The sequence below is a fragment of the Bubalus bubalis genome, chromosome 6 (genome assembly GCF_019923935.1).
Source record: "Bubalus bubalis isolate 160015118507 breed Murrah chromosome 6, NDDB_SH_1, whole genome shotgun sequence".
NCBI classification, from domain to species: Eukaryota; Metazoa; Chordata; class Mammalia; order Artiodactyla; family Bovidae; genus Bubalus; species Bubalus bubalis.
Window position 1 is genome coordinate 116318511 of NC_059162.1, and position 72089 is coordinate 116390599.

Below are 72089 nucleotides of genomic sequence, written 5' to 3' on the forward strand. Positions count from 1 at the left end.
GCCCTTTCCCGGAGAAGCACCCTTGGGACAATGAGTTTTCTGGCCCAGAAGTTCGTATCCACATACAAGGCAGTCAGGCACCAATCCCTTGCTCCAAAGGCGACCAACTCGATGATGAGATTCACACTCCAGAGCTCCCCTTGGGATCAGGCAGAGGCTAGACTCCAGCCAAGGCCACATCCTTGCTCAGTAGCTTCCCCCCTTGCCTGCTGATCTCACTCCATTTCTGATGAAAGTGCCCCCTCGGTAGATCTTCACAGACCCCCAACTCAGGCTTTGCTTAGGAAATCCCGCATTTTTCTCCAAATGGCAGGACCCATCAACAGTGTCCCAGGTAGCCAATCAAACTCCCTTCGAATAAATAAGAACGTGGACAATACTTTCATCCCCAGGGCTATTGAACAGCCACTGTCCCTTCACCGTACTCTACAGTGGAATTACTATCAGCACTCACCACCTGCAGGGGAAGTGAAAGAGAGTGTTAGTCATTCATTCATGTCTGGCTTTTTGCAACCCCATGGACCATATCCCACCAGCTTTCCCTGTCCATAGAATTCTCCAGGCAAGAATACTGGAGTGGGTAGCCATTCCCTTCTCCAGGGGATCTTCCCAACCCAGAAACTGCACCTGAGTCTCCTGCATTACAGACAGATTCTTTACCTTCTGAGCCACCAAGGAAGCCCCAGCAAACCCAGGTAAAGAGACCCAAATTTGGACAGTAGGAAGAGAAAACGCTCCATTGGTAAATTGTAGTTTTAAAAATACATTCAGGTATTAATTATGCTACATTTATTGGGTTGGCCAAAAGTTTGGTTTGGATTTTTCCTTGCGATGCTACTAACTTTTTGCCAATGCAATACTTGTTAGAAAGCCATGGAAAATTAAGAACTTCAAAATAATTTCTACAAGTAAATGTGCCAATCAACAAAGATTTGGGGCTTCAGGGTGCCATTTGAGTTAATGACCATTATATAAAATTCTAATTTTTTGTTTAAGTTTTATCATTGGCCACAAAGACTGTCAACTTTTTTTCCCTGAAGTGACAGGCTCACTTCATTCTTTTTTGAGCAACTGTTTGTCGAATCCCTACATCTGAATAATGATAATTTGTCAATTATTCTTTCAAGTAAAAATGACGTTCCATGAAAAAAAAAAAAGACAGAGAGAGAGATTTGTTGAAGTCACAATCGATCGCATGAGCTCTTCTTCAGTGCCGCCCGCCTTTGTATTTTGGTACACTGAGAAGCTTGGAGTGTCCTTCTCATTTTCTTGCTCAGAATGTTCAAAGGAAAAGCACTCAAAGGTCAGGATTTAATAAAATCCCTCATTTGCACTGCTGCAGCAATGGAAAACACGAGGTCCACCAATAGTTTGATGTCATCACCTAGATTCCTGCCAAGATGTTGGCACCATTGCTCTCACATATCAGGGGAAATGTCAGCACAGTGGAAAAAGCAAAAAAAAAAAAAAATGTTTTTGTGAGTTTTTTAAAGTAAGATTTTTATTTTAGAATACTTTTAGATTTGTAGGAACACTGCACACACAGTACAACATGTTCTCAAGAACTTCACACCCATTTTCTCTTGTTATTAACATCTTGTGTTAGTAAGGTACACTTCTGTCACCCAGAGAACCAATACTGAAACATTATTATCACCTAAAGTCCAGTCTATTTACAGATTTTCCTAGTTCTTACTTATATTTTGTTGTTGTTTCAGAACCTCACCCAACATACCTCCTTACATTGAGTTCTCATGCATCCATAGGCTTCATCGCATCATTTCCTCACTTTCCTTGGTTTTGATGATTTCAACAGTTTTGCAGAGCTTTGTTCAGATATTTTGTGGAATGTCCCTTAATTGGAATGGATCTGATGTTTTCTCTTGATTAGAGTGAGTTCATGAGTTTGGCGGGGAGGAAGACTACATAAATAAAATGCCATTCTCATCACGTCTTATCAAGGGTGTATACTATCAACATGACTTACCTCTACTGACGTTGGCCTTGATCACCGGGCTGCAGTTGTCTTTCTCAGATGTTTCTATGGTCCAGTAACTCTCCTTCCCCCTTTCCACACTGTTCTCTATAGAAGAATATCACTTTGTGCAGCCCACACTTAAGGAGCAATGAGCCCTGCTCCCTCTCTTGCAGGGCACAGTATCTACATGGGTTAATTGTAATCTTCTAATACAGGATACTTTCCTAGTGTTATCTGGAAAATAGACTTGACCTTACAGAACCCTGAAAGGGTTTGGGGGAACCCTCCAAAAGTCTGCAAACCACACGTTGAGAATCACTGTTTTACACAATGGAGGCAGGGAAGGATGTCTCTGGAACTGAGGAGCGATGCTCAGACGCTTCCAGGATTCCCTGGAGTTAACTCAGAGGCAATCCCCACCACTGTCACTGGACAAGTGCAAGTCAGCTAAGGAAATGCAGGTCCAGTTCCCCCGCACCAGGCAAGCAGCCCAGAGTCACAGAGTGCTTCTGTGGCGGCGGCGGTGGTGGTTTAGTCGCTGAATCGTGTCCATCTCTTGCGACCCCATGGACTATAGTCCTCCAGACTCCTCTGTCCATGGGATTTCCCAGACAAGAATACTGGAGTGATTTGCCATTTCCTTCTCCAGGGGATCTTCCCGACGGAGGGATCAAACCCAGGTCTCCTGTGCTGCAGGCAGATTCTTTACCAACTGAGGTATCAAGGAAGCTACCAAAGAAATGCTTCTGTAGGAGGAGGAAAACGAAGACTGAAGTATCCTTCGTGGTGAGTATCCATCGTGGCTGATGGATATGCAGTTTCGGTGACAGTGCATTGTTTCATTAACACGCTGGTTCAAATTCCAGCAGGTGGGTCTGGCCACCACACTATTACCATACTATTACAGATCCCACTGGATCTCCTCTTGTTCTAGTCCACAGCAAGGCAACATTTTTAGAATTGGAACCAGATATCATGCACAGCATGGTTAGATACGAGAGCCCCAAAGGGACTCTCAGACAGGAGGTAGGCAACCTTCCCTGCTCGAGGCAGCACAGTGGCAACCACTCTGTGTGCACAGCGCATAGCCTCTGGTTGGCCTCATCCAAGTGCAGCCGGGCAGTGCTTTGCCCCAAGCCTGCACTGCACGTCGCTTGACTGCCTCCAATGGCTTCTGATAAAGCCGGCGCAGGGAATACACAGAAACCTGCTTGATACCAACACCTGTACAACTCAGAGGTACAGGATACTCATCTCAGTCCACTCAAGCTGCTATAAGAACACAAGACTACCCACTCCAGTATTCTTGGGCTTCCCTTGTGGCTCAGCTGGTAAGGAATCTGCCTGCAGTGCGGGAGCCCTGGGCTCGATCCCTGGGTTGGGAAGATCCCCCGAAGAAGGGAAAGGCTACCCATGGTAGTATTCTGGCCTAGACAATTCCATGGACTGTATAGTCCATGGGGTTGGAAAGAGTTAGACGTGACTGAGCGACTTCATCCATTTTCAATTATAAGAAGAATAAAATTTGTCAAAAGATTCTACATATCCTATCTAAAATTTGTGTGACAATTCCACTTGTTTGCCTACTATTTTTTTATATTTTAATTTTCTTTTAGATGAGTAGGAGTTTTCATTAATTTGAGAGTATATCAAAACAAGCCATTTCTGTATTATATAATTCTAAAATGCTCACCTTCACATAGCTAAAAGCATTAGATTTTTTCATCAGTGAGATCAGAACTCAAAGTCTATCTGCCTCTTACAAGCAAGGCTATCTTGGGCAAGTCTCTGAATGTTTTCAGGTCCTTTTAAAAATAAATAAATCAGTAAATAGGACCAACACCACCTGTATCTTGTGTGTCTGGTAGCTGTTATTTTTTTCAAGAATAAGATAATTGATGTAAGGTGACAACCACATACAGACTCTGGAACCAATAGAAAAACAATGTCTATTATTTGTAGTATCTGCAGATACTATTTAGGAGCCCCTCTCCATACTTGCTGACATCAGCATCTTTAGCTATCCACTCTTGAAAACTTTGGTTTACTGTTCTCTTTCACTCTTTTAGTCTGTTGGTCCTAAATGGTTCACTTGTTTTCCTCTCACCCATCACTGGAATCAACAATTCCAGATCAGACTCTCCACCCACCTCCCTTTGTCTAATCAGGCACTGAGATCCTCTGTCATCTCACGTGCCTGAAATCCCTGTTCTCCATTATCTCTGCCCAAACCTCACCTTGGCTGCTCCAGAACGCTGCCCACTCTAGGGCCTTTCTGCTGCAGCCACAGTGATTAGGGCAGCCCACTGTGTTGCTGCTATTGGTGAGAGAGAGGGCACTCAACTGAGCTGTCTGGGGTCACACACAGCACTCAGCAGCTTTGGGGACAGGTCCCAAGTTTTCTCTGAGTGTCTTTCCAGAAGGGATTCCTTTTCACTGGCACCCTTGGCAATAGTCTTATACGTTTTTTGACTCCATTAACTTTATCCGTCAGTTGAGTCATGCTTAAACACCATGGTGGTACAGAGTCAGTTCAACTGAACTTTCAGCTTAGATTCTTTGGAAAATAGCTTCCGTGCCTACGTGCATTTTTGCAGTGGAGAGTCATCAGCTGGGAGAGCCAGCGATTAGGACAAAGTAGGACCAGATTTTCAGTGAGTTTCCATCTTGGAAAACTCTCAAGAGTCGAGTCCATAAAAGCAGTGACCTTTAATCTTTATTTTTAGTAAGGAAATGTGTGTGTGTGTGTGTTCAGTTGCTCAGTCATGTCTGAGTCTTTGAGACCCCATGGACTGTAGCCCACCAGGCACCTCTATCCATGGGATTCACCAGCAAGAGTACAGGAGTGGGTTGCCATTTTCTCCTCCAGGGGATCTTCCCAGCCCAGGGATCAAACCCAAGTCTCCTGCATCTTCTGCATTGGCAGGCAGATTCTTTTACCACTGAGCCACCTGGAAAACAAGGAAATGCAGTATTTCAAATAAATATTTTGCAGAAAACATAGGAAGCAGATAAAGGAGGAACAATTCTGATTAGGTGGCAGAGAGGTGTAGAGATTTAATCAGTCCTTCAGCACCTCTCCTGAGATAACCCCAGAGGTTCCATCACTGAATTCAGAGCCTTGAAACCACTGCTCTAAAGACTACAGAGTTCCCCCAAAGGCCCCAAAGCAGGAGTGAACTAGCAGCAGCAGTCACCTGGGTGAGGTTTGGAGTGGGACCCATGGGAAGAAGAATGCAACAGAGTCCAGCCTCCACCTCCAGGAGCGTCTCCCAGGTGAAGAGCCTCTCTGAGGCACAGTCCCTGCTTCAAACGCATGGCACACTGATGCTTGAGACCACAGAGGATCCTGCATCATTTTGGATTCTTTGACTACAAGCAACAGAAATTGACTCTACCCCATGCAAAAAGAAATTTATTAAACCAATATGGGGTGGCTCATAGAAATAGAAAAAAAGCTGGAAAAGCAGACTTCGAAGGGGAATCAGGGAGTTCCTATCATCCAGACGGTAGGAGATCACTGACCTTCTCAGCTGGGTGTGCACAATGGGATGAATGGAGTCCTATATGGAAGAGGTGGTGCCCCAAAGGCAAGCCCCGAAGTAGATGATCAAGAACAGCTGCTGACCACAGGACCCCAGAGGACCTGGCATCTGGAGGAGGGAAGTTACTTAGTTCATTACTAACTAGGTCACCACAAGACTCAAGCTTCTGCTCCCGCAGTGGCTGCTCTGTCTGCTGCAGTAATGCTGCAGTCTCATGGATAACACCTAGATCATCTGACAATCAGGTATCATAAACTGTCCCGGCCAAGACCAGGGACAGACCAGCTGGCTTCCAGCTCTGACCTTGGCCATGGGACCTGCTCTTGAGTCGCCTCTAGTCTTGACTCTTCCCACCTTGACTCACATCCTCTTGCTGTCTCCTGGCTGCTTCGCCAACCCCATCCCCCAACCCCAGCCTACAGCTTTTCCTCTGCACATGCTGTCTCAGCAAGGAAGATGCTCCTCCTCTCACCAGTGACCCCACTCTTTTCCTACTTGACCCCAAGCCTGTCTTTTTTGGCCCCATTGTAGGGTTGGCTCATCCAGAGTCTCATCCCATAAGCTGGGAAACTCTGGTGCAAGATGAGTGAGAAGGCTGTGTGGCCAGGCACTCGGGGAACATGAACAAAGATCCAAAGTCTCATCCACATGAGGAATAGAGTCAGGACCCAGTGTGGCCAGAGTCTGGACCCTGGGAGACAAACAAGATGCTGGGCAGACTGTGGGATGGTCCAGATCCTACAGACTACAGGATGGTCCAGGGTCCAGATCCCACAGAAGTGAACAGATTGAGTGAAAATTGAGATGTGGGTATTCCACACTGATGCCTTGCCTGAGGGTTTTGACAGCCCAGAGCTGTTGCATTCCTCAGGGAGGTGAGGAAGCCTCCTTCCCTGCCAGAGTGCTGCCATCAGACAGACTGTTCTAGAAAGCCATGGGACATCTCACTCAGCTTTCCTTCCACAGCCTTCTTTTGAGTTGATACCCTCCATCCTAGCCTGAATTACTTTTTTCCCCCATGGCTATCAAATTTGGCTGCCACTGAGCGACTGAACTGAACTGAACTGAACTGAAGGCTTTTGTTTCATCTGAGCATAGATGAGCTGATTGGGTGGCATCACCAACTCAATGGACATGAGTTCAAACAAACTCCAGGAGATGGTGAAGGACAGGAAGCCTGGCATGCTGCAGTCTATGGGGTCGCAAAGAGTCGGACAAGACTTAGCAACTAAGCAACAACAGCAAGAATAGCACTGGTTCAGAAAACACCTTCCTTCTCTCACTCCGGGTTAACCATCTGAATTAAAGAGTGGGCTGAGGAGGCCCAGATGTCACATGTAGCCGTAATGGGCAATGTGAAGTTCTGAAACGATTCCAAAGAAATCAATCTGAGTCTGCTTGTGAACATTCCAGGAAACCAAGCCAAGGAGTTTAGATTTGGTCTCTTTTATTCCTGCTGGAAGATGGGAAATCAATAAACATTTGTGGAATGGATGGATGCGATGATTAAGAACAAAACAGTTTTATAATAGAGTGATTATGACAAATTGGAGACAGGGTAGGTGCCTTAAGCAGACACACTGGTTCTGAAATAATTATTAAACACCAAGAAAGATGAGGAGGGTCTGGACTGGCACAGGGGCAAGTGGGGTGAGTTGCAGAGACCTCTAAGAAGTAGAACGCATCACCAGTTGGGGGAGAGGAGGAGGAGTCATCAAGGACCTCCAACGTCATGAGGCTGAAAACACGTGACAGCAGCAGCATCAGGAGCTCCTGGGGAGACGGGGCTTTGGAAGAGGACACTTCAATCTGGACATGAATGTGCCTGGATGGATGTTTCGGTGCATTTCCAGAGCTCAGGACAGAGATTGGAAGGGTGAGCGCTCATGCCCCCAGGCGGGCACACGGGACAAGAGTGAGCAAGGGCTCCCGAGTTGTCTCTCATAGTGTCTACCCACATCACAAGCTCAGCGGCCTCACTGCGCGTGTCCTATCTGACCACGTCGCCTGGCTGGCCTTTCTGACCTGTCAGCCCACCTGTGGGAAAGACAGCACCCAGCCTGGCTTCCTCTCCAACGGACTAGCCCTGAAATCATAGTCGGACCCAAGGACTTAAGCACAGAAATTCTATATGAGCTGTGATCTCAGAGAATATAAGTGAGCAGGAAGTGTGAATAGAGGAAAAAAACTGAAGTCCAGGGAAAGTGCATCACGAGGGTCACTTTTGTGGCAGCTGGTGCTCAGTCCTACCAGGACCTCAGCGCACAGAATGCCTGTTAGAATTGTCCAAACACCGCCTCCGCCTCCGGGATCAAAATGGGCAACACTTACTTATCAGTTCCCTGCTGCCTCGGGTGCTCTGAGGGGCACAACTATGTTCACCTTTCTAAGCTGCTCTTACACGTGTGCCACATGGGGACCAGCCACATCCACAACTCTGTGGGAGCCCAAGGCAGAGCGTGAAGGATGTGGGCTCATGCCTGAAGTCTGAGCTGTCTGTGAAACGACGAGAGCCCTCCCAGGACTTCCCATCAGTCACAGCTGGGATCTAGGTGAGGCCAAGAAGGTGTGGAAGGGATCTAGGTGAGGCCAAGAAGGTGTGGAAGGAGCCCAGAGCTGTCTGTTCATAACCCCCTTGCACTCTTCGCTTCCTCTCCTGCCCTTCACATTCAGTCCGACCAGAACTGAGTCTTCAAGATTTAGCATCCACAGTTAGTGGAACGAAGTACAGCCCCGCTGCTTCCATTGACCCAGAGCCCCCAACACCATTTATCACCTCCTACTTTCCCCATCCTTCACCTCCTACCTTCCCCATCCTTCACCTCCCACCTTCCCCATCCATCACCTCCTACCATCTCTGTCCCTCACCTCCTACCTTCCCCATCCATCACCTCCTACCTTCCCCATCCATCACCTCCTACCTCCCCATCCATTACCTCCTACCTTCCCCATCCATCACCTCCTACCATCTCTGTCCCTCACCTCCTACCTTCCTCATCCTTCACCTCCTACCTTCCCCATCCATCACCTCCTATCTTCCCCATCCATCACCTCCTACCTTCCCCATCCATCATCTCCTACCTTCCTCATCCATCACCTCCTACCTTCCCCATCCATCACCTCCTACCTCCCCATCCATCACCTCCTACCTTCCCCATCCATCACCTCCTACCATCTCTGTCCCTCACCTCCTACCTTCCCCATCCTTCACCTCCTACCTTCCCTATCCATCACCTCCTATCTTCCCCATCCATCACCTCCTACCTTCCCCATCCATCACCTCCTACCATCTCTGTCCCTCACCTCCTACCTTCCCCATCCTTCACCTCCTACCTTCCCCATCCATCACCTCCTATCTTCCCCATCCATCACCTCCTACCTTCCCCATCCATCACCTCCTACCATCCCTGTCCCTCACCTCCTACCATCTCTGTCCCTCACCTCCTACCTTCCTCATCCTTCACCTCCTACCTTCCCCATCCTTCACCTCCTACCTTCCCCATCCATCACCTCCTACCTTCCTCATCCATCACCTCCTACCTTCCCCATCCATCACCCCCTACCTCCCCATCAATCACCTCCTACCTTCCCCATCCATCACCTCCTACCATCTCTGTCCCTCACCTCCTACCTTCCTCATCCTTCACCTCCTACCTTCCCCATCCATCACCTCCTATCTTCCCCATCCATCACCTCCTACCTTCCCCATCCGTCATCTCCTACCTTCCCCATCCATCACCTCATACCTTCCCCATCCTTCACCTCCTACCTTTCCCATCCATCACCTCCTATCTTCCCCAACCTTCACCTCCTACCTTCCCCATCCATCACCTCCTACCATCTCTGTCCCTCACCTCCTAACTTCCTCATCCTTCACCTCCTACCTTCCCCATCCTTCACCTCCTACCTTCCCCATCCTTCACCTCCTACCTTCCCCATCCATCACCTCCTATCTTCCCCATCCATCACCTCCTACCTTCCCCATCCATCACCTCCTACCTTCCCCATCCATCACCTCTTACCATCTCTGTCCCTCATCTCCTACCTTCCCCATCCTTCACCTCCTACCTTAGCTGTCCTTCATGTCCTACCTCCCCATCCATCACCTCCTACTTCCCCATCCATCACCTCCTACCTTCCCCCATCTTTCACCTCCTACCTTAGCTGTCCTTCATCTCCTACCGCCCCATCCATCACCTCCTACCTTCCCCATCCTTCACCTCCTACCTTCCCCATCCTTCACCTCCTACCTTCCCCATCCATCACCTCCTATCTTCCCCATCCATCACCTCCTACCTTCCCCATCCATCACCTCCTACCTTCCCCATCCATCACCTCTTACCATCTCTGTCCCTCATCTCCTACCTTCCCCATCCTTCACCTCCTACCTTAGCTGTCCTTCATGTCCTACCTCCCCATCCATCACCTCCTACTTCCCCATCCATCACCTCCTACCTTCCCCCATCTTTCACCTCCTACCTTAGCTGTCCTTCATCTCCTACCGCCCCATCCATCACCTCCTACCTTCCCCATCCTTCACCTCCTACCTTCCCCATCCATCACCTCCTACCTTCCTCATCCTTCACCTCCTACCTTCCCTGTCCATCACCTCTTACCTTCTCTGTCCATCACCTCCTACCTCTTCATCCTTCACCTCCTACCTTCACCACCCTATCCAGATGTCACTTGCCTTTGGCTGACACTCGCTTTGGCTGGTCTCAGTTGACTGCCTGCTCAGATGACCCAGATCTCCCCAGAAGGATGTGAGGTGAGGCTCCCTTACCTCCCTCAGGTCAGGATTGCTGCCATTATCTGTTACTTACATTGCTGGTCTGAAAGCACAGGAAGATGCTTCAGCCCACGCTGAGGCTCCAGGGATCCTTATCAGCAGCCCTGGCCCCTGATGACAGCAAGAGTCAGTAATCCCTCCTGATTCCCCCACTGGCCCCCTGGCACGGCTAGTGCTAGATGAACAAGCTGTACTCAGAGCTTCTGAATCCGTGAACTCGGAGTCCCTGGAGGGAGTTCTTTGCCTGGAAATCAAATGATCTTTTTGCTTTCAGCAGGAATGGATGAAACAATAAACACATGGAAGTGGCTCCACCAGGGGGTGCCTGGTGGCCTTGCGCGTCTCCGTGTGGGCTGTGTGGGCAAAGCGCTATCACGGTTAACGTGGACCTTAGCAGAACTCCTGTGATTTGACCAGAATATGAGAGCACAGGAGCTTTGTGAGGAGCTCTTTGTGAGGAGGCTGTTCCCGCTCATGGGGCAGTTTCTCATCACCTCCTGTGTTCTGAGGAGGTATGAGGCTACCTTCTCCCCATCCACACTCGGTCCCCAACCACCTCCTTTAGCGTCCAGCTACAGTCAGTGTAACTGCCTGGATGCGGCATGAAACAGGTCTCTCAGCAACAGGGCCCCATGACTCATTATGTTGTCACCTGCTCTCTGCCGTTTTGGTATCATCCTGTGGGACAAGGAGCAAGGGGAGGTGGCATGCTTTGCTTTCTCTGTTTTTGTAAGGTATAAACTAACTGGATCTAACAAGGTTGCATTGTTTCTTTACCAGCTAAATTTGTTCATTTTACCTTGACAATAATGCTCATGGAATGATGAGGCTCTCTTTTCCTTTAAGCGGCCACCCTGATACCTATTATAGCTGGGCATAAGCCATGGATTACCAACTCCTTGGTAGCTCAGCTGGTAAAGAATCCACCAGCAATGCAGGAGACCCCGGTTCAATTCCTGGGTTGAGAAGCTCCCTGGAGAAGGAATACGCTATCCACTCCAGTATTCTTGGGCTTCGCTGGTGGCTCAGATGGTAAAGAATCCACCTGCAATGTGGGAGACCTGGGTTCGATCCCTGGGTTGGGAAGATCCCCTGGAAGAGGGCATGGCAACCCACTCCAGTATTCTGGCCTGGAGAATTCCATGGATAGAGGAGCCTGGTGGGCTGCAGTCCATGGAGTCGACTGAGTGACTAAGCACAGCACAGCACCAACTCTTTAAAGGGCCAGAAGGTATATTTCTAAATCTTCTAATAAGCCCCTCATCCTCCAGATACTTGCAACTTTCACAGATGAGGTTTGTGGTTGCTTTTTACTGTGCTAGACACCTTTCAAATAGAAAATGATGTACTCACGGCTTTAACTCAGCTCAAGCAGACACAGAGAAGGAGAAATATTCTCCCGTAGACTTAAAAGAAATACTTGTTTACATGTACCACTGTGACAAGTGTATACACAGGGAAGTGGCTCCACCAAGGTGCCTGGTGACCTGAAGCATCTCCATGTGGGCTATGTAGGCAAAGCTATGGAAATTCAATCACAAAATTTGACTCTGTGAGTTACAGAATTCCAACTAAGTTCATAATGCAACTCTTAAAAATTCAATTTGTAAAAACTACACTCCATTACAGTTATTACAAAATAGAAGGCATATTCCCCGTGCTGTATAATACATCCTGGAGCTCATCTTACACCCAATAGCTTGTCCCTCCCTCTTCCCTTCCCAATGCAACTTCAACAGGATGCTTATGTTAAGAAAAACACACTTATTTGGAAGAAGAGGGGAGGGGTCTTGAGACATGAGATGGGACTATTGGGTAAATAGGATAATCTGGAAAACTTGAACCTCCAAATCCTCTTGTGTTGCCCTTCCAGAAAAATTAGACCTTTCTCCAGGACCAAGGAGGTGCCCTTGCCTTGTTTAAAGAACAATACTTGGAGCAGTCATCTGAATGACTATTCCTCTCAGGCCCATCCTCAACACCACTCATTGCCTCAAGACCTACAGCTCAGATCCATCATGACCCAAGGGATAATCCCAAGGTCTTCAGGACACAGTAGAGATGATGCACCAAAAGATGACGTATCAAAAATGATCTGTGTAGGCAGAAACCTGAGAAGCATAGGTTTTAAGGGTATCAGACCAAGCAGGATGAACATAACTGCATCATATTGAATGTGCCAAGATAGGAATGCTTGTATAAAGATTCAGGATTTAATGTTCTAGCTTTCACGGCTGGAATGGCTTTACCAGCTGGCATTTTTCATAGACTGGAACTTGGATTGAGTGGTGACCTACATTCAGTGAGGTCAGGGTGTCAGAACTTGCGCAACACTGCGTGGAGTAAGGAATCCAAAGGCCGAGGGAGACGAGGATCAGAAGCAGGTTTTATTACGGTCAGCCCACTCACCCTCATCTTGACTGTCTTCAGGTGGTCCCCAAAGCCCGCACATAAGAAACTGAGAACCAGCTCCCCTGAAGATCCCTGTCATAGCATCCTCAGTAAGCAAGAAGGAAAGGGGAGGTCTGCCATTGAAATACACTCCCTGACCTGACGTCCGCAGGAATGATGGAATTCCAGCCTGACTGAGGCCAAATGGTAGCCTCCAACCACAAAGATCACAGGGGCTGTGAGGTCAGCACGCTGATATATTTTATCCTGCAGGGAATACAGGGATGACTACTTTATCAAGTGTTTCCTATGGAAGAAATACAGGAGACATCTACTTCTGTCATTTTATATCAATAACTGGAAATATTCTGAGTCCAGTGAACAGAAATATGACTGAGTCACCTAGTAAGGAGTCCTGGCACCTCACTCGATTCTTGCTTTTTCAGTTCTATTGAGAAATAATTGACATACATCACCTTGAAAGTCAGGTGTACAGCATGATGTTTTGATTTACATGTATTGTGAAATGCTTACCCCAACAGCTTCAGATAACATTCATCATTTTATACAGATATAATATAAAGGAAAGAAACAAATTCTTGTGATGAGAAGCCAGAATCTGCTCTTAATTACTTTCTATTTTACTTTATTCATTTTTAATTGGAGGATAATTGCTTTACAATGGTGTGTTGGCTTCTGCCATGCATTAACAGGAATCAGCCATAGGTACACACATTCCCTCCCTCTTGAACCTCCCTCCCATCTCCCACCCCATCCCACCCCTTTAGGTTGTCACAGATCCCCAGTTTGAGCTCCCTGCATCATACACAAATTTCCACCAGCTATTTATTTTACATATGGTGATGTATGCATTTCAATGTTACTTTCTCAGTTCGTCCCACCCTCTCCTTACCCCACTGTGTCCACAAATCTGCTCTTTATGTTTGCATCTCCTTTGCTGCCTGCAAATAGGTTCATCAGTACCATCTTTCTAGATTCCATATATATACATTAATGTACTTGTTTTTCTCTGGCTTACTGCACTCTGTATAATAGGCTCTAGGTCAGTCTACCTCATTAGAACTGACTCAAATGCGTTAATTTTTATGGCTGAGTAATATCCTACTGAATATTTGTACCACAGCTTCTTTATCCATCCATTCATCTGTTGATGAACATCTGGGTTGCTTCCATGTGCTAGCTATTGTAAAGAGTGCTGTGATGAACTTTGGGGTACAAGTGTCTTTTCCAATTATGGTTTCCTCGGGGTATAAGCTCAGATACATGCCCAGTAATGGGATTGTTGAGTCATATGGTATTTTTATTCCCAGCTTTTTAAGAAACCTCCATACCATTCCCCATAGTGACTGTATAAATTTGTATTCCGACCAACAGGGGAAGAGTGTTCCCCTTTCTCCACACCCCCTCCAGCATTTATTGTTCGTGCATTTTTTTGATGAGGGCCATTCTGACCAGTGTGAGGTGATACCTCATTGCAGTTTTGATGTGCATTTCTCTAATAATGAGCGATGTTGAGCATCTTTTCATGTGTTTATTAGCCATCTGTATATCTTCTTTGGAGAAATATCTGTTTAGGTCCTCTGCCCACTTTTTGATTGGGTTGTTTGTTTTTCTGGTATTGAGCTGCATGAGCTGCTTATGTATTTTAGAGATTAATCCTTTGTTAGCCTCTCTTAACTTTCTTATGTTACATATGGCAATGTTACTTGTAGCCGTGCTATGCATGACATCTCTGGAACTTACTTATCTTATAACTGGATATTATACTGAAGCCACTTGATTGAAGGGGAGGCTAGACTCTGTATCACCACCACAAATATATACTGTAAGTTTTCTTCAAGTCTTCCTCATATGATCCCACGTGGCCATGAGCAAGGGTTCTAGATATTCAACATCATACTAGAGGACCTAGTCAGTGCCATAAGACAAGGAAAACGAAAAAGGGCAATCAGTTGGAAAGGAAGAAATAAAAATATCTTTATTCGTAGATAGCATGGTGGTCTGCATGGGAGGGAGTTCTGATACTAGAAAGGGTGCATGTATTGGTACAGCATACCAAAAAGCATTACTTGGTGTTAAAAAGAAAATAGTTATTAAGCCGTGAAAAAATAGAGGAAACTTAAATACATATTTAATGTGGAAAAAAGTCAAGGAAAACAGGCAGAGAAGCCCTGTGTCAGCTTCGGCGTGAACTTGGCAACGTGAAGAAAGCACTTTGTTCCCATCTTAGGAGAAAGAAAAAAAATGTTCTTATGCCCTGTGAAATGTTTCAGAAGATATACAGCAGACAGGGTCTTTTAGAGCCAAAGAACAGGGCCATCAGTCTTCCTGAGATGGTGACTCGTAGACCAGTCCCCATCAACTGAAGTAAACAGAAGTTCTTTTCAGTCTGGGCAAAAATCATAAGGGGTTTTCATAAAAGTCACCAGCAACCTGGCGTGGTTTAACTTTTCTTTTTGTATTCTCCTTTGAAATGAGGTAGAAGGGGAAACTGGGACACAGGGAGGAGAACAGGACTTTTTGGATCATTGTTAGTGGCCCTTGAGTCCTCCTGACCAGGAGTCACCCTCGGTGGCCCCTGACAAGGTGCCTGGCAATCACGGTGTTCACCAATCTTTGTTGGATGATGGTAGAAAATAGCAGAGGCTGTAAACATGTACTTTAAATCTTAGGATATATACTAAGATCTGGCTTTGCAGATCTGTGGCTCCTTCCATGGGCCAAGTTACCAAGGTTATCACTCTTATCTGCTTCAAATCCTTTAGAGGCTCCAAGAAAATGCCAGGCTCCCATCTCCTGATAATCAGTCAGGTCCCTGCCTGCTTCTGTCCTCTCTAACCACTCCCTCACCTGCCTCCCCCAAGCCAGCCATTCCCAGGTTCCCAGTCATCTTCCCTCTGGCTGGAACCTGCCCTGTTCCACTTCTTGCTCTATTTATTCCTAAAGACTCCACTCAAGCCCCCCACCCCCGACCTGTATCACGGACCATGTACTTGTAGGTCTGCATGGCTCTTCCCTCACTAGCCTGAGCCCTGGGTGGAAAGTGACCTCTCTGAGGCCCCTTTCACACGGGTGCTCAAGAAATGCTTCTCACATTGCTGCCTTTGTGAAATACGGCCTCCTCAGAGGAAAAAAAAAAAAATGAGCTGGCAATAAGGGAAATTCAGGCATTATTTGATCAAAGGGTGGAGTCATTCATGACTTACTCATTTTCAAAAGGAAAAACACGTGGGCAAAAAGTTGCTAAGACACCAAAACGCAGTTTTCAAATTTCATATGGAGCCAAGTGTGAATTTCACCACCATCGAACAAGAGGAAGCTTATTCATCTTAGAAATTGCTTATGGGGCACATTTGCACTGCAGGTATGCGTAGCTATGACATCCGATAAAGGTCAGATGACAGGACTGAGTCAGTCGGGCACAGGTTGTTCAGTAACAAAATGTGAAGACAGCCTGGCAGGGCTGCATCAGTTTCCAGAAGCCGCTCTGTTCTCTCCTGGCGATGCTCTGAATGAACACTGAGTTCCACCCTGGCTGCTCATAGCCCTGCCTGCCCACCCCCGCCCCCAATCTGGCACCAATTCTCATGGCTCTGTCATCTCTCCCTGCCATGTGACCAGGAGCTCCGTGGCCCGCAGCTCAGGGACCAGCCACAAATGCTTTTCAAATAACCGAAGTGAACAAATGAATGGAAAAAAGATAAATGAATTGGTTCCAGATCATCCTTTTGCCTCAGATGATGCCCTTGATATCCATCCCAAACGCTCTTCTTTCTTTTGCTATTCGGGCTTTGGAAGCCTGGAGTTCTCCTCACAGTAAGAAGTTGGGAGATGGGCACAGGGGCTAAAATCAACTGTCCGAGGTTTGACATCTTCTTCCCAGTTGTGCCATCCTGGCTAAGTACCTTGTTGTTCTTGCTGTTGTTCAGTCGCCACATGACGTCCAACGTCCAACTCTTCGTGACCCCATGGACTGTAGCATACCAGGGTTCCCAGCAAACCACTCCAGCATAATAGCCTTAAGAACCCCATGACTGTATAAAAACTCTAAGTACCTAACCTCCCTCAAACGCAGCTTTCCCATCAGTAAAACTGAGATATTATTAAGACTTAACTTCACGAGGCTATGGTTCCCAAATTACGTGCCAAGACATCCCAGGATACCACAGCAAACTCATCCAGGCACCAAGGGCCACATTCAGTCTTCAAGGAATCATGGCTGTTAGATACAGTGTGAACTCCTGATTCACTACCTTATAGGCTTCTATCACAATACTGGGACTCTTGGGTTGTGAAGGCAATGGCACCCCACCCCAGTACTCCTGCCTGGAAAATCCCATGGACAGAGAAGCCTGGTAGGCTGTAGTCCATGGGGTCGTGAAGAGTCGGGCATGACTGAGCGACTTCACTTTCACTTTTCACTTTCATGCATTGGAGAAGGAAATGGCAACCCACTCCAGTGTTCTTGCCTGGAGAATCCCAGGGACGGGGGAGCTTGGTGGGCTACCATCTATGGGGTCGCACAGAGTTGGACACGACTGAAGCGACTTAGCAGCGGCAGCAGCAACTATAGAAAACAATTGGGGATTTCCTTTGTTTTAGGGACACTGGGGAAATCTACTGAGATGCTAAAAGCACGATAAACTGAGAGAGCCTGGCAGTCCATGACGGGGTTGTTGTGACAACTTCATGAGCGTGTACATAACAAGTTTGTTGCTGTTAAGCAAGCCACATGGGCTTCCTGGTGGTTCAGTGGGGAAGAAGCTGCCTGTCAAGCAGGAGCACACTGGTTTGATCCCTGGGTCAGGCAGATCCCCTGGAGAAGGAAATGGCAACCCATTCCAGTATTCTTGCCTGGGAAATCTCATGGATGGAGGAGTCTGGTGGGATACAGCTCATGAGGTCACAAAAGAGTTAGACATGACTTAGCGATTAAACAGCAACGACAAGCAACCCACACAGGCTAGCTAAACTCATTCTCACCCCCATTTCCTGGACCAGTTTCATCATGGATGATACTGTTCATCTAAATTATTACTTAAAGTTTGAGTAAACTAAAGCTTATTCAATAAAATGATGAATAATAATGTAACTTCCTCTACTTTCCCCAATTACAAGTTGGGATGACAAAATAGTTTAAGAAAAAAACATCTACATGGGTGTTTCTTATAGGAAGTGAAAACCACAGACATTACTGAAATTTCACTGGGTATAAAGCACTAGAAGAAAGTAAATCACCCTCAAGCTCACTTTTGGTGTGGAAATCCACACCAAAAATAGATGGAATCGGATGAGAGATAATCCTACAAATACGTCATCTTAAGCAGTAATTTGAATAACACATTGATTGTTGTTAGCCAAATGTCAAGCACTTTGCTTCTAAAGAACTGAGTGTACTGAATTTATTCTGTTACCCCTATTTAAGTTTATTTTTAAAAAGATGTTTGTTTGTTTCCAAGGTATTCACCATTATATTCATTACTCTTTTAACCCAAACTCCATGCATTGGTTAATGATTAATAACATATAAATATTATGTGTTCAAGTGGGAGTTGCCATGTCATTTTTACAAAAATATTCTCCAAAATCACTAAAGTCAGAAACTAGCTCTTAGTTCTGAGACACAAACACCAAACAGGACTTGTTGGTTTTATTCTTCCAAGGAAATTTCAGCCCGATTGCATTCTTCAGTCTGTCTCCTTGTTTTAATTGAACCCATATATTAAATTATCCTGCAGTCCTGAACATTGCCAGAGACCTGGACGCTCTCAGACAGGAGTGGGAGAGGCTGGGTGCTAACCCTGACAGGATGCTGGTGAGTCACTTTGGAATCTCGGCTGTGGAGTCTCTCTTGTTAACTGTGTAGTGACGCCTTTTCCTTTCACATCCAAAGCTGTTCCATGCACCAGGAGTGCCAGATAATGTAAGATAAAAAGCCATATGATTATCTCAATAGATACAGACAAAGCCTTTGACAAAATTCAACATTCATTTATGATAAAAAAAAACTCTCCAGAAAGCAGGAATAGAAGGAACATTCCTCAACATAATAAAAGCTATATATGACAAACCCACAGCAAAAATTATCCTCAATGGTGAAAAATTGAAAGCATGTCCCCTAAAGTCAGGAACAAGACAAAGGTACCCACTCTCACCACTACTATTCAACATAGTTTTAAGAGTTTTGGCCATAGCAATCAGAGCAGAAAAAGAAATAAAAGGAATCCAAATTGGTAAAGAAGAAGTAAAACTCTCACTGTTTGCAGATGACATGATCCTCTACATAGAAAACCCTAAAGACTCCACCAGAAAATTATTAGAACTAATCAGTGAGTATAGTAAAGTTGCAGGATATAAAATCGACACACAGAATCCCTTGCATGCCTATACACTAATAATGAGAAAACAGAAAGAGAAATTAAGGGAACCATTCCATTCACCATTGCAACAAAAAGAATTAAATACTTAGGAATATATCTACCTAAAGAAACTAAAGACCTATATATAGAAAACTATAAAACACTGGTGAAAGAAATCAAAGAGGATACTAAAAGATGGAGAAATATACCATGTTCATGGATCGGAAGAATCAATATAGTGAAAATGAGTACACTATCCAAAGCAATCTATAGATTCAATGCAATCCTTATCAAGCTACCAATGGTATTTTTCACAGAGCTAGAACAAATAATTTCACAATTTGTATGGAAATACAAAAATCTCGAATAGCCAAAGCAATCTTGAGAAAGAAAAATGGAACTGGAGGAATCAACCTGCCTGACTTCAGGCTCTACTACAAAGCCACAGTCATCAAGACAGTATGGTACTGGCACAAAGACAGAAATATAGACCAATGGAACAAAATAGAAAGCCCTGAGATAAATCCACACACCTTATAGACACCTTATCTTTGGAAGCAAGAATATACAATGGAGAAAAGACAATTTCTTTAACAAGTGGTGCTGGGAAAACTGGTCAACCACTTGTAAAAGAATGAAACTAGAACACTTTCTAACACCATACACAAAAATAAACTCAAAATGGATTAAAGATCTAAACGTAAGACCAGAAACTTTTAGAGGAGAACATAGGCAAAACACTCTCTGACATAAATCAAAGCAGGATCCTCTATGACCCATCTCCCAGAATATTGGAAATAAAAGCAAAAAAAACAAATGGGACCTAATTAAAATTAAAAGCTTCTGCACAAGAAAGGAAACTCTAAGCCAGGTGAAAAGACAGCCTTCAGAATGGGAGAAAATAATAGCAAATGAAGCAACTGACAAAGGACTAATCTCAAAAATATACAAGCAACTCCTGCAGCTCAATTCCAGAAAAATAAAAGACCCAATCAAAAAATGGGCCAAAGAACTAAACAGACATTTCTCCAAAGACATACAGATGGCTAACAAACACATGAAAAGATGCTCAACATCACTCATTATCAGAGAAATGCAAATCAAAACCACAATGAGGTACCATTTCACGCCAGTCAGAATGGCTGCTATCCAAAAGTCTACAAACAATAATTGCTGGAGAGGGTGTGGATAAAAGGGAACCCTCTTACACTGTTGGTGGGAATGCAAACTAGTACAGCCACTATGGAGAGCAGTGTGGAGATTCCTTAAAAAAACTGGAAATAGAACTGCCTTATGATCCAGCAATCCCACTATTGGGCATACACACTGAGGAAACCAGAACTGAAAGAGACACGTGTACCCCAATGTTCATCGCAGCACTGTTTATAATAGCCAGGACATGGAAGCAACCTAGATGTCCATCAGCAGATGAATGGATAAGAAAGCTGTGGTACATATACACAATGGAGTATTTATTACTCAGCTATTAAAAAGAATAAATTTGAATCAGTTCTAATGAGATGGATGAAACTGGAGCCTATTATACAGAGTGAAGTAAGTCAGAAAGAAAAACACCAATACAGTATACTAATGCATATATATGGAATTTAGAAAGATGGTAATGATAATCCTGAATGCAAGACAGCAAAAGATACACAGATGTATAGAACAGTCTTTTGGACTCTGCGGGAGAGGGAGAGGGTAGAATGATTTGGGAGAATGGCATTGAAACATGTATAGCATATATGAAATGAATCACCAGTCCAGGTTCAATGCATGATACAGGATGCTTGGGGCTGTTGCACTGGGATGACCCAGAGGGATGGTACAGGGAGGGAGGTGGGAGGGGGATTCAGGATGGGGAACACATGTATACCCGTGGTGGATTCATGTTGATGTATGGCAAAACCAATACAATATTGTAAAGTAATTAACCTCCAATTAAAATAAATAAATTTATATTAAAAGAAAAAACCTCACATCTAGTTTGAGTCCAAGTCAAACTGAAATGATTGGTCTGTGTTTCTAAATGTTCAAACACTAAAAAAACAAAAAACAAAAAATGGCAGGCTCTTGTGTGATAAAATATCACTGAGTAGCCAGACATCCTGGAATGTGAACTCAAGAGAGCCTTAGGAAGCACCACTACGAACAAAGCTAGTGGAGGTGATGGAATTCCAGTGGAGCTATTTCAAATCCTGAAAGATGATGCTGTGAAAGTGCTGCACTCAATATGCCAGCAAATTTGGAAAACTCAGCAGTGGCCATAGGACTGGAAAAGGTCAGTTTTCATTCCAATCCCGAAGAAAGGCAATGCCAAAGAATGCTCAAACTACCGCACAATTGCACTCATCTCACACGCTAGTAAAGTAATGCTCAAAATTCTCCAAGCCAGGCTTCAGCAATATGTGAACCATGAACTTCCTGATGTTCAAGCTGGTTTTAGAAAAGGCAGAGGAACCAGAGATCAAATTGCCAACATCCACTGGATCATGGAAAAAGCAAGAGAGTTCCAGAAAAAACATCTATTTCTGCTTTATTGACTATGCCAAAGCCTTTGACTGTGTGGATCACAATAAACTGTGGAAAATTCTTCAAGAGATGGGAATACCAGACCACCTGACCTGCCTATGGAGAAATCTATATGCAGGTCAGGAAGCAACAGTTAGAACTGGACCTGGAACAACAGACTGGTTCCAAATAGGAAAAGGAGTATGTCAAGGCTGTATATTGTCACCCTGCTTATTTAACTTCTATGCCGAGTACATCATGAGAAACGCTGGGCTGGAAAAAGCACAAGCTGGAATCAAGATTTCCAGGAGAAATATCAATAACCTCAGATATGCAGATGACACCACCCTTATGGCAGAAAGTGAAGAGGAACACAAAAGCCTCTTGATGAAAGTGAAAGAGGAGAGTGAAAAAGTTGGCTTAAAGCTCAACATTCAGAAAACGAAGATCATGGCATCTGGTCCCATCACTTCATGGAAAATAGATGGGGAAACAGTGGAAACAGTGTCAGACTTTATTTTTTTGGGCTCCAAAATCACTGCAGATGGTGACTGCAGCCATGAAATTAAAAGACGCTTACTCCTTGGAAGGAAAGTTATGACCAACCTAGATAGCATATTGAAAAGCTGTGCCAACAAAGTTCTGTCTAGTCAAGGCTATGGTTTTTTCTGTGGTCATGTATGGATGTGAGAGTTGGACTGTGAAGAAGGCTGAGCTCCAAAGAATTGATGCTTTTAAACTGTGGTGTTGGAGAAGACTCTTGAGAGTCTCTTGGACTGCAAGGGGATCCAACCAGTCCATCCTAAAGGAGATCAGTTCTGGGTGTTCATTTGAAGGACTGATGCTAAAGCTGAAACTCCAATACTTTGGCCACCTCATGCGAAGAGTTGACTCATTGGAAAAGACTCTGATCCTGGGAGGGATTGGGGGCAGGAGGAGAAAGGGATGACAGAGGATGAGATGGCTGGATGGCATCACCAACTCAATGGACATGAGTTTGGGTGGACTCCGGCAGTTGGTGATGGACAGGGAGGCCTGGCGTGCTGCGATTCTTGGGGTCGCAAAGAGTCAGACACGACTGAGTGACTGAACTGAACTGAACTGAGTGTGTATGCTAGCACGTTCAGAAAGCCTTCCTATCTAAAAATTTATCAGCTCTACCCTTAACAATCGAGGTTAATCATGATAATCTCTTTATCAAGCATGGAGCCCTTATCGTCACAAATGCAGACTGAGGGTTCAAGAAACCCAGCGTCCCGAATTTTACTCCTAGAATTGGTTCTAAATTCTTGTCTCTACAAAACCATTTGAAGTCATGCAATTATTCATGGAGCTTGTATATTTTTCTTTGTGACTCATGTCACTCAAATGTAAGGATTTAGGGGCGGGTGCTGTGTCCTCCTTTTTCACTGCTGTGTCTCTAGTGTGTCAAGAGTATTAGGTCCATAGCAAATGCTTGGTAAACAGTGGTGAAATTGATAGATGAATGTTCAAATAGTCTTATACATTATAAAGTCCTTCATGCAGCCCCGTGTGCATTGCTTCATTTGTATTTACAGCACTATAAAGGAAGTAAAACCTACCATTTTATAAAAGATAAAACCAAGATTCAGGAAGAAAAGTGGATCACCCTTGATCATACAGCCAGCAAGCACGAGGCACAAGTACAGTCTGCCCCATGGCAGATGCTCAAGAAAGCTTTGAGGAGGGAGTTTGTGATGGACAGTCACAGACTGCTGTATTTAACATGGATAACCAACAAGGACCTACAGTATAGCACATGGAACTTGGCTCAATGTTATGTAACAACCTAAACAGGAAAAGAATATGAAGAAGGATAGACAGATGTATGCGTGTAACCGAATCACTTGGCTGTACACCTGAAACTAACACCACCTTGTTCATGAACTCGACTCCAGTATAAAATAAAAAGCTTAAAAAAATCTTGTTATCTCAAGATGAGGGGGAAACAAAGCCTTGTTGATATGAATCAAGCACACCCACAGGCCCACACGTCTCCTGGTCTCAATGGCGTTTCCCTTAGAGCTCAGAGCTGGTAGAAAGCTGTGACCAGAGGCAGAGCAGATGGAAGTAGGAATATTGGGGCGAGGGGGTTGACGGAGGGGCAGTCTCGCAACATGACTGGGAACTGGGGACAAGTCTTCCCAACCACCTTGTTATGTAACCCATCTCTTCTTTGGAAAACAGCAGGGTCTGGTTGGATTGTGAGGGGGCTCCCCAAGGACTGGGGTCTCCCCATCTCCTAACAAGGTTGGTACGCTCCCGAGATGTCCACCTAGGGCCTGAGCAATGAGGCACGGCAGGATTCTTGGCAAAATGCTCCAAATTCCACCTGAAGAATGCTTCACCACGTGGGAATCACAGAGCCCTTCTTCCCCCCTGCCCCCCCACTGGAGCCCACGCTGGACTCTCATCTCAGGGCTGGTTTCCCTCCTCCTCTGATCCTGTCCTGCTTGGAGCCTTCTGCCAGTTTAACTTCCAAAGCTTTGAGCTTACCCACCCCACCCCCTTTTATAAAGACCATCCTGTGGAACTTCCACCTGCGGACCACCCTCCAATAACCTTGCTCATCTTCGCCCTTATGGTCCGAGCGGGTGGACGTGGTCTTTCCCACATCACACAGCTACTCAGCCCCTTGGCAGGGGAATCTGGGGCTTGCTGCTGCCACAGTTTTTTTTTTTTTTCCAGGGTGGGGTTCTTTCCGAGGAATTTAGAAGGAAACTTCAGGTAATAACATTCCTGAACTCGAAGGAATCCCGACCCTTCTGGTTGCCAGTGTGGATGCAGCCAGGGTGGGGAGGCAACAGTCCAGGATGACACGGCGAGTTAACTGTGGGGGGAGACTCACTTTTTCCCCCTTGCTCACCACACCCTTTTCTTCCCAGAAAAATCCCCAGATTCATTTGGAAGAGAGACAACGCTCCAGAAAAGCGCACGGGGGTGCTTTATGGCCCTCCCCTGTGAAGACACCATCTCCTTTCATTTCAGTTCATTCCCTAGTCACCCGTGTTCCATCTGCAAGGCTTTGTGAACAGACGTGGGACACACCCATACATGTTTTCTGGCTTCTGATTCATATGAGCAGATGTGAAAGGTGCCTACGGGGAGAGGGCTTGGGGGCAATTCAAGCATATGAATTCAACAAGAAAAGCCACTCCCTTTAAAGGTTAAAAAAAAGGAAAAAAAAGAACAGTGATCCAGATCATATTTTATTTAGCAGATGGGGGAAAGGAAAGCCAGCCTTCCTGAGAGAAAAACAACTCCCAGCAATCAGAATGAGACAGCTATGCCCAGTCTGGCTGCCCTGGAGAGGGACTGCCAGGCCAGGACTGGTTCTGATTGCTTCAGCTGAAGAGGTCTAATATCACGAGTTGAAATAATTTCCTAAATCTATATCCGGTACAGCTGCAAGGGCTTTGCTCTTAGCTGCCATTCCTCCGAGAAATTAAAAAGCAATTTTCCTTTGAAGTTCTGGAGGGTTTTTGTTTTTTTCTTCTTTCATTTAAGATTGCAGTTTGAGGTCAGGCAATGAGACACGAGGACTTCACCATCATGCACGCATTCAATTTGGTAAAATTCCATCCTCCACATCCCCAGTTTAAGCTGCCCGGAGTGCCAGATGGTGTCCAGCTTGACCAAGCTTAGGCTGGCAAGCACTCTAGGGACTCGGCTAGCAACACTTTCCTGAAAGGGAGGTATTGGATGCATTAAGCTGGTCGACGCTGGAGAAGATGAAGCTCGCAAACTGCCTTTAAGTGATGTTTATGGAGCTATTTCTGCAAAAGGAACAGATCTAAGACACACAGGAACCAAACATTCAACTGATAAAGAAGACGTTTCATATTCCAAGAGTGGGAGCAGTGTGTGGTTTATTCAATGCCAAGTTGATTTTTACGTTTTTGAACTTGTCTTTCTTACCCTCCAAAGATTATAGTGTTGTATCAATTAGAGTCCAACCAGGAGATAGAAACCACACAATAATGTAGACAGGGAAAGTTTGTTATAAAAATTGAGTTAAAAGGGGGATTGGAGCCACAAAGGATTGACTGGGAAGAAGAGAAGAGCTGTCTAGAGCATACGGGGTAGCAGCTGGAAGGCGCAGCCACCCCCTGGGCTAAGACAGAAAGCTCGAGGGGTGCCCCCTGCCCCCCGCACCCCCCAGCAGGTCTTTAGGACAGAACACTCACAGAGCAACCTCAGCAGCCAGCAGAGAAGATGCTGCAGCGTCATCAGCAGAACTTGCTGGGACCTAGCCCTCTAGAACCTGCTGGAAAGTATTCTCTGGAGAACCAGGGAAACTTCCTGAGCGGGTGTGTTGGGGGAGGTGCCTTGCTTCAAGCCACGTGCCGGCTGCCAGGCACCCACGAGCTGGCACCGTAGCATCCGCCCACACTGCAGCCAGCTTACGTGAGAACGTCCCCCAGGCTGTGGGAGCTGGGACACTGGAGAGGCTGCATCCGCAGCAGGAGCCTGCCGGGGGAACAGCCTGGATCCAGAGAGGGAAGTCTCTTCCTCTGGCAATGTCTCTCCAGGGCCTCCACTGACCAGGACTTGCCAGCTGACAAGGGAAAATGCATAAAGGGTCTATCTTTCCTTCTGCAGGCCTGACGGTGAGGGTGAGCTTGGAGCTGACAGCTCACTCGTCTAGCTCTTCCGCCTTCACACCGAGGCTCTGCACAAACTCCTGAAAGTGAAAGTGTTAGTCGCTCAGTCGTGTCCGACTCTTTGTGACCCCATGGACTGTAGCCAGCCAGGCTCCTCTGTGCATGGGATTCTCCAGGCAAGAATCCTGGAGTGGGTTGCCATTTCCTTCTCCAGGGGATCTTTCCTACCCAGGGATCAATCCTGGGTCTCCTGCATTGCAGGAAGATTCTTTACCATCTGAGCCACTTGGGAAGCCCCCCCAAACCCCTGAGAAACCACAAAACCACTCTATCTTCTTCCTAACAAGACCCAGCCATGCATCTTGGAGGTGAAGAAATGCTCACTCTTTCCCAAGATTGAGGAGTCATAGTCCCAATAATTGTTGTATCAGTTATCAGCTGTATTAATTATTCCTCCAATTCAGTCACTATCCCACTGAGGTTTTATGCATAAATTATAAAAATTAATTTCCAAAACCTTGCACATAACATAAAAATGAGGAAGAGAGTGAAGAATGGTTAATATATAGAAAAAAATACTTATTTGTAATGAGCAAACAGAAAATACGTAAAGCCTCTATGGTCTCTTATTGGCTGCTTGTCATGAAGCCACATTGGTGTCTACGGCCGCTTCTTCCACTATCTCTATCAGCCAGGATTTGGCCACTCTGGGTTTTCTACCTGGAAGAAGAGCCAAAGTCTTCACACCCAAAGCGTCCGTGTCCTTGCTGATCCCGCCTTGCCTTTGGTCTTTCTAGCTTCCCATTAAACTTAATGATGAGTTAGTTCTTACATAGAAGTACAAGGAGGTGCTCAGAGCATCCCCTGGGTTCCAGGCTCAGTCCATGTAGCCACCGTCTTCTGTGCCCCCTTTTGCCCTGATAATCAGAATCAATAACTCCAGCCAGCAGACTAACTCCTTTTCTGGCTGTGAATCCCAGGCCGTGAGGGTCTCCCAGTGGCTGTGTGGAAATCTGTCCTTCCAGTTCAGTGGAAACATTTCATGTTCTATTTAGTGGAACCATTTCATGGACAGAAGTGTTCTTACCTAGAAGTCTAGGACCTCCAAGCCAGCGGGGTGCAAGCATGAGTTCCAGCTATAGCAGTCTCTGAGCCCAAGAATACAGTGAATCCTGTAAGACAGAGTCCTGCCTTTGAATAATATTTTATGAAGCTATCTTAGGAATACACATGGAACAAAAGATACACAGGAACCAAATATATAAATCAATTAAGAATGTTTCAAATTCATTTTCTAACTTCCATATATATATATATATGCTAATATACAATATTTGTTTTCCTTTTTCTGACTTACTTCACTCTGTATAACAGGCTATAGATTCATCCACCTCACTACAACTGACTCAAATCTGTTCTTTTTATGGTTGGGTAATATTCCACTGGATTTCCCAGGTGGCACTAGTGGTAAAGAACCTGCCTGCCAAGGCAGGAGATATAAGAGAATTGGTTCAAGCCCTGGGTTGGGAAGATCCCCTGGAGTAGAAAAAAACAACCCACTCCAGGATTCTTGCCTGGAGAATCCCATGGACAGAGGAACCTGGCAGGCTACAGTCCATTGGGTCACAAAGAGTCGAACGTGACTGAAGTGATTAAACATATAATACTCCATTGTATATATGCACCACAACTTCTTAATCCATTCGTCTGTCAGTGGACATCTAGGTTGCTTCCAGGTCCTGGCTGTTGTAAACAGGGCTGCAATGAACATTGCGGAACACTTGTCTTTTAGAACTGCGGTTTTCTGAGGGTTTATGCCCAGTAGTGGAATTGTTGGATCATAAGGTAGATTTATTTCTAACTTTTTAAGGAATCTCCATACTATTGTCCATAATGAAATCCAGAAAAATGGTACTGATGAACCTATTTGCAGGGAAGAATGAAGACGCAGACATAGAGAACAAACTTGTGGACATAGCGAGGGAAGGAGAGGGTGGAAAAACTGAGAAAGTAGCATTGACATATATATATATAGTATCATGTGTAAAACAGCTGATTTGCGGGAACTTGCTGTATAAAACAGGGAGCCCAGCCTGGCGCCCTGTGATGACCTAGAGGGATGGGGTGGGGGGAAGGCTCAAGAGGGAGGGGACATATATACGGGTGTGTGTGTGTGTGTGTGTGTGTGTGTGTGTGTATAGTACAATTGATTTGTGTTCTTACTGACACAACCTTGTAAACCAATTTTCTTCCAATTAAAAAAATTTTTTAAATACATACTAACAAAAAAAATGTTTCAAATTCAGAGTACTGTTTACTCAATGTTTAAATGTTCAAGCTTGCATTTTTTAACTCAAAGCACTCCTGAGTATTTTGAAAAGTTTAAAGCACATCTGTGCCGGGTTTTGTGTATGGTATTGCATTCATTATCTTATCATCGTAATCCCACCTGGCAGGTTAACCTCTGTATTTTGCAGAATATACTAAAGGCTCTACGATGACCTTGTTTCTGTAAGCATAATTTATGTCACAACCTGGAGAAAAAAAATGAGAAAAGGGAAGATGGGTTCCGAGTTTGATGCATGGCTTAACCAACTTCTGGAAGCAATTTTGTATGATTCAGCAAGGGCTCTCACAGCAATATCTTAGAGTTGTCTTTGGTGGGAGTGGTCTTATTAGTAAGCGATTGGGTAAAACAAACGTGGGCAGGCTTTCACAGCCCGCACAAACCTGGGCGGGCCTTGTCTCCAAAGTCTAGAGGGAAGTGTGTTTCCTTCTATTCCCATTGAGAGATAAAGGAGGAGACAGTCCACAAGGGATGGAGGAAGAGAGGAGGAAGGAAGGCAGGGAAAAGAAGTCTTCGCTGTTTTCTAGATGTAGGATGTCTTCATACATGATGCTAAGCACTCTCGTCTCTGAGACTGAATCACTTCCCAGGAATGACAGAACTGTAAAGTCACAACCTCAAGTCCATCAGAGATGAACAACCCTATAATCTGTTGGTTGGGTGCTTGCTTGGTTGGCTCACTGGTTTTCTGATTCCACATCCTGTTGTTTGTACCACACTTTACACGGGACTCTCCATGCAGAGCTCTGCAAGGTTGGACCTCTCTGCACAATTTTAAATAAAACATTTAAAAGTGAATGTAAGGTGAAGTTAAAGGTGTTAAATAATTTATGACTTTTAAAAACGGATGAAATTGGGTCATTTCTAATGATGTGGATGGACCTAGAGTCTGTCATACAGAGTAAATTAAGTCAGAAAGAAAAACAAATGTTGTATGCTAATGCATATGTATGGAATCTAGGAAAATGGTACAGATGATCTTATTTGCAGGGCAGGAATAGAGACGTGGACTTAGACATGTGGATATATGGAAGAGGAGAGTGAAAAAGCTGGCTTACAACTCAACATTCAAAAAACAAAGGTCATGGCATCCAGTCCCATCATTTCATGGCAAATAGATGGGGGAAAAAATGGAAACAGTGATAGACTTTATTTTCTTGGGCTCCAAAATCACTGTGGATAGAGACTGTAGCCATGAAATTAAAAGACGCTTGTTCCTTGGAAGAAAAGCTATGACAAACCTAGACAGCATATTAAAAAACAGAGACATCACTTTGCCGATGAAAGTCCATGTAGTCAAAGCTATAATTTTCCCAGTAGTCATGTACAGATGTGAGAGTTGAACCATAAAAAAGGCTGAGCACCAAACAATTGATGCTTTTGAACTGTGGTGCTGGAGAAGATTCTTGAAAATCCCTTGATTTTCAAGAGATCAAACCAGTCAATCCTAGAGGAAATCGACCCTGACTACTCATTGGAAGGACTGACACTGAAGCTGAAGATTCAATACTGTGGCCACCTGATGTGAAGAGTCAACTCATTGGAAAAGAACCTAATGCTGGAAAAGATTGAAGAAAGGAGGAGATTGGGATGGCAGAGGATGAGATGATTGGATGGCATCACTGACTCAATGGACATGAGTTTGAGCAAACTCCAGGAGACGATGAAGGACAGGGAAGCCTGGTGTTCTGCAGAAGCCTATTGTCGTAGTCAGACACACCTGAGTGACTGAACAACAACAACATGTGGATATAGGCAAGGGAAGGAGAGAGAGGGACAAACTGGGAGACAAGGACTGACATATATCCACTACCATGTGTGGAATAGATAGCTAGTATGAAGCTGTTTTATAACACAGGGGGCTCAGTTCTGGGGCTCTGTGTTGACCTAGAGCAGTGGGATGGGGGTGGGGAGAGAGGTCCAAGAGGAAGCAGACATATGTAAACACATAGCTGATCCCCTTTGTTGTAAGTGTGTGCTCACTCAGTTTGCCCGGCTCTTTGTGACCCTACGGACTGTAGTCCATCATTCTCCTCTGTCCATGGGATTTCCCAGGCAAGAATATTGGAGTGGGTTGCCATTTCCTCCTCCTGGGTATCTTCCCACCCCAGGGATCAAATCCGTTTCCTGCATTGCCTGGATTCTTTGCTACTGAGCCAGTTGGGAAGCCCACTTTGTTGTACAGCAGAAATTAATATTGTAAAGCAATTGTCCTCCAATTAAAAAAAAAAAAAACTGAAAAGAAAGCAAAAAAAAAAAGTAAGAGAGAGAGAATATTCTGGTATACAGCCTGAGTATAAGCAAAGAGAATTTCACAGTTTTTCCTCAAAACTTGTAGAAACCAATGTGTGTAGATAGTATCTTCCATATCCTCATGCCTTATATGCAAACCAGAGACAAAGAAAATATCCTGAGATGATTCTGCTGCTACTCTGTGTGGCCATCTCAAGCCTTTTAAGTAATGTGCCCGTGACTAAATATGTCAGCTACGTATTAAAAAAAGAATTTATGGCTTTGTGCCCTGTGGGATTTGAGAGCAAACAGCAAGAGGAAGGAACCAACAGCTCCTTCCAAACCATGCTTGGGGAGACCACCCAGCAAGGGCAACAGAGGATTAAAACAGAAGATGCTGTGTAAGATGGAAATCTGAAACCTCAGTGGAAACCTGCTGATAAAAGAGTCTAACACCCATCCTCAGTCTGTCCTATGAGGTTTTACAAATTAACCATATTGGGAATCTACTCCTACTCTGCAAGGATCCTGTGAAGCTGTGTCCACCTAGAGATCTCAGGGATAGCTAATGATTGACTCGGTCCCCACTGGGAGAATATGAATATATTCATGTATTCAAAGGCAGGGAGGTATCTCATGGGGGCTGCAGACCAGGGCAAGGTCAACAGCCTGCAGGTATGTACTTTCCCTGTCACCTGTCCTGGGATGAGAGGTTCTGGTTGGGACAGAGTGAACAGGAGGAGCAGGGGAATTGCTCCACAGCCAAGAGGATCCAATACTCATTTGCACACACTTCCGTTTCTACAACTGAAGGTGACGAGTCACCTTATTTTAGAGGTCATTATGGAGGAATACAGGGCGCCACGAGATTCTTCTAGAATTCCACTATACCTGCTTACAGGATTCATTGGACATAGTTTAAAGAAAGTGAATGAAAGTGAAAGTTGCTCGGTCATGTCTGACTCTTTGCGACCCCATGAACTATACCTTCCATGGAATTCTCCAGGCCAGAATACTGGAGTGGGTAGCCGTTCCCTTCCCCAGGGGATCTTTTCAACCTACGGATCAAACCCAGGTCTACCACATTGCAGGCAGATTCTTTTCCCGCTGAGCCACCAGGGAAGCCCATAGTTTATAATAGTGAAAAATGTAAAAGAGTCAACCTGTCTAAAAGAATTATGACATCTAGTAAAGAATATTAGAAATAAATTTAAAGCAATAGTTTAAAAGCATAATGTATACATCTTGTGCCCAGATCTTGGTTTCTAGTACTTTGATGAAAGGATACTTCAGTACAAGGAACCAGTGCTCCTCGGAGGAATGGATGATTCTGGGCTGTAGTGGAAAATATAGAAAATAAGCCTGAATCATCTTGTAGCGCTGAAAATAAGAAGATGTTCAAAAACTTACAAAGGGGAAAACTTGCAAATGGGTAGTAAAGGTGTTGCAAAGGGACACAGGAGTCCACTGTAGCCCAATAGTCCCAATAGCCAAAACCAAACGAGATGACGTTGTATGCGGTTATAATTGAAAGTGCAATATGAAAGTCATGAGACCACACTGATGTAAGTAAATAATTGAGTGAATGAATAAATGGAGTGAGAGAAAGAAAGACAAATCTCTCATGTGTTTCCAAATGCCAGGAGGAAAGACCTGGAAAGGCTGTGAATACCCAGCACGCAGAGTCTTGCTATCAGGCAGCAGCAGGCATCACTCAGGGATGCTCCTGCTCGCCCATACCTCTTCCCCGGCCCCCCAAACACTCTGGGGACGTTCTGTTGGGTCCCAAGTTCACCTATTGCTTCACACTCATTCCTCCCACCACTATTTCCCAAAGCCCAACTATTTCCCTCCTGCCACATGGACAGGGAGCCCCTCAGGGCTTCTGTCTCCAGGAACCCTTCACCAGGGGTCACGGCCTCAGATGCCAGGAAGAACATAACTATGTAAAGGGGGCCTGAAGAAAATGACTACAAAGAACAAATTAAAACTTTACTGGACCACAGTGCAACCGGATAGTAGCAATTTTATTTTAAAGTCTAAATGGAAAAAAAAACCACAAATAGAAAAAGAAAAATAATCTTTTATTTGATTGTCTATTTGAAATTTATTACTCTCTGGATTTGGAATCAAAATTCTGATTTTTTTCCTGTACTAAATTGTCAACAACAGGCCATTGTCCTTGGCATTGCTTCTGAACACGGGTATAACCTTGGCAGAACAGAACCTCTACCAACACAATGGTGGAAATCTGGTATTCCAAAGTTATCCTTTGGGATCTTCAGCATCCTTTGGTTATCTATGCTAAATCGAATGGCACTTTACGATTCTTATTTCTAATTTTCCTGCACACTGCCCTACAAACGAAGCAGGGAACAGAATGGTGCTGGGTCACATTCATAAAGCTTGAAATCAGAAAACTTTTTATGGATCTCTGTGTGCAGCTCTGCAGTTTTGAGGGCTCTCATTCAGGCTGAGCCAAGCCATATCATTCGACATGAGTTGCCCAAAGAAATGTTGCTACAGTGTAGGAACCAAAGCCCAGATTTGGGCAACAATCTTTACGCCCCAGCAGAGAACAGAAAGCAAAGAGTGAGACAGATTGCTGAATTGCGAGAAAGCTTGGGTCCAAGTTTGCTACTGAGGATGAGAATTTTTCTGGGTAAGATGCTACCTTTGGAGTTGAAAACACCTTCCTGGCACCACACCAGGGCTAAAGCCCTCACCCATCCCACTGGACAGCCAACAGTGACTTTGCACATCATTTCTGCAAGAACCTGGCACAGGCTCAGGTGGGCTTGAGCAGGACGCTGGAAGCCACCCGCTGTTTCTCCCACAGGGCCCGCCCTCCGTCCGTGAAGTCTCTCAGAGACTTCCACATCAGCCTTTGCAGCTACTGGTTTTGGCATCCGCTCCCAGCGCTGACTCACAGAGCAGAGGCCCCACCAGCTCCCTGGGGCCTGGCATGCACACCCCTGAGCCCCACCCGCCCTGCAGGGCTACTGGGTCATTAGAGACAAGAAGGACCTAGATGTCTTCACAACCTGGGCTCGCCTTTGTAGACAAGGAGACTGGGCATGAGAAAAGAGAGCCAACTCGCCCAAAGCCACACATCTTGTCAGAAGTGAAAACTGATCCCTGACTCAACCCTCCCCACCCCTCCCCTCCTGCACCCTCTCAGAAGAGAGAGGTGTGCACTGTTCCATGTGCCCAGAAAGCAAGTCTCCAGGCCCTCCCAGTTCACACTGGCCTCTCAGTTCACACTGGCTCCAGGACTCTGGCGTGAATTTGTTTCCCAGACAAATACAACTAAGAGGAATGTGATACTTAAAACTGACAGGTAAAGGCTACTACCAGGAAAACTGACTATTTGCTAAAAAATTTTCTCACTTTACACTTAGCCTACAAAGGATGCCCTTGCTTCGCCATCTATCTTAAAATAAATTAAATTGAATGGACTGAAAAAATGCAATGTATGAAAATAAAAGTGTAAATTACTACAGAAGAATATGTGGACTTTATAATATCTGAGGGTGCCAAAAACCTCAAACCTCAGGCAAAAACCATCAACAGAATAATTGACTGTATAAAATGAGAACAGTTTGTATATCTGAAAACTCCATACTCAAAGTTTAAAGACAAATGAGTGGAAATTGTTCCAAAATAAATGGCAATGGTTTGAGAGTCTCAGTGTATCAAGCTATAGTGTGAAGCTATAGTGAAAGTCACTCAGTTGTGTCCAATTCTTTGTGATCCCATGGACTATATAGTCCATGGAATTCTCCAGGCCAGCATACTGGAATGGGTAGACTATCCCTTCTCTAGGGAATATTCCCGGCCCAGGAATTGAACTGGGGTCTCCTGCATTGCAGGTGGATTCTTTACCAACTGAGCTATCAGGAAAGCCATAATGTATCACAGCCATTTACAAATCATTAAGAAAAAGACAAATCTATGCCAATTGAAAAAGAAGGCAAAATAAGTGATTAAGGAATTACAAGGAAATAATATATGGGCAAATTCTGGAAGCTAGTGAGGGATCGGGAGGCCTGGTGTACTTCAGTCCATGGGGTCACAGAGACAGATACGACTTAGTGACTGAACAGCAATGTAAGGAACCCATAAATAAATGTAAAATGTTTGAACTTTATCAAAGAATGAATTTAAAATAATTAAGATAATTACTTCTAAAATTCTAAGTGAAAAAAGATTAACAACTCCTTGTTGGCAAAGATATAGAAAAGTAGGCATGTGACTGCTCCTGAAGACACACAACTTGGTTCGAGGTTTTCAGAGAGCAATCTGGTCACAGAGCTTCTGGCCACTTGAAAGCCTTTGGGAAATTCTACTAAGAGGCAGTAGGTGAAGTTGCTAAACAACTCACTTTTGTAATAATGACAATTGGAAGCAATCTACGTGCCTGAAAATAAACAATTGACAAGCCAAATAATGAGATCCCATGAACCGTTACATGAATCATGTTGTGGGAAAGTGTGTGATGGCTCCAGGAAATACTTTCCCTTTATGTTAAAAATCGGTCCATTCACATAAATATCCATCTATGGACAAACATTTGAAGATTTTATTTTTTAAGATTTTTTTTTTTTACATGAACCATTTTAAAAGTCTTTATTGAATTTTTTACAACACTGCTTCTGTTTCATGTTTTGTTTTGTTTGGCTACAGGGTATGCAGCAGCTTAGCTCCCCAACCAGGGCTCAAACCCACACCTCCTGCATGGAAACGTGAGGTCTTAACCGCTGGACTGATAGGAAGGTTCCTATTTGAAGATATTTAAAGGTGAGGAAACAGTGGAAACAGTGACAGACTTTATTTTTTTGGGCTCCAAAATCACTGCAGATGGTGACTGCAGGCAAGAAATTAAAAGACGCTTACTCCTTGGATGAAAAGCTATGACCAACCTAGATAGCATATTCAAAAGCACAGACATTACTTTGCCAACAAAGGCCCATCTAGTCAAGGCTATGGTTTTTCCTGTGGTCATGTATGGATGTGAGAGTTGGACTGTGAAGAAAGCTGAGCGCCGAAGAATTGATGCTTTTGAACTGTGGTGTTGGAGAAGACTCTTGGGAGTCCCTTGGACTGCAAGGAGATCCAACCAGTCCATTCTAAAGGAGATCAGCCCTGGGATTTCTTTGGAGGGAATGATGCTAAAGCTGAAACTCCAGTACTTTGGCCACCTCATGCGAAGAGTTGACTCATTGGAAAAGACTCTGATGCTGGGAGGGATGGGGGGCAGGAGGAGAAGGGGATGACAGAGGATGAGATGGCTGGATGGCATCACTGACTTGATGGACGTGAGTCTGAGTGAACTCCGGGTGTTGGTGATGGACAGGGAGGCCTGGTGTGCTGCGATTCATGGGGTCGCAGGGAGTCGGACATGAGTGAGTGACTGAACTGAACTGAATGTTGGTTACAGTTAGGTGGTAAGCTCTGGCAAATTTAATGACATGGGAAAATTCCATCTGAACCACCAGGGAAGCCCTAATGCTATTTAAAGAAAAACACAAAGTTATAGATGCTTATAATATAATAATACTTTGATTTTGTTTAGAATTCTATACTTGTTATATTTTTTTAAAAAAAAAACAGAATAAAGAGTAGGCATAATACCAATATCTAGAGTGTCATCTTAAAAGAAAAGCAAAATTAAATACACTTACATATTACATATAAAATATTTTACACTACATATAAAAAATCATATGCACTATGACATATTTTTAAGAAACACAGAATGAGGAATAATAGAAGGGAATAAAAGACTAAAACATGGAGTCAAGGAAAGGTTGTATGAAATTTGGGGGTTTTGTTTTCTCTTTTGTGTTCTTTATTCTCCCAGTATTCCTCAATGAATATTTATTACTTTTATAATAAAAATATTCTTAAAAATAACTTTTGTCTTCGCTTCCTGATAAAAGCAATAGAATTGCCTGGGACAGGACCCAGATGGTATTTGCATAATCATGGGAAACAAGTTCTTCTGTTCATATATTCATAGATTTCCTTTTCAACAAACAAATATTATGTTTCAAGCTACAAATCACGGACCTCATTTTTCTTAAATATTCAACTCTTATATTTCCTCTGCAATAAAGTGATTGACAGCCTTGTTTGGGAAGATCATTCAGAAGCATGAGAATTATTTGGACACGAAGACAGAGAGTCTTTAATTCTCCCTTTGACTGAAACACCTAGAAGTTACTTTATTCTGGAACAAAAAAGACAGCTCTATTTCTGTCCCAGGTGACCTCATGCCGTTTCTCTGGTAAAGAGTCTGTATCTATGGAAACGGCTCTTTCACAGAACAGTCGGCGTGCCCAAGTTCAATGTCACGTCTATACTTGGTGCCCTCGTTGGAACTGTCACCAATGGGTGATGATGAGTTTGGACCCTCTACAAAGTATGGTATGCCAAGGAAAATAACTCAGAAGCTGCCACGTCGGGCCAGCCGTTTGCCTGTCCTGGAAGTTTCCAGACCTCATCTCTTACATATCAAAGTCAGCTCTTGGAACGGCTTGAGTTCTGAGACTGGTGCAGCTTCAGACCCAGGGTCTGCGGAGCGCAGGCCTCCTCCTCCAGGGCACGTTTCACCTGCAGCTCACCTTTCTCATCCTCCCGCCCCATCCCCTCTGCCCCTGGGACCCTCTCCCCGAGGCGCCCAGAGGCTCAGCGCTGCCTTCCTTTATGGCAAGCCTGCCTCCTGCCCTCTCTTGTCACCTGTGTCCCTCCTCCAGTCCTTTCAGCAGATGGCCGGGGACAACCTCACAGCTCACCAGGGCCCCTCGCCTACACAAGCTCCCGAAGAAGCGAAGAGCTCACACTCTGGGCCCACACAGCCTCAGTTCAAATCCCTGCTCGGCCATTCCTGGCCGTGGGGTCCTGGGGAGGCCCCTCACCTTCTCTGGAAAAGGGGACGGTGAAGGGGCCCAGCTGCACAGCATCACTGGGGAGGCAGAGGAGCTAAAGCTTCTTGTCGACTGGGTGGGTGGCAGGGGGAAGCACAAGATGAGAGCTGTGTGTCGACTGGGGAGAAAAGCACAAGATGACAGTTGTGCCTTAGGTTTTATTTGGGGCAAAATGAGGGCTAGAGCCTGGGAGACAGCACCTCAGCTAGCCCAAGGAGCTGTCGGAAGCGGCGGGAGGCAGCACCGTCCCTCAGCTTCGTGAAGAGGGTGCGCGCAGCCAAGCACATGTTTTGGCTTGTGGTTCATCACGAGGAGCAGATGTCACCGTCAGTGATTTTAGTGCCTTTCGTGATAAGAGAAGATGTAAGAAATCGGGCTCATAAAGTCTTCTCCCCCTGAGAAAACATCTCACTATCTGAAGACGTGTTCTGCCAGTTTTCCCCAGAGCACAGAGGGCCTCCCTCCTGATTTCCTCCTTGAACTCCTTGCAGCGGGTGTTGAAAGTCAGCGACTGCACTGGCCAGTGACTTAATCCTTGTAGAGGCAGACGGCAAGTGCTAGTCTTTAGTTGGCATTGTCAAGGGTTGGGCAGAGGTTTGCAGATCCTTCGCGTGGTGAGAGGAGGAGGCAGCACCATTTCCTGAGCTCCACTCACAGGCATTGTATGTACATCTTCCCTCATTCTTAGGAAAATCTTCTGAAACGTACATTATCCACCTCGGTGTAAGGCCGAGGCTCAGAGATGTTCTGCAGCCCACCTACACTCTGGGGACTGGCACCAGCGGAGCCCCCCACCCCTACACTCCAGGGACCGGCACCAGGGGAGCCCCCCGCCCCTACACTCCAGGAATGGGCACCGGCAGAGCCCCCTGCCCCTACATTCCAGGAATGTAGTGTAGGGGTGGGGGGCTCCCCTACATTAGTAGTCCCTACTTTAGTAGACTAAAGTATTTTAGTCTACTTCACTAAACTGACGGACCGGCACCGGTGGAGTCCCCCGCCCCTCAGACCTTGGTCCCAAACCCCGCTTCTCTCTGCTCTCCGAGGCCGTTCAATTCAAACAATAAAGAGGACGCCCTGAACAGGGCACCTGCCCCAGCACTCCACTCTGTCTCATATAAATAAAGAAAGAGACGAACCATCAATTCAAAGGGTGCAATTACTACTTGGTTGGGTACTTTTTCACTTAATAGGTCCTTTATGGATGGGCTTTGTTCCACCAAGAAATGTTTATTTAATCAGCGAATATTTGTTCCATCAATATCAATCCTTTGTTATTACAGGAAAGTTGCACTGAATAGCCCTGCATACATATTTAACACGTGTGGGACAACATCTATGGAATAAATACCTGGGAGTGACGTCACTGGGCTGGAAATTATTGGTGTCCATCTAAAGTTGCCAAAGTGTTTAAGTCTATTAAGTCGGAAAGAGAAAAACAAATATTGTATATTAACATGTATACTGGAATCTAGAAAAATGGTATAGATGACCCTCTTTGCAAAGCAGAAATAGAGATGCAGACATAGAAAACAAATATATGGATACCAAGGGGGAAAAGAGTGTGGGATGGATTGGGAGACTGGGATTGATACATATACATGACTGATACTGTGCATAAAATAGATAACTAGTGAGCGCCGACTGCATAGCCCAGGGAGTGCTACTTAATGCCCTGCGGTGCCCTAACCGGGAAAGAAATCCAAAAGGGGGGATGTATGTATTTGTATAACTGATGCACTTCGCTGTACTGAAGACACTAACTCAACATTGTAAAGCAACCACACTCCAATAAAAATTAACCTTTAAAAAGTTACCAGATTGTTAATAGCATATTGATTTCTCATTTCATACAACTGCAAATAATCAGTCCATCTTTTAAGTCTTGGTAAGGAGGAGAATGGGCTCCCCAGGTGGCTCAGTGGTAAAGAATCCACCTGCCAATGCAGGAGACACAGGTTCCATCCCTGAGTCAGGAAGATCCCCTGGAGTAGGAAATGGCAACCCACTCCAATACTCTTGCCTGGGAAATCCCATGGGCAGAGAGGAGCCTGGTGTGCTACAGCCCAGGGGGTGGCAAAAGAGTTAGCCATGACTATGCAACTAAACAACAAAAGGAGAAGAATATTAGAATATGTAATAGAAACCTTCATATTATCTTAAGTTTTTTCTAACTGGTTAACATCTAACTCTGCTTCTCTCTAGTCTTTCACCAACATGATAAGCAAGTAAAGGAAAATGTATTAATTGACATTTTTCTTCTTTCTTCTCCCTTCTTGCTCTGGTGAGAGATATGCTAACAAGCTGTGAAAAAATACTGTAAAATGGCTAAATAGGAAGTGTACAAAAGGAAGGCTGTAAGAGTCACAAAGATCCAGAAGACCAACTGACTGGACTATCAGCCCCTAATCCTAAATGTTGGCCGGCATCAAAGCCTGTCTTCGGAGGAACCCTGTCTATCCAGTGTTCTCACCTATGCAACCACTCCTCTACAGGTAGGTAGAGAGGGCAGGTGAAAGCTGTTAAGCGGTTAGGTACTTTGACCTGTAGTTTTCTTCACGTGGCTAAGAAAGAATCTGAGCGCCAAAGAATTGATGCTTTCGAGCTGTGGTGTTGGAGAAGACTCTTGAGAGTCCCTTGGACTGCAAGGAGCTCCAACTGTCAGGCAAGTGTATGCTCCTCGGTTTTTGTCTCATCACAACAAAGATTTGGAGTGATGGACATTAAAGCCCCTTTGGCATGTCACAGCTCTCGGGTCTTGGACAGACCGTGTTAATAGCTCTCAGGTCTCGAACAGACCATGTTATAGCTCTTAGACAAATCAGTGTTACAGCTCAATGTTACAGCTCTATTTTATTTAGAAGATAGCAGGAAAACCCATCTTCAAGGCGTGAGGGCACGTCAATCCAAAGACATGAGGAGAAGAGAGCCCCAGTGCGCGGGAGAGAGCGAGCTTTGGCTCCTTTTTATATGCTTTTCTCTCCCTGGGCCTGTCCCATGTAAACTGGGCCAGCCGGGAGTGTTGTTTGTTTCACTTGAGGTCCTCACTCTGGTCCTCAGACGGTCCTTTGTTCTATTTTTGCAGGCTTTTCCCGTCCTTATCTTTTAGCCACCAGCATTTTGGACTCTTTTTCCCTATTCTACCTACCTAACACAAACAGTCCGCCCTAAAGGAGATCAGCCCTGGGTGTTCATTGGAAGGACTGATGCTGAAGCTGAGGCTCCAATGCTTTGGCCACCTGATGCAAAGAACCAACTCATTGGAAAAGACCCTGATGCTGGGAAAGACTGAAGGGAGGAGAAGGGGATGACAGAGGATGAGATGGTTGGATGGCATTGTGATGCAATGGACATGAGTTTGAGCAAGTTCTGGGAGTTGGTGATGGACAGGGAAGTCTGGTGTGCTGCAGTCCATGGGGTAGCAAAGAGTCAGACACAACTAAAGAAAGAATCACAACTAAGTGAAAAAAAATCCTAATGAATGAATATGTAAAAGCAGCCACAGAGGAAACGCAGCATGGGGTTCCGTTTGAAAGGACTGAGGAAGGATCAGCACTTCTCCCTGTGAACACAGACAAAGGGGGCTTCTGAGCTCCCTGGGGCTTTTCCGTTGCCCTTTTATTTGGAAAAGCCTGGCTGCAAAACTTGAAATTGGAGTTTGGGTTCTTTCCCCATATTGGGCGTTTTGCTGCCAGCTAGGGAAGGATTGGTGTTCCAATGCCTGATGCCTACTGGCAGAGTCCCCAGAGGCCAGGGTCCAGGCCAGAAGAGGAGGGAACACACTTGCCCTCCCCCCACTCCCAGCAAGCTGGCTAGCAGGGACTCAAGACCAGGGACTGTCTGTGTCCAGGGACAGCGCAGCCCTGCAGATGGGAGACTGTGTGATCAACCCCCTGCAAGAGCCAGGGCAGGCCTCTTCTAACCTTGGAGTTTTCTGGAGCCAAGGCAGGGAAGCGCCTGTTGAGTCCTTCTTGTGGACGAAGCCACAGACATCCCCTGGCCAGGCCCTGACTCCCAGACTGGCACCCGATCCACTGACTCCTGCAAGGAGGCTACCTTTTGTCTTCAGTGCCTTGACATGATTATTCTCAGTGGGATTAAGACTTTTTCAGGGACTGTGCTTTGCAGGGTTCAAAACCGATGACCACTCCCCAGCCAGCTCCCCACGAATCTTCCAGTACTGAGAGGGCAGATTCTGTCGCCAGGTCTAACCTTGTTAGAGTCCGCCTAACTGTCACTGGAGGGGCCGCACACGAGCCCCACTGGCCTGCCCAGCTCTCTACCAAATATGAGAGTTGTTTCTAGTAGAAGGCAATGGCAACCCCCTCCAGTACTCTTGCCTGGAGAATCCCATGGACGCAGGAGCATGGTGGGCTGCAGTCCGTGGGGTCGCTAAGAGTCGGACACGACTGAACAACTTCACTTTCACTTCACTTTTCTAGTTTAAGAGAGCCCAATTGTGTGTGTGTTCAGCCATGTCCAATTCTTTGTGGCCCCCTGGACTGTAGCCCACCGGGCTCCTCTGTCCTTGGGATTTCCCAGGCAAGAATACCGGAGTGAGTTGCCATTCCCTTCTCCAGGGGATCTCCCCGACCCAGGAATCGAACCCAGGTCTCTTACATATCTCCAGAGTCACCTGACACTCCCTTTATTCCCCGGGGACATGTTGGCGAGCCCTGGGTTTATCTAAGCAGAGAGCACAGGTGGCTGCATGTGGGAAGCCAGTGGTGACAATTACCCTAGCTTGCTGAACGACCCCAGTACAGACAGGGTGGATATAGGGGAGACTGGACTTTTATTGCCATTAAAAGTCTCTGTTTATCAGCTTGTGGCTGAAGCACATTAGTAGGTGATGGTAGAAGAATCAGCCTGTTGGCAGCCATTCCAGGCCTGAGGCCCCCACACTGCCCACCACACATCCCCTTGTAACAAAGTCCACTGAGGCTCAGGGCAATCGAAGTCTCCTGTACCCTGTCTCCCTGCAAACATGAGTCCTGGGCTGGTGAGAGTGAAGGGTCTCCTGACCTTCAAACCCAGCTTCACAGCCTCCCTGGGCCCCTACTCTGCGTCCCCCTGGGGGTAGGCATGTCTCCTGCAGGGCGTCTGAAACCTTCACGCTGACTTGAGTCGAGCCCAGGAGAGGCGGCTCTGACACGCAGTCATGTAGATCCCCAATCCCGAGTTCCAAACTCCCACTGCCACTCACTCACTGGGGAGACTGGAGGCTCCCACCCCAGTGCAGGGAAGGGTCTCAGAGAAGGCAGTCCTTGCACTGAGGCTGAAGTGGGATAAACGTTGGGGAAAAGTGTTCACAGAGGGGAGGACGGTGATCAGGGGTGGGGTGGCAGGAGAGGGGCCTGGCAGGACCAGGGACAACCAGCGGGGGTGCCTGCGGACCAGCGATACCCAGGGATGGGAGGGGACACTGAGGACAGGGTGGCCATCAGACAGCGGTCCTGAGATGACCCCAGCGTCTAAGGAGGCATGAGGGCGTGGCAAGCATGGCCATGACCTTTCCCGTCGGCAGCCCCGTCAGGAGTCAGACTCCGCTACTTCCTAGGCCGCGTGACCCTGGCGGCTCGCCACCCTCTGTGAGTCTCTGCTTCCTGTTGCAATGGAGCCCCAGAGAAGAAGGGGGGGTCTCAGAAAAGGACAAGGCCTTGGAGAGGACAGAAGGGGTGCAGGGAAGGGACAGGGACCCGGGGAAGCCCTGCCTGTGGCGGCTGCCGGTCTCTCTGCGGCTCCTTCCCTCCCTCCCGGGACTTCTCCCTTCCTGCCACATTCCAGCACTCCTGGCCTCTCCTCCCAACTCCTTTCCCTTTAAAAAAAAAGATGCAGTTTGTAAAAGTAAACACTAGGTTAGATTAAAACAAAAATTGAGTATGGGAGGGAAAAAATAATAATAATGCCCCAGGAGTAACAATAGTGATAATAAAGAAAAAAACCATGATCCAGGAGTGAAGCCAGCATCCAAGATGCAGCCTGTGAGAACCTTACACCTGATACTGCTAAGTCACTTCAGTCGTGTCCGACTCTGTGCGACCCCAAAGACGGCAGCTCACCAGGCTCCCCCGTCCCTGGGATTCTCCAGGCAAGAGCACTGGAGTGGGTTGCCATTTCCTTCTCCAATGCATGAAAGTGAAAAGTGAAAGTGAAGTCGCTCAGTCGTGTCTGACTCTCAGCGACCCCATGGACTGCAGCCTACCAGGCTCCTCCATCCATGGGATTTTCCAGGCAAGAGTATTGGAGTGGGGTGCCACTGCCTTCTCCACACCCGATATAGATGAGATTAAATGCGTGTCTGCTCCTTCCAGCAGCCGGAGAGGAAGACGCGATTGAGCGCATGAATCAGAGGATCCCTGGGGAGAAAAATCAATAAAAATGTTACCTTAATGAAAGGGCAAAAGTGGGTTTTTCTCCCAGCTCATCCTAAGGGTGAGCTCTCTACCATCTGTCTGCCCGTCTATCCATCCATTCATTCATCTGTCTGTCTGTCCATTCCTCTCCAACTCTGTCATCCATTCACCCATCCATCTATCCACCCATCCATCTACCCAATCCACCAACCCACCAGTCCATCCATCATCCATTCAGATCTCTTTATTATCTATCCATCACATTTTCTATTTTCACAGAGAATGCAGGATCAGATTCAGTATACAGAAACTCCTACGCTTTCATTCTCTCACCTTGGAAACTTTCATATGAACAGACCTGCAACCTGTTTCTGCAGAGGGCAGAAACTCTGGCTTGACCCTCCGCCCACAGGAGTAATGACAGCTGCCTCAATTGTGAGGCTTTGGACCCAAACTCAAGACTTAAGGAAAGGAACCTGGACATGTTTAGAAGATGGGACTGGATGCAGACCTGCAGCCCTAAGTCACAGAGTAAAATCGCAAGACTTCAAGATTGTTCAGAACTCACATGGCTCTGCTCCTGGGAGCTGGAATGTTGACTCCATAGGGTGATTAGTTTGTGGTTATAGATCCTTAGACTTAAATGAAGCCAAACACATGGAATAATTGTCTTCAGCACCACCCCCAGCCCCAGGAACTTATATCAGATGATGAAAATATTTGCAAAAATTCCACAAGTTAGATAGATATTTGAAAATGTGCTCTTTGACCAGCCCTTCATTTCCTCCAACTACTAAACACAATAAAGTTACAGGAAATCTGCCACACGGTTGCTCTGTGTTTGGGGTGTTGATCTGTGTTTGCTATTCATTCATGTTAATCATTTTAATAATTGACTGGTGGTGTTCATCTCTCTTCTATCAGTCTTGACACTGGATTAAATCTGGAATATCCCCTCTCTACATTTTTAGTAGATATATCACTTGGATGAATCACAAGCTGGAATCAAGATTGCCAGGAGAAACATCAACAACCTCAGTTACGCAGATGATATCATTCTAATGGCAGAAAGTGAAGAGGAACTAAAGAGCCTCTTAATGAAGGTGAAAGAGCAGAGTGAAAAAGTTGGCTTAAAATTCAACATTTAGAAAACTAAGATCATGGCATCTGGTCCCATCACTTCATGACAAATAGAAGGGGAAAAAGTTAAAGCAGTGACAGATTTTATTTTCTTGGGCTCCAAAATCACTGCAGATGGTGACTGCAGCCATGAAATTAAAAGACATTTCCTCCTTGGAGGAAAAGCTATGACAAACCCAGACTGCATGTTAAAAAGCAGAGATGTCACTTTGCCAATGAAGGTCCATGTGGTTTTTCTAGTAGTCATGTACAGATGTGACAGTTAGACCATGAATAAAGCTGTGTACCTGGAGAATTGATACTTTTGAACTGTGGTGCTGGAAAAGACTCTTGAGAGTCCCTTGGACAGCAAAGAGATCAAACCAGTTAATCCTAAAGGAAATCAACCCTGAATAGTCATTGGAAGTTCTGATGCTGAAATTCCAATACTTTGTTCACCTGATGCACAGAGTCAACTCATTGGAAAAAAATCCTGATGCTAGGAAAGACTGAGGACAAAAGGAGAAGAGGGTTGCAGAGGAAGAGAGAGATAGGATCACCGACTCAATGGACATGAGTCTAAGCAAATTCCGGGAGACTGTGAAGAACAGGGAAGCTTGGCATGCTGCAGTCCTCGGGGTTGCAAACAGTCAGACACGACTTAGCAACCAAACAACAACAACAACAGCAACATATTTGGTAAGAGGTATACAGTAAATAGAAAGAGTATTCTATCCTCCATCCAGTCTAGAACCAACGTCATCCCATTTGTTTATTTTTGCTTATGTTGCTTTTGCTTTCAGTGTCATATTCAAGAAGTCACCTCCAAGTAAGTAGCAGAAGAGTGTTGTTGTTATAGGTGATGCATTCGTGCTAGGGGTAAAGAATCTGTCTGCCACTGCTGGAGGTGTAAGAGACACGGGTTCAATCCCTGGACCAGGAAGATCCCCTGGAGGAGGGCATGGCAGCCCACTCCAGTATTCTTGACTGGAGAATCCCACAGACAGAGGAGACTGGCGGGCCACAGTCCATGGGGTCACAAAGAATCGGTCACAACTGAGTGACTTAGCACTGCAGCACAGGTTATCACACGATATTCATACAAATTTGACAAATTCATCATTCCTAATCAAATGGAGTCACTTTTTGCCCAGCTAGTTCAGTGAACCAAATTGCAGAGTCTTGCCCTAGACTTCGGAGAAGGCAATGGCATCCCACTCCAGTACTCTTGCCTGGAAAATCCCATGGAGGGAGGAGCCTGATAGGCTGCAGTCCATGGGGTTGCTAAGAGTCAGACACGACTGAGCGACTTCACTTTCACTTTTCACTTTTATGCATTGGAGAAGGAAATGGCAACCCACTCCAATGTTCTTGCCTGGAGAATCCCAGGGATGGGGGAGCCTGGTGGGCTGCCATCTATGGGGCCGCACAGAGTCGGACACGACTGAAGCGACTTAGCAGCAGCAGCAGCCCTAGACTTTGGATCTCTTTGTTTTGACAGCTCTCACTACTTGACTACCAGGCTTTCTGAGCCATGATCTGATCTGTAAAATCCCTTCATGGGACATTAATCCCCCAGAACTCCATCACAGCTGTTCATAGGCTGCCTCGCCTGGTTTTAGTCAAGTTAACCCTGGTTTCCAAGTAAAGCCAGTGCCTCTTGCTGCCCAGAGATGCTCCACCTGGTGATCAACTGAGTGCTGATCCATGATCCATTTTATGACCCACCTTGGAGAGAACAATTTTAAAGAAAAATTATTGCCTACCCTGCTATCACTGTGAATATAACCTGGCAACTTTGCTTTAGAATTGCTTTGCAGTGTATTTAAATATTGAATGAGCCTTTATCGCCTGAATTATATTTGTGACCTGTATTTCCACGCAGAAATCCTGCTGTCCCTGCTAAGACCTTGTTTACTTATTTATTTTTTTTGAATTTTATTTATTTCTGCCTGTGCTGGATCTTTGTTGCTGCATGTGGGCTTTCTCTAATTGCAGCAAGCAGGGGCAACTCTCTGCTTGTGGTGAGTGGGCTCTCATTGCAGCAGCTCCCCTTATTTCAGAGCACAGACTCTAAGCACGCAGCCTTAGGTAGTCGCAGTATGTGGGCTTAGTTGCTCCAAGGCATGTGCAATCTTCCTAGACCAGGCATCTAACCCATGTCCCCTGCACTGGCGGGCGGATTCTTAACCACTGGACCACCTGCAAAGTCTGTGCCTTGTTGACTTTAGATTGGAGGCAGAGACCCTGTAATGTTACCGCTTACTGACTCTCAGATCTGAAGGCTGGTTCCAGCGTCACCATCACCCCTCCCAAGACCCCCAGAGCCATAGCTATGGTGTGCACCCTCCATCTGTGTGTGTGATGGAGAGGGGCAGGAGAGTGGGAGACATTAAAGGGAGAAGGAGAGGAAACCAGAGACACAGACTCACACCAGATTAGGCAGGACCCCAGTGGGAGGAAAACCAGGACACAGCAGAGTCCTGACAGCTGAGGGAAGAAAGGTTTTCAAGGAGGTCCAGGGTACTAAAAGCCCTAGCGGTTTAGGGAACATGACAGCAGAGTCAGGGCCATGGAGCTTGGCAGCACAGAGGGCATCGGTGATCTGGGGAAAAGGCAAACGCAGTGGGTGCAGAAGCCTGATTAGAGTGGCTCCGTTACAGTCAACAGAAGTGGGGCTTCACCGGAACAGAGCGGAGAAGCGAGTGGCTGCACAAGTTCGTGGAATTTTTTTTTAATTGGTGATGTTGCTGTTTGTTTGAGGACATGCGTGCACAGGAAGTCACTTCAGTCGTGTCCGACTCTTTGCGACCTTATGGACTGTAGACCACCAGGCTCCTCTATCCGTGGTATTCCCCAGGCAAGAGTACTGGAGTGGGTTGCCACGCCCTCCTCCAGGGGATCTTCCCGACTGAGGAATCAGACTCGCATCTCTAACATCTCCTGCATTGACAAGTGGGTTCTTTACCACTAGCACTGCCTGGGAAGGCCTTGTTTTAGGACAGGAAATAGTAAAGCTTATGTTGCTGAGAAAATGGTGTAGAAGAAATGACTAATGACACAGAAAGTGAAAAAGTGAAGTCCCTCAGTTGTGTCTGACTCTTTGTGACCCCATGGACTATAGCCCACCAGGCTTCTCCATCCATGGAATTTTCTAGGCAAGAGTACTGGAGTGGGTTGCCATTTCCTTCTCCAATGACACAGAAGAGAGAGATTCGTAGGATCAAAGTCCTTAGAAGGAAGAGAGGAGAGGAGTCAGAACACAGGTGGCCAGCTGTCCATCTAGTGGGGAAAGATGGAAAGAGGTGCAAAGAGCTACAGGTGCGGAGCCGGGGAGATCAATACGGTGGTGGATGGCGGCAGGGCGCCAGGATGGCCTCTATCTCGGATGTCAGCTCTGGAGTCTGCAAGTATGCTCAGTCACCCAGTCACGTCCGACTCTCTGTGACCCTATGGACTGTAGTCTGCTGGGCTCCTCTGTTCATGGGATTCTCCAGGCAAGAATCCCGGAGCGCCTTGCATCTGTATGGGGTTGGCTGTTCCCACATTCTGTGGTTCTGAGCCAGAAGCTTCACCACACATTGAATTCAAAGCAGGAGGTGATTCCTATTGCTGAGCTTTCTGCTGTCCTCACCCACCAGATGGTTCCAGAGTGAGATCTTGTCTGCATCTCACATGGCCTTTCCTGTCTCGGCTTGTGACATGGCAGGAATCTAGCAATTCAGCACTCGAGAAAGTCAAAGGATTTGCAGAGGCTTTTGTGCTCCAGTCTGATCCCCTCATTGCACAGAGCAGGAAGCCAGAAGAGTGAACCCAGACTACCCAGCTGGAATTTAAAGGGGATGGATATGAATTCCTGTATGAACTTAAGTTTAAAAAAAAAAATTCCGAAAACGTTTGAAATTAGAGGAAATCTGACAGCTAGTGTTGTCCATGTGGGGGTTGATCTATTGGGAAGTTCCCGTAAATGAAAACACCAGGGACCACTGGCCTCCACCCCACATCAGAGTAAATTCTCCCACTGAATCATCCAGAAAAGAAACATCTTCAGTAGCACCCAGTAAAATCATGAGAGTCAGCCACCATCTGTATCTTGCAGAAATTCCTGTGGTCACTCACACCAGTGGCTTGAGATGAAAAATTGGCCCCAAGAAGCCAGCTGACCTGCAGCCTCTGGGTGAGGTCACACTGACAGGCCCTCGCTGGGAGAGATTCCCTGTGGACCATCTACATCTGTGCGCTTAAACTGGCTGAGACTGACTTCAGCAACAAAATCTAGGTCATTCAGGAACTGTTTTCCCAATTTACTTTTTTTCTCTTTATTAAAAAAAAAAAGGAATTTTTTCTCTTTCTTTTTAAAAAACAAACTTTTTATTTTGTATGGGGGTATAGCTGATTGATAATGTGGTGATAGTTTTAGATGGGCAACAAAGGGACTTAGCCACACATATACATGTATCCATTCTCCCCCAGACTCCCCTCCCATCCAGGCTGCCACATAACACTGAGCAGAATTCCCCGTGCTACACAGTGGGTCCCTGCTGGTTATCCATTTTAAGGATAGCAGTGTGTACATGTCCATCCCAAACTCCCTAACTATCTTTCCCCCTCATCCTTCTCCCAGCAACCATAAGTTTGTTCTCTGTGAGTCTCTTTCTGTTCTGTAAATAAGTTCATGTGTACCATTTTTTTTTTTAAGATTCCATACAAAAGGGATATCATACAATATTTCTTCTTCTCTATCTGAAGGTCACTCAATAATTTCTCACCTCAGTTTCATTTTTAAGCCTCCAGGGCAGATAGAAGACAGCCGTCTGTGTGTCCATGCCAAGTTGCTTCAGTCATGTCTGACTCTGTGATCCATGCACTATAGCCCACAGGCTCCTCTGTCCTCCACACAGAAAATACTTAAAGCTGGGCTTCCCTGGTGGCTCAGATGGAAACGAATCTGCATGCAATGCAGGAGACCTGGGTTCAATCCCTAGCTTAGGAAGATCCCCTGGAGAAGGAAATGGCAATCCACTCTAGTATTCTTGCCTGGAGAATTCCACCAACAGAGGAGCCTGGCAGGCTACAGTCCATGGCGTCACAAAGAGTCAGACACGACAGCAGCTAACACTTTCGCATGTTTCTACTCGACTGTAAGACCAATAGCATCTAGTGATAACCTCACCAGGTTATCAAAGGCACAAAGCAAAGATACTGGTGAGTCTTTGCAAACCTGGAAGCTCTCTAAAGGTATATTTACCCTTTCTAAAGTATGTGTAACACCTCAATTAAATTGGTTAAATGGGTTTCAAGTTGACTGAATTTGGGGGTTAACCAAAAACATTTTTGTTTCCAGCTATGTTAAGAAGTGTCTGAAGTGCTTGTTCACGTCCATTCTTTAATAACACCATATAGGAGGCAACTCCCAGCCCCCTTGGCTGAGGGATGCAGGGTCAAAGGTGAAAGGTTGGAGTTGAACAGGAAGGATATTGGTTCCATTAGTAAATATGTCTCATTTCTAATCAATTTCCCGGCTGAGACAAGGTCTACAGAGACAGCAGCAGTGGCCGCCTCATTCCCAGCAGGATCCTTAGTAACCAGCACAGTATCTTATCTTCAGGAGGTACAAGGTAAGTATTTGTTGCATCGAGAAGTTCCTGATATCAGTCTTGCTTTTCTTTCTTTTTCTTCCAAATAGATAACAATGAATAGGATTGATATTTTAATTGGTTGAAATAATTTAGCGTATTACTATCTTCATGACATAATAATTATCTTTAAAGGGAAAATCAGAATGTTCACCAAATGACCACAGATTGTTTTGTCTACATGCAACTAGAACATAAAGTGAATGAAGAACTTTTTAAAGCAACAAACCCTAATGTCTGTTATCCTGGTGACAAAGCCCAGAGGCTCTCATTGTCTTGGAGTGCTGTGGGAGAAAGCAGACAGAAGGACAAACATCAAAGAGATGGGTCAGGGACTTCGCTGGTGGTCCAGTGGTTAGGATTTTGTGTTCAATGCAGTAGGCCTGGGTTCGATCTCTAGTCAAGGAGCTAAGATTCCACATGCCACATGGCCAAAAAAAAACAGAACAGAAGCAATATTTTAACAAATTCAATAATGACTTTAAAAAATGGTCCACATCGAAAAATAAATATAAAAGAGAGATGAGTCAAGTTAATTATGAAGACTAGAAAAGTCTAGGACAAAAGAAGTTCCTCAGCAAGCAAATTCTAGAGACCTAGACAAACATGTCTACATCTTCTAATATTGTACAGTCAAAGTCATGATGAAATTACTGCAACTTTCAAACAACTAGACCGAAACAACAACAACAAAAAGATGCCCTGAACATGCAGATGAAAGGGACCCTGCCTTAGCTTCGAATTACTTTAATTTCCTTTCATTAACAAAGGTTCAGTGTAAAATGTAATGTTGGGTTGCTTCCAGAAGGATCTGACTCCCTGAGAGCGTAGGCAGTAATAGTAAGGCTGCGGCTGAGTCTTTGGCACTTGCCCCAGGGAGTAAATTGAATAGAACTGGAGGCCTCCGTGACCACAGTCCAGGCAGAAACTCAGCCACTTATCCACGGTAGGATTTCTCAAAGACAGGCTGGTTTGGGGGAGATCCCAGAAAATGTGTTCCAAGTTCTTTGACCTTAATTTGGAAATCTCTCCTATCTCATCTCAAACACAAAGGAGCCCACACACAGGGATATAGATTAGAGGATTTACAAATCCAACCACCATTTAAATGCCAAAAGCTTGCTAGATCTGCAGTTTCAGTTACCTCTACAGGGATAATCATATATTAATGTGTGGGACAGGGCATACTTTGTGAAAGGCAGTTCATCCTCCCAAGAATTTTGTAAATTAAAGCTCAGAGATGTGGAGTGATTTAAATCATACAGAAAGTGACCAGAGTGAGGATTTCAATGCAGGTCTTCAGGATCCATCACAAGGGAAAAAAAACAAACTAACTAAATTTAATGATCACATTGAATGGTTTCCCATAGTATCAACAGAATAAAACTTCCATGAGGGCAGGGCTTTCTGTGTGCTCACTGGTGTGTCCCTAGTACTTGGGACATAAGATGTTCAAATATTTGTGGAAGGGAGGGAGGGAGAAAGAAAGGAAAGAAGGAAGCATTAAGGATTGTAGCAATCCGGTAACACACCTTGGTATATAAGGAAATGTCCCAGAATTCTTAGCAGCAAATCCTGGCAGGCGACCCCACTTTACTGTTTGTGCTCAGCCGCTCAGTCGTGTCTGACTCTTTGTGGCTCCATGGACTGTAGCCCACCAGGCTCCTTTGTCCACGGGGATTCGCCAGGCAGGAACACTGGAGTAGGGTGCCATTTCCAGCTCCAGGGGATCTTCCTGACCCAGGGATCAAACCCTCTGTCTCCTGCACGGGCAGGTGGATTCTTTACCACCAGCGCCACAGTGCCGTAGGAAATCCCACGGTGACTCACCACAGCTTCGTTAAGGCCACACTCTGTGCTTCTGGTGTAATCACACTGGATTTTTACATTTTTAAAATGGAATTGGGCTGCATTAGGATGACTGGTTTGGCAGCATTGATGGCTGAAGTTTTAGCTGTGCTGATTGGTGCTTGTAACTTGGGAAGGCAGAATTTTTAGTAAACTTGCAAATCACCAGTGTGTTTGTGTTCAGTGACAACCGACTTTTAATGGCATTGAGACAGATAGCATTGTACTCAGAGGCTGAGAGAAAACATTTAATAAGTGCAGATATGCCTGGTGTACAAGATGCATGAAACGAGGACAGATGAGCGGTGGTTCCCAAAGAAGGTGGAGTGGCACCAGCGTGTAATGTCATTCAACATCCTGAAAGGAACAACATTTCCACAATTTATATCTGGATGGTCACTAATGAGTTTTAATTAAAGACCTATTTCTCCAAGAATAATGCTAACATGATGGAAATCTTAAAAGTTGAACTTTTCAAGGTGTTAGATATCTAACTACGATCCTTACCCAGGCTGTTTCCTACAAATCGCTGGAGTCCCTCCCCCACCCCCCAACCCCCGTCCCTTTTCACTTCCAGCCTGGATTCCAGCACAACCCTCCTTTTGCCCTTGGGTCTCAATCCTTCCCATATCAAAGCCACAGGAACCAATGCCAGGATTGTCGTTGTTGTTCAGTTGAACAACTGTGTTTGACTCTTTGCATCCCCATGGGCTGCAGCGCACCAGGCTTCCCTGTCCTTCACTATCTCCCAGAGCTTGCTCAAACTCATGTCCATTGAGTCCATGATGCCCGCCAACCATCTTGTCCTCTGTCATCCCCTTTTCCTCCTGCCCGCAGCCTTTCCCACCATCAGGGTCTTGAGCCTGCCAAAATGCAAATTGGATCAAGCAGATTCCCTGCTTGAAATATGCCAATAAAGCAGAATTCAGAACAGAGCCCACGCTTTCCCAAATGGACAGAGATCCCTTTAGGATCGTCCCTGCATCGCTCCTTCAGCCCCAGCTCCAGTTTCCTCCTCCAGCACCGAGCTCTCCCATTATTTCTGTGTTGCAGTTTCCCAAATGACCATTCCCAGCTCTGCTTCATACATGCTATTGCCTCTGCCTAAATCATGCGTCTGTGCTGAGGTGGCTCCCTCACCTCCTTAAAGACCCTTAAAGATTTCTTGTGCCCCCTCAAGGTGGTTACTCAGGGTCCCCACCCGCATTCTCATGACCCCTCCGCCTGCAGGACACCCACTCCCTTCACGGTCTTCTCCGATCCTTGGTGCCCTCCCTTTCCAGCTGCCTTCTACTAACCCTAACGCCAAAGTCGTTCAGTGTGCCTCAGCCCACGCCTCTTCATGCTAAACTCTCTGTCTTTGCAATTCCATCCATGACATGACTTCAAACACCATCTATGGACCAAATATCCTAAAACTGCCAACTTTTTCCCACACTGATTCCTGAGCCCCAGAATCACAAGCATCCCACCATCTTCCTGACAGGTCCACTGAGATCCTTCCATGGTACCCCAAGTCAGCACGCTCAAAACCCCCAACTTCCCCAAAGATACCTGCTTTTATCCCATGGGGCCATGTGGGTAGATGAGGCTGTCATAAGCCACCTGCTGAGGATTCCTTTGAATTTTCTCAATATTCTAATCTTTATGTATTTCTCCAGTGTTGCACATTCCATCTCTCCCACATCCATCACCATCGCTGCATGAAACTTCTGTTATAGCTTCCTCAGTGGGTTCTATGCCTCCCTCTGTCCTCTTATCAAATTATTCTAATCATCACATCTGCAAAGAGCTTTTTAAAATGAAAATTTGTCCATGTAACTTCCCTCCATAGGATCACTGAGTGCGTTACCACTGTTTCCGAATGAGACCAAAATCCTTAGGATGGTGAATGATCTTGCCCTTTTCTCATCTTTCTCTCACTGACTCAGCTGCAAGCATTCTAGATTGAGGAGTGGTGGAGATGGACTTTATTTCTTAGAGCAGTCTTCGGTTTGCAGCAAAACTGAGAGAAACATACAGAGATCTCTCATGTATCCCCTGCCTCCACTGGGGCACGGCCTCTCCCTCTATTAACTGATACAACTGATGTGCCTACACGGATGCACCATTAGCACTCAAAGTCTATAGTTTACATGAGGATTCACTCTTGGTGTTTTAGATTCAAAGGGTTTGGACTAATGTGTAACAACAGGTGGGGCTTCCCTGATGGCTCAGATGGTAGAGAATCTGCCTGCAATGAGGGAGACCTGGGTTCCATCCCCGGGTCGGGAAAATTCCCTGGAGAAGGTCATGGCAACCCACTCCAGTATTCTTGCCTGGAGAATTCCATGGACAGAGGAGCCTGGCAGGCTACAGTCTATGGGGTCGCAAAGAGTCGGGCATGACTGAGAGACTAACACACACATGTGGTATAATTATGTTTAGTGTTGAAAGAAATGTGAGCTTGTCTTTCAAAGTAGCTGTATCATTTTGCCTCCCCATCCGCAGTGAAGGAGGATTTCTGTTGCCCCACATCCTCGATGGCATTTGGGGCTGTCAGTTCTGGATCTGGGCCATTTGAATAGGTGTGTAGGCATTCTGTCCTTTGGAAGATCTTTGAGCATCCTCTCTGCTGATGAGACTTGCTGTTTCTCTGCCTGGAGCACTCCTGCCTGAGCTCTTCCTGTTCCCGTGGGTCACGTGCTCTAGTTAATGGAGTTGACCTCTGTGTTGGTCCTCTAAGAAGGTGGGACTGGATGTGCAGGAGATTTACTAGGGAAATGTCTGCAAGGGTAAAGGGGGGCCACAAGTGAAAATAAACAAAAAAGCCTGTAGGCATCAGACGCATTATCAGCATAAGAACAAACATGAGGATCTGTTAGAGGCTTCTTGTTAAAACTCGTGCAAGGTAAGCACCAGAGAGTAAGAGACAGACTGATCTCGACTGCCACAGCTGACAACCATCCTCCCTGTTTGACCAAAGCTTTGTGTGCCAAGCTGATGCCTGGCTCTGACCAAGTGACCAGCTTCACCCCTCCTCAAGCAGAGTGACTCCCCCACGGAGGGGACGCACAAGTGGGCTTTTGCACACTTATTTGATAAGGGAGCATTCTGAAAGGGTTACAGGATTTGGCCTATGTTGATAACTACATTTCATTTCCAGGTGAGATCAAGTCAAGATACACTATATAGTCAGCTGACGCGGGGGCTTCCCTGGTGGCTTAGTGGTAAGCAATCTACCTGCCAGTGAAGGAAATTCAGGTTCCATCCCTGGGTCAGGAAGATCCTCTGGAGGAGGAAATGGCAACCCACTCCAGTATTCTTGCCTGGGAAATCCCATGGGCAGAGGACCCTGGCCCGCTACAGTTCATGGGATGGCAAAAGAGTTGAACACAACTTAGCGACTAAAACAACAACAGCTGAGCTGAGCACAAAAGAACAGACTTTCCAAAAGGAAAGAAAGACAAGAATCAGAGTATCCTGGAAGGAGATGTCTTTCCATCCAGAGTGCTGAGTTTGGCCCGACAAAGCACATTTCAGACTCCATGGGAAATAAAACCTAGAATGAAGTTTTGTGACACCTCAGTGATTAGGGTTTTATTATCCTGGCTTTTAAAAGAAAAGGGACATAAGATATGGATAATAAAAACTTATGTTTCAGTTCCATTAGACCCTGCCTATTTATATTCAGGCTCTTCACCCTGAGCCTTTCTACATTAGAGAAGCAATAACAGACTTCCCTGGGGGTCCAGCGGTTAAGACTCTGAGCTCCCAGTGCAGGGGGCACAGGTTCAATTCCTGGTCAGAAATCCCACCTGCCGCATGGCTCAAAAACAAACAAAAAAAATGCCTTAATGACAGTGGTGAAGACTCTGTTCTCAGTCCACGGCTCTGCCTCCTAACAGTTTTGACTTTGGAAATGTTCCTTTACCTGTGACTATGTTTCTTCATCTTCAGAAAGTTATTATGAGGATTAAATATAATTCCCGGGAAGTGCTTAGCACAATGTCTGGCACATTATAAACACTCAATAAATTGTAGCTGCAACTAGCTTAACTATTATTACTTTTTGTTTATTGCATTGCTATTTTCATAATTATTTGATCAGAGTCACTTTTGTTAATATCTAAGCAAAGGTATAATCGGGTACCTGCCTCTCTTTGCCTTATTTCTCCAGGTCTCTTCTGTGACTTTCCCTCCCTGCTCATGGCCTGTCCTGAGGCGTGAAGGTGAGTGCCAGCTCTGAACATGGCAGCTGCGCAGCTCTGTGCAGACCCAGAAACATCATGTGCTTTCCCCGAAAAGCAGCCAGAGGCCCTTTCCAGGCCTGCTTTTCCACCAGTGTGTGCTGCTTGTCAGCTTGGCCCATTTCTGAGGACAGGGTCCAGGGGGTTCGCGTGAAGTAAACATGTGAACTTTAACTCAACCAGTGCTGCGTGGGGCTACAAAAACAGGGCTCAGATCGTTTTGTTTGTAGCAATTACCAGGCTGACCTCTTATCTTATATGCTGGCTTCATTTGCCAGGCACTGTGTTTCATATCAGGGTTAGCGAACTTTTCTGTCCATGACCGGATGGCAAGTATTTTGTGCTGCGTGGGCTGCACACAATCCTGTTTCATATTCCTCTCTTTTGCTCACTACTCTTTTTTTTTTTAGACTCTTTACCTGGGGGCTGTATGGAAAGTCTGTGGGTTCAAATAGACCACAAGCTATAGTTTGCTGACCCTTCTCCTAAATGCTTGTTCTCTTTGTATCAAGACAGTTTGACATCAGGAAGAACACGCACTTAAACTTTCTTCCCTTGCTCACGTTAAAAGTCAATCTTGCTTTTAGGTTTTCAGGCAACTAGGCTCTTTCAGAGATATAATTGGAAGAAGAGAGGTATTTCATTGAAGTATCTTCCGAAATATATCGCATTTACACACACTCATACACACATGATCTCTGTTAACAAATACCTCTGAGCGGTTTCAGCTGGTGTCCAGGTTTCCATGGGAACGTGGTTTGAAAAAAAATGTATATCCTAAACAAGCGCTGGGTTTTCTGGCTGGTGACACCCTTTATGAGTTGACTTTGGAGGGAGTCCGAGTCCATCAGGGCCTGCCTGGCGGCCCCGCCCCCCGCGCCCTCCTTCCCAGCGCCCCCCTCTCCCCACCCCGCGCCCTCCTTCCTAGCGCCCCCCTCCCCCCACCCCCTCCTTCCTAGCGCCCCCCTCCCCCCACCCCCTCCTTTCTAGCGCCCCCCTCCCGCCACCCCCTCCTTTCTAGCGCCCCCCCCACCCCCTCCCCCCTCCTTCCTAGCGCCCCCCTCCCCCCACCCCGTGCCCTCCTTCCTAGCGCCCCCCCTCCCCCCGCCCCCTCCTTCCTAGCGCCCCCCTCCCCCCAGCCATATGTGCTTCCTGCGGTCCTCCCTATCCTCCCGCCTCCACGGGCCTCTTCCCGCTGCCTCCCTCTGCGGGCCTCCTCTGCGAGGAAGGTTAGACATCTGGTTTCCATCTCCTCACACTGTTTAACTGAAGCCCCGCCGACCCAGATTTCCTGTTCATAAATCATTACTCATCTGGAACACACTCAGGACTGCTTTGGGGACTGTTTACTCAGCGTATCTCCTTTTTTAGAAGAACTGCTTCCCTTCCCCATCGTTTGCAGCTGGCTGCCATATCCCAAGTTGGCAAGTTCCTCAATTTTTATTTTCAAAAGGTAGATAAAAGGGGAATTCCTGTGATGAGACATTGAAACAAATTGTAGCAAAATTTGAGATTGGTAAAATGTAAGATTTCATGATAATAAAAGTAGTGAAAAATTGGAGGTCTGTGTATATTGTCTTAAGAAAATAGGATATTTGATATCTTAACTAAAATTGTCAGGAGTTAGCACATGATCATAGCGATGTGCCAGGTGGTACTTGGAATGTTAACCCATTTAATTCTCCTAACAGTCCTACAGAACAGGTACTATTAACCCTATTTTGCAGGTGAGGAAACTGAGACCCAGACAAATGTTGCCCACACATCGAGTGAGTCCTCTGAAGAGACTCCAGACAGTCTGGCACCAGAATCTAGGCACCTAATTCAATTGCCTATTAGTTTTTTCATCTGTCAAAGTATCCCCATTTCACAGATGAGCAAACTGAAGCACAGAGAAGCCAAATAATGAAAGCTTTATAGCTATTTTCAAATCTCTTTAAACATTATCTCATTCCTTCATGCACCTGTGCGCATGCTCAGTCATGACCAACGCTTCAGGACCCCATGGACTGTAGCCCACCAGGATCCTCTGTCCATGGAATTTTCCAGGCAAGAAGACTGGAGTGACTTGCCATTTCCTCTCCAGGGGATCTTTCCAACTCAGGGATTGACCCTGCCTCTCTTGCATCCCCTGCACTGCCAGCCAGGTGGATTCTTTACCACTGCGCCACCTTTTTTTCCTACTTGTATATTTTAGTGCTTTACTGTCTGAGTTCACAGTAAACTTCAAAGAACTCTTTTAATTCTTCTCCGTAGAATAAAGCTTACAAAGCTAGTCCCATTTTTATATTTTTCATAGAAACATGTGATGCATAGATTTCTCTTAAAAACATCTCATACGGGAAATAAAAATGAACATCAAAATATTTTTACCTAAAAATAGACAGAGTCAATTAGATGTTTTTCCTATGGTCACAATGATTTCAGAAGAATCTAAGTAAGAAAATGAACATGTGAATTAAGGCAAAGGGCACTGAGTTCTGCTCTAATTCTTGACTGGAAAGGACTTGGCCATATGTCCATACATAACTTTACAGGACTTGGGAAGTAGAGCTTTGGTGTGTGACCACCAAAGAGGAGACTGGGTTTTGCTGAACAGCTTTCAACCACTATGGAATGTTCTTCCACTAAAATGTAAGCTACATGAAACCAGCAACTTTGTTTTGCTCACGGTTAGATTCACAAGGCCTAGGGCAATGCCTAGAACATATTAGACACTCAATAAATTCATTTTAAATGAAGGCAAAATGTGATCATAGGCAAACTTGACGTAAAGGTAATCTGAGAAGGCTCGAGCTACAGTTCAGGGCATATTTGAGAACAATTTCCCTAAGACTCACACTCCTGTTTATTTCCCCATGTGTACTTCCTGCAGATCATTAACCTCAGAACTAAGGAGACTCAAAAGTCCTAAAGTCGCCGTTTCCTTTAGTGGGCCTGATGAATAAAAATCATGATATCCAAAATGTCTGGCATTAAAGACTTACAAATGTACGCCTCAAAAATAGAAGAGAAAGGAACCCTCACAATATTTTAAGTGGGTAGGTCACTAAGACTCTCCAGCTTTAGAGAGTCTCAGGATTTTTCCTTCATTCAGGACTCACCCACATCTTTCTTGATCTTAAATGTACCCAGGGAATGGACTGGACTGATAAGAAGGTACACACACACACACACACACGCACACATCAGGAAATCCGTTTTGTTCAGTCCACATCCATGGCAACGTGCCAGCAAACAGACATGTGTTGAAACAACACGTGTTGAAACACCCAGTTGACCAATGGATGGTGCTTCCCAATGTCCATCTTATTCTGTCTCCTCCAGTTCACATCAGTGACCTACATTGCAAGTTGTGAGGACAAGTATCTACACCATATCAAGACCATGCAAGGGAAGAAATAATTCTAACCAGCGATCCAATACTCAGAGAGTAGTGGCAGCTCTGGATACAATGACCGTGTGTGTGTGTATGCGTGTGCTCATGCACAGCCAAGCAGTGGACTCTAGACTGGAGAACTTGCTAAGCCCCACTTTTCTAGAAACTTCTTTCCTGTTATCCATACAGTCAATCTTATCGGGATTGGATAAGTAGGTCCTTGACCCAAACTGGACAGCTAGGCCAATTCGTCTTTCCCTAGAAATTGAAATGGGAGAGTTGGGTAGCAGAGGGGTGATGTTTTCCGATGCTAGGGAAGTGAGGGTTGTGTCAGGAGTTCCTGCAAGGTGATTGAGGAAGAAACGGATTGGTTATAGGGTCTTGTGACAGCTGAATGATGTCACCATAAAGCAGTCTTTCATAACAATGATGATGACCTTTTACTGAAAACACACAATATGTCAAGTAGGGTACTGGTTACTTTACTTGCAAGAATTCTAGGAAGTAGATATTATTAACATCCTAGTTTATACATTTAAAATACTGGCTCTGAGCTGTCAAACTAACCCAAGTGATCTAGAGTTCTGCCGCTGTTATAACAAATATACAACAGCAGTAACTTAAATCAATACAAACTTTTTTATTGCATAGTTTTGGAAGCCAGAAGTCTGAAACGGATCTTACTGGGTGAAAATTGAGGTGTGAAAAGCACTGGGTTCCTTCCTGGGGGCTCGAGAAGAGAGTCCTTTTCCTTGCCCTCTTCTTTGGAGGCTGCTAGCATTTCTTGGGGCTTCCCTGGTGGCTCAGATGGTAAAGAATCCACCTGCAATGTGGGAGACCTGGGTTTGATCCCTGGGTTGGGAAGATCCCCTGGAGAAGGGCATGGCAACCCACTCCAGTATTCTTGCCTGGAGAATCCCATGGGCAGAGGAGCCTGGCGGGCTACAGACCTTGGGATCAAAAAGAGTCGGACACGACTGAGTAACTAAGCACAGCATTTCTTGGCTCAGGGCCTCTTCCTCCACCGTCAAAGACAACCACCTAGGCTCTCTCTGACCTTGTTTCCATTTTCATGCCTCACTCTCTGATTCTGATCTCTGCCCTGCCTTTTCCACTTTTCAGTACTCTTGTGATTAAACTGGGCCCATCTGGATAATTCAAAGAACTTCCCAGATGGCTCAGTGATAAAGAATCTGCCTGCCAATGCAAGAGATGCAGGAGACATGGGTTTGACCTCTGGGTCTGGAATATTCCCTGGAAAAGGAAATGGCAACTCCAGTATTCTTGCCTTGAAAATTCCATGGACAGAGGGGCCTGGTGGACTACAGTCCATGGGGTCACATAGCATTAGACACAACTGAGAGACTGAGCACAGATAATCCAAAATAATCCCCTGTCTGTTGTTTAGCAAACTTAGTCCCATCTGCAAACTCAACTCCCCTCTGCCATGTAATGTAACATAATCACAGGTTCCAGGCATGGGGATGTGGCCACCTTTGGGGGTCCACCCTTCTATCTGAATCAAAGTTGCAGAGTTAACAAGTAGCAGAGTTTGCATGCAGATAACAGCACTCACAGGCATAATTGTCATGTTCTGCCTCTCATCTGATTACCCTGCTGCTTGTTTTGCCCCTGGAATGACTTCTTGGGACACTTCAACCCTGCATCCCAAACTTCTTCATTCTTCAAAGCTCAGTGTGACTTTCATCTCCACCAGGAAGCATTTCCTGAGTAAAGTTCTCCCAGGGAGCATCAAAGCCCTGGTCAAACTCCCATCTGTAATCTTCCCTTCCAAGTGTTTGCAGAGTCTGGAAGAACTGGAACCCAGCCTTATGCAGCCCACTTCATCTTCCACCATCTAGCCATCTGGTTTGAAGTCTTAGGACTGAAAAGAACTCTTCTACAGAAAAGCTTCTCACACGCGCAGGAAATAACCAATGACCTGTCACCCCAAATCTTCCCCTTGCCTCCTGGAAGAGCTCTGCTTCCTTCAAGCATCCTCACGGTCAGGGGCGGATGCCACCTCCCACCGTGAGCATCCTCTCCTGCACACACACGTTTCCCGATGGGCTTCTTATGGAGCAGCAGTTCCTTTGGTGTGGTCTCACCAGACCTCCACCTTGACACCAAATTTCCATAAACTCATGTGAAATCAAACAAGCTTTTCAATGGATATTTAACAGTGTTTACTCATATTTGACTGAGTGCCTGTGAAGTCACTTCAGTCATGTCCAACTCTTTGTGACCCCGTGGGCCATAGCCCACCCAGTTTCTCTGTCCATGGGATTTTCCAGGCAAGAATCCTGGAGTGGGTTGCCATGCCCTCCTCCAAGGTATCTTCCTGACCCAGGGATCTAACCAGTATCTCTGACATCTCCTGTATTGGCAAACAGGTTCTTTACCACTAGCACCAGCTGGGAAGTTCCTACTATTAATCTATTATTTCTTTACCCTATATTGGAAGGTAGTTCATTTCTTGGATTTGGGTGAGCAGATCCAAACAGAAGTATTCACATTTATGGCTATCTAAGTGGATTTTTACACCTATGGTTAATTCATGTGGCTGTTTGGCAGAAACCAACAAAATTCTGCAAAGCAATTATCCTTCATTTAAAAAATAAATAGACTTTTTAAAAAGTGGATTTTTACAGACTCAGCCCCCATCAATCAACTTCTCATCAGTCCCCCTCCCAGTGCATTGCAGGTGGATTCTCTACCAACTGAGCTATCGGGAAGCCCTTCATGCTATCTATAAATGCAAGAATAGTGAGCGCTGCGTTTCTGTTCATGGCCCTGATAAAAGTGCTGGACAGTCTAGAGGTGGAGAGAGCTCTACAACACCAAGACCAAAAACCTTTGGGTGACTGAGTCACCTTTGGACAATCCCTTTGGACACCGCTAGCCAGCTAGTAATTCATCTCAGCATCCCAGGCTCGACCTCATATTTCTCCAGCATGTCCACAAGGAAATCTTAAAAAGCTGGTCAAATGCCTTGAGGAGGAAGAGATGATTCACTGTGCTGACCGCATTTCCCAGCTAAACTCTGGTGAAAGAGAGAATTGAGAGCTGGGTAGTGGCAGCTGTACTGCCGGCAGTTCCTTTGCCCAGATCTTCCAGGGAACAAATGCAGTGTAGGAATGTTTTCAAACCAGTCACCCTACATAAAATGGCGAATATCTTATTTAACACCAAAATACCAATAACCTCAGATATGCAGAGGACACCACCCTTATGGCAGAAAGTGAAGAGGAACTCAAAAGCCTCTTGATGAAAGTGAAAGAGGAGAGTGAAAAAGTTGGCTTAAAGCTCAACATTCAGAAAACGAAGATCATGGAATCCAGTCCCATCACTTCATGGGAAATAGATGGGGACACAGTGGAAACAGTGTCAGACTTTATTTTTCTGGGCTCCAAAATCACTGCAGATGGTGACTGCAGCCATGAAATTAAAAGACACTTACTCCTTGGAAGGAAAGTTATGACCTACCTAGATAGCAGATTCAAAAGCAGAGACATTACTTTGCCGACAAAGGTCCATCTAGTCAAGGCTATGGTTTTTCCAGTGGTCATGTATGGATGTGAGAGTTGGACTGTGAAGAAAGCTGAGCGCCAAAGAATTGATGCTTTTGAACTGTGGTATTGGAGAAGACTCTTGAGAGTCCCTTGAACTGCAAGGAGATCCAACCAGTCCATTCTGAAGGAGATCAGCCCTGGGATTTCTTTGGAAGGCATGATGCTAAAGCTGAAACTCCAGTACTTTGGCCACCTCATGCAAAGAGTTGACTCATTGGAAAAGACTGTGATGCCGGGAGGGATTGGGGGAAGGAGGAGAAGGGGACGACAGAGGATGAGATGGCTGGATGGCGTCACCGACTCAATGGACGTGAGTCTGAGTGAACTCCGGGAGTTGGTGATGGACAGGGAGGCCTGGCGTGCTGCGATTCATGGGGTCGCAAAGAGTCGGATACAACTGAGTGACTGAACTGAACTGAAGTGATAGAATCCAAGAACAGGGTCATGGAGACAGGTCTCCCTCTGATGTCTTTGGACACGTCAGTGTTCCAGTGAAATGAACACAGGGTCTGCTCTGCCCGTCTCCCAGGGCTATGGTGAGTATCAGTTCAGCTGAGATGATGAACTTATGCTTTGAAAGCTGCAGCACTATACATTGAATGGGATCTCGCGGATGGTGGTTTAGTCGATAAGTTGTATCCAACTCTGTGACCCCCATGGACTGTAGCCCGCCAGGTTTCTCTATCCGAGGATTTCCCAGGCAAGAATACTGGAGTGGGTTGCTATTTCCTCCTCCAGGGGATCTTCCTGACCCAGGTATCGAATCTGCATCTCCTGCAATGCAGGCGGTCTCCGGAATGGCAGGCAGATTCATTACCTGCTGAGCCACCAGGGAAGCCCAGGGTGATCTTGACATCATCCAAGAACACCTTTCATGGCCCTACCTAGATATCTTCAAGCAGCTCAGGAATGTCTACATATGGATACAACCCTCAGGGGAGTTATAGCAGCAAGAGGTTCCTTAAGAATGCACCTTCTGTGTATGGACAGTTTGGAATTGAAGAGCCATTCATATAATTAAAAATAAAATAAATGAATTGTCCTTAAGTTCCAAACTACTCATACATAGTAGGTGCATTTTGGGGCTTCCCTGGTGGCAGGGGGTTATAGAATCCACCTGCCAATACAGGAGACCCAAGAGACGTGCGTTCGATCCCTGAGTCAGGAAAATCCCCTGGAGTAGGGAATGGCAACCCACTCCAGTATTATTGCCTGGGAAATCCCATGGACAGAGGAGCCTGGCAGGCTACAGTCCACAAATAGTAGAACACAACTGAGCAACTGAGCAAAGCAGAACCAAGGTATATTTTTAAGGAACTTATTGAGACTAGAACTACTGCATATAAAATAGATAAACAAGGACCTACTGATAGCACAGAGAACTACACTCAGCATTCTGCAATACCCTAGATGGAAAAGAGTCTGCAAAAAGCATATATAGATATGCTACTATATGTATAACCGAACCGCTTTGCTGTACACTTGAAACTAACCCAGGGTTGTAGATTAACTATGTGTCCTTAGTCGCTCAGTCGTGTCCAACTCTTTGCAACCCCGTAGTCGGCCAGGCTCCTCTGTCCATGGGATTCTCCAGGCAAGAATACTGGAGTGGGTTGCCATGCTCTCCTCTCGGGGATCTTCCCAACCCAGGGATCAAACCCAGTTCTACCACATTGCCTTATACATCAATTTAAAAAAGAACAGTTCATTTAGTTGGAAACTTTAGTAGTACTAATACCAAGAGAAAGGCAATCCTGCTTTGTTTTAATAGAACAAGTTTCATATGAAAGTGCTTCATTTTTATAGTCTGGCATCTTTGGGATGACTTGTCCAAAGAGAAGAGTTGACCAACCACATTGAAAGGATACCTTTCAGGCACATGTGGTCACACCTGCTGCTTGTGCGTGCTAAGTCGCTTCAGTCATGTCTGACTCTTTGTGACCCCGTGGACTGTAGCCCACCAGGCTCCTCTGTCCGTGGGATTCTCTAGGCAAGAGTACTGCAGTGGGTTGCCATGCCCTCCTGCAGAGGATCTTCCTGACCCAGGAATCAAACCCACGTCTCTTACATCTCCTGTATTGGCAGGCAGTTCTTTACCAGGCATACCACCTGGACAGCCCACACCTTCTAGCTGATGCCATGCGATAACCCAAGAGATGACCAACAGGAGGGATGAGGGTGCGTTTTCTCCAACTGTCATTCAAACACACAGAGCAGCAACTGGGAAGTGTGCAAAGGGTGAGGAAACAAATGCAACAGACAAACGACCAGCCCTCCTCATTCATTAAGTGTGTGCCCTTGACCCTGCCCCACTCCAAGTCTCAGAACTTAATTTCCTCGTCTGTAAAGTGCGTTCACCTTCTCTGCCTTTGTGTCTCCATTACAGAACTGTTGTGAGGGTTAAGTGAAATAATGTATATGACATTGCCCACTCCAAAGCCAGGCTAGACCACAGGATTTTCCGTGACTAACAGAGCAACAAATGTTTGCCTTGAGATGAATCATGGCTAATTCACACAAGACTGGCTGCCCTGGATGACTGAACTTTGCCTTTGATCTCAAACTTCACATTCAGTATGATGCCAGAGCTTTCAGTCAGTATACCACAATCCTCAGCAAACCCACTTTGGGTGAAAATAAAACCTTATATAATATATGAACACTTCTGAATAAACTGAACTTGTCTGCCTTTGCAATAACAAAAGCCCAAACGTAAGAAGTCTTTTAAAAGTTGGGGGTGGTAAGACCGTTCACTTTTAACTGAGATATAAAATAACAGACATGCAAATGGAGTTTTAATGGTAACATTTACAATACCTTGTTTAGTTAAAAAAAATTTTTTTTTTATTGGAGCATAGTTGATTGACAATATTGTGTTAGTTTTAGGTGTAAAGCAAAGTGAATCAGTTTTACAGGCTTCCCAAGGGGTGCAGTGGTAAAGAATTTGCCTGCCAATGCAGGGGACACAGGAGACACAGGTTCGATCCCTAGGTCAAGAAGATCCCCTGGAGTAGGAAATGGCAACACACTCCAGTATTCTTGCCTAGAAAATTTCATGGACAGAGGAGTCTGTCAGGCTACTGTCCATGCAATTCCCACAGAGTCGGACACGACTGAGCACACATGCACACACTCTTTTTAAGATGCTTTATCCACATAGGCCGTTACAGAGTATTAAGGAAAGTTCCCTGTGCTATACATGTGTGCACTCTAAATCACTTCAGTTGTGTTTAACTCTCTGCAGTCCTACGAACTGTATCTCTCTCTTCTGTCCACGGAATTTTCTAGGCAAGAATACTGCAGTGGGTTGCCATTCCCTTCTCCAGGGGATCTTTCCTGACTCAGGATTTGAACCCATGTATCTTGCATCTCCTGCATTAGCAGGCACATTCTTTACCATGGTGCTACCTGGGAAGCCCCATTTTATATATAGTAGTGTGTATGAGTACTCTTGCCTGGAAAATCCCATGGACGGAGGAGCCTGGTTAGGGAGGAGCCCTGGAGGGCTGCGGTCCATGGAGTCGCTACGAGTCGGGCACTACTGAGCAACTTCACTTTCACTTTTCGCTTTCATGCATTGGAGAAGGAAATGGCAATCCACTCCAGTGTTCTTGCCTGGAGAATCCCAGGGACGGGGGAGCCTGGTGGGCTTCCGTCTATGGGGTCGCACAGAGTCGGACACAACTGAAGTGACTTAGCAGCAGCAGCAGCAGCAGCAGTGTGTATGAGGGGCCACAGAGGATGAGATGGTTGGATAGCATCACTGACTCAATGCACATGAGTTTGAGCAAACTCCAGGAGACAGTGAAGGATAGGGAAGCTTGGCGTGCCGCAGTCCATGGGGTTGCAAATGGTCAGACACGACTTAGAGACCGAATGACAACAACAGTGTGTAGAATACCTTTTGATAATAAAGAAAAAAGTGTTCTGTAGCAGAAAGAAAGTGAAAGTGGCTCAGTCGTGTCCGACTGTCTGTGACCCCAGGGACTATAGCGTCCTTGGAATTCTCCAGGCCAGAATACTGGAGTGGGTAGCCTTTCCCTTCTCCAGGGAATCTTCCCAACTCAGGGATCGAACCAGGGTCTCCTGCATTGCAGGCAGATTCTTCACCAGTGGAGCTATCAGGGAAGCCCTGTAGTAGAATAGTTGATACTAAAGATTTAAAACAAAAAAATATGTATTGAACTGTGCACATACATTAGGAATCTTCCACAGACATTAGCTCAGTGAATCATTTTTGCAGACAAGAAAACTGAAGCTTAGAGTGGTTAGGAAGCTTCCTCTGCCTACACAGATGTTCTGGGCCCAAGCGGAGATTCAAGTCCAATCTGTTCCACTCCACAGCGTGTGCCTTTTTTGTCTGACTACAGACTCTTTCCAGTAAAACAAGCTGCCTCCACGTTCTTAGTTCACCTCCTGCCACTTTCTTCCCAATTATCTGAGAAAAGATATACAGGATGCTCAATATGTTTACATATTGAGGTCTAAGGAAGTCATTCTGGCTTATCCATGAGATAACTTGAATTTTACGCCGACCAAAGCAGCCTATCAAACATACATTGTGCATCTTCTTTAATTATTTTTTTTAAAAAGGGGCACATTGAGCAGAAGTAAAAGAATAAATGCCTCCTGCCGTGGGACACTGATGCTGGTCCTCCTTCAATGCTAAGAGCTCCTTCCCAGGTGCCCAGGTTGCGTACACGGTACATGGCCGTGCTGAGTCGCCGTGTACGTGCTAATCTGGTCTTGTTTTGAAACCTTAAAGACACACATCCGCAACTTGTTTAGTTTTTTTCCCCTTTATTTTCATATTCTTTTCCATTCTAGTTAATCACAGGACATTGAATATAGTCTCTGTGCTCTACGGTAGGACCTGGTAGTTCATCTGTTTTATATAAAAGAGTTTGCATCTGCTAATCCCAAACTCCCACCCCATCCCTCCCCTGGGCCTCCCCACCTCAGCAACCACAGGCCTGTTCTCTAAGTCTGAGAGTCTGTTTCTGCTTTGTATATAAGTTCATTTGTGTCATATTTGGGGCTCCACATATAAGTGATGTCATATGGTATTTGTCTTTTTCTGTATGACTTACCTCACTTGGTATGATAATCTCTAGGTCAGCAGTCCATGTTGCTGCAAATGGCATTATTTTGTTCTTTTTTATGGCTGAGTAACATTGCGTTGTGTATGTGCGTGTATATATCACATCTTCTTTGCCCATTCCCCTGTTGATGGACACCGAGGCTGTTTCTATGACTTGTTGGATGTTCCTTGTTCTGACAAGATGTAAAACCGTGCTGCAAACTGTGCTTCTCCACAGAAGGTCCTCACACTGATCAGAGAGGCTGGCGTCTGCACTATAGTCTTCGACTTGTCTCAAATAAAATGCTGTTCTATTCCTATTATAGAATACTTCTGGATGATTTTCATCAACCTTCTGGAACTGCCTCCCTGAGCTCAAACCACTGATACTTCCCTTTCTGGTTATGGTCAAGGAAACTGGGGAACAGGACATGCTGGAGATGAGAGTCTGAGTCAAACAGGCTTTGAATTAGGAACGATGGGACATGGCTGGAGGAAGCCAGGACCCCCATGGTTTATGTCCAAGTGGGAACAACCATAGGATGAACCCAAGTGGGTGACGATACTGAGAAACAGCCATCAGGTTGGTCCACATATGAATCAGGAGGATCTGGAGTTCCTGTATACTACCTGGCTCGGGTCATCTGCAGACAGGGATTGGAGCAGAGGATCCAAGACCCAGCACTCCTAGAGGGAGCAGAAGTCAGACAGGAGTCAAGACCTCAGCCAAGACTGCAGTGGATCCCAAGCCTCAAAGATAAAAAACTGTTTGCTGCAAACTGAGTGAAGAGGAGTATGGCTGAAGGCCACAGGATGCTCTGCTGTGCAGAGGCACGTAGGTACTATAACCCTTTTTTTTGCTTTAATCCAGTAGCATGAGGAACACTGAATGGCCAAGGAGCAGCATTATTTCCTACTCACTGGATGCACCATTGTTATAAGACTGGAAATCTCGGTTCTTCCTAGGGTACTGACCTCTCTAACTGAGAATATTCCAGAGTCATGGTAACACACTCCAAAAAAATGCAGTCAGGTCATTAGAGAAACTTGTGGGAAATTGCATATCCCTTTTCACATGACTGTTCTTAGAGTCATATATATTAACTTCAGAAGAAAGAGCACCATCTCTTAGTCACTGGCTAAGAGAATTTGACATAGCCTAAAGCTGAGAGCTGAACAATTGATGCTTTTGAACTGTGGTGTTGGAGAAGACTCTTGAGAGTCCCTTGGACTGCAAGGAGATCCAACCAGTCCATTCTGAAGGAGATCAGCCCTGGGATTTCTTTGGAAGGCATGATGCTAAAGCTGAAACTCCAGTACTTTGGCCACCTCATGCGAAGAGTTGACTCATTGGAAAAGACTCTGATGCTGGGAGGGATTGGGGGCAGGAGGAGAAGGAGATGACAGAGGATAAGATGGCTGGATGGCATCACTGACTTGATGGACGTGAGTCTGAGTGAACTCCGGGAGTTGGTGATGGACAGGGAGGCCTGGCGTGCTGCGATTCATGGGGTCGCAAAGAGTCGGACACGACTGAGCTACTGACCTGAACTGATAGGCCAACCATTTAACATCACAAGCCAACAGATCTGGTTTTCAGTGTTGCTCATTTTGAGTCCCTGACTCTCGTCCAGGAGCCACTGTAGAGCCTCATCTCTTGCCATTTCTCCCGTCTGGTTACCACAAAAGGAGTAAATGTGAGAAGGTGGTGCCTAACATGCAGCTGCTGGTGGTTACTCCCTCCCTGTTAGGATGACTTCCTGCAAGGTGGATAAGATAAAGGCTCTGACCTCTGCCTTCAGGGAGTTTTCCCTTCTCTGCTAAAGGCCCTGAGTAAGGGCTGAACTCAGCATCGGTCCACTGTCACGTGGCACGGACTCTTCTTGCAGAAGCATCTTTACATCCTGTTCCATTTTTCTTCTCCGTGAACTGTTACCAACGCGGGCTGAAGAGTTGGTGGCGCTGTGACAGAAGTGGGAATGCGAGCTACTTGCTCAGGCCAGGTCCTGGGGTCTGCAGACCCTGCTCGCTCTGACCTGGACCTTCCACTGAATGATGGAGTGGCGCCGAGCACACGTGGCTAGGCGGGTGGCTGGTGGGTCGGGTAGCATCTGGTTCATGATTGGGGACCTTGCACTTAGTACCATGACAGGAGCTATTTCCAAAGGAGAGTCTCTACATTGTCAAGAGCGCATGGACGGCTCCAAACTCCATGCGAACTCTGCGGTGACGCCATCGACCAGGGGGCTCATCCTGGCTCCTCGCAACTCCCTCACGTCCATGAACAATTTGGGGAAGACTGACTGTTGAACCACAGCTGGTCCCCGTATGCTGGCTCCCTGTGTCTGTCTTATGATAAACTCAAAAGCCTTCAAAGAAAATAAGCGAATAGCAGTAAAAATAAATTTAGAAGATCCAAGGCCTGAAGTTCACAAAGTTTAATTTTGGAAGAAATGAAAAGCATAAGTAAACAACCTAAGAAGCTTGCACATTCGAAAAGGAACAATGAAGCCGCGTAAACTGAGATCCCGAACACCCAAGAAGCTATTAAAGAGGATTAAAAGATGACACAAAGTTTTAAAATGATTCAAGAGGAAGAAAGTAAAAAAAAAAAAAAACAATAGAAAGACGAATGATTAGGGAATAAAGTTGAAACGGGCAGAAAGATAGTGTTGAAATGAGACAGCAGTTTGAATTCCAATGCTTCGCTTGACGAAGGTGAAAGGACCCTTCAGGTGGTCTACATGGACCCCCTGCCTCTGTTTAGAGGGGAGACCAGGCAGGGCCCTCGAGCTGGCATCCAAGCAAATATGTGGCTCCCTGCCTTAGTCAAGCAAGGGTTTGGGAGCTGGACGCCTTGGAGGCTGAGGCCATTTTGCCCTCAGCAGGACATTGGCACATGGCCACGGGTGTCCCAAGAGATGCCCTAACAGCCTTCACTGCCAAGCGGCCAGCATCCGCACATTCTCCATTCCAGGCAGATGCACTGAGTAAGAGGTCCTGTGGGTCGTGAGGGAAACACGAACTAATCCAGACCCTGGATCCCGAAGACTCATGGAATACTCAGGAACAAAAGTGATCCACAAAAATTACTGAGACCCAAACGTCTGTTTTCTTTGCTCAGTGACCTTCAGTTTTGATCT